At 41.3% G+C, this 71,355-nt stretch overlaps 3 protein-coding genes across 4 annotated transcripts in view; 1 reads left to right on the top strand and 2 right to left on the bottom strand.

The window, feature by feature from the left end:
* AK8 (adenylate kinase 8) overlaps window positions 1–28,940 on the bottom strand; it is a 60,672-nt gene extending 31,732 nt beyond the window's left edge. Inside the window, exons 1-10 of the mRNA XM_026049211.1 lie at window positions 28,851–28,940; window positions 26,869–26,953; window positions 22,887–22,936; window positions 22,055–22,168; window positions 17,423–17,491; window positions 12,004–12,085; window positions 10,410–10,481; window positions 9,864–10,064; window positions 8,255–8,386; window positions 5,280–5,369 (exon numbers count right to left, since the gene is read on the bottom strand). Coding sequence (XP_025904996.1) covers window positions 5,280–5,369; window positions 8,255–8,386; window positions 9,864–10,064; window positions 10,410–10,481; window positions 12,004–12,085; window positions 17,423–17,491; window positions 22,055–22,168; window positions 22,887–22,936; window positions 26,869–26,953; window positions 28,851–28,934 — 979 coding nt within the window. The 5' untranslated portion in view covers window positions 28,935–28,940. The remainder of the gene's footprint in view (window positions 1–5,279; window positions 5,370–8,254; window positions 8,387–9,863; window positions 10,065–10,409; window positions 10,482–12,003; window positions 12,086–17,422; window positions 17,492–22,054; window positions 22,169–22,886; window positions 22,937–26,868; window positions 26,954–28,850) is intronic.
* A 442-nt stretch (window positions 28,941–29,382) lies between these two features.
* Window positions 29,383–34,719, top strand: SPACA9 (sperm acrosome associated 9). The gene is made up of 3 exons (XM_026049210.1): window positions 29,383–29,718; window positions 31,937–32,139; window positions 32,814–34,719. Exons 1-3 carry the CDS (start codon window positions 29,575–29,577, stop codon window positions 33,196–33,198), a joined length of 732 nt encoding a protein of 243 aa, XP_025904995.1. The 5' UTR covers window positions 29,383–29,574; the 3' UTR covers window positions 33,199–34,719.
* Window positions 34,720–37,560: 2,841 nt separating this feature from the next.
* On the bottom strand, window positions 37,561–63,996 carry TSC1 (TSC complex subunit 1). Of its 2 annotated transcripts, none has more exons than XM_026049198.1 (23): window positions 63,840–63,996; window positions 57,358–57,420; window positions 56,133–56,306; window positions 55,159–55,262; window positions 54,330–54,482; window positions 52,357–52,501; window positions 51,492–51,646; window positions 51,105–51,178; window positions 49,418–49,596; window positions 48,904–49,013; window positions 48,532–48,655; window positions 48,023–48,135; window positions 47,711–47,783; window positions 47,407–47,505; window positions 46,102–46,672; window positions 45,370–45,413; window positions 44,453–44,619; window positions 43,793–43,975; window positions 43,286–43,396; window positions 42,547–42,669; window positions 41,419–41,606; window positions 41,143–41,301; window positions 37,561–40,409 (listed from the first exon to the last, which is right to left on the bottom strand). In XM_026049198.1, the coding sequence occupies exons 3-23, from the start codon at window positions 56,236–56,238 to the stop codon at window positions 39,914–39,916; spliced, it is 3,477 nt and encodes a 1,158-aa protein (XP_025904983.1). In that variant the 5' UTR covers window positions 56,239–56,306; window positions 57,358–57,420; window positions 63,840–63,996; the 3' UTR covers window positions 37,561–39,913. The 2 variants fall into 2 exon arrangements, with proteins under 2 accessions (XP_025904983.1, XP_025904984.1); XM_026049199.1 differs by lacking the exon at window positions 63,840–63,996 and adding an exon at window positions 57,544–57,682.
* Window positions 63,997–71,355: the final 7,359 nt, after the last annotated feature.

Below are 71,355 nucleotides of genomic sequence, written 5' to 3'. Positions count from 1 at the left end.
GATGGCCTTTAAAAAAAATCTTCGTAATCTTCTCTCCAGTTTTATTTTAGACCTGAGTGCCTGGCAAATGAATTTGCCAATTTTGGTTGCTGTATACTGTACACATTAAAGGGAATATATTCCTGAATATTCAAATAATAAAAAAGAAAAGGGGGGGACTTTGGTTTAATATATGATAGAGATTCAATGCACACAGATGCATAAGTAAAATTCAGGAAAGATGATGACAACTTATTGCCTTCACATAAAACTTTCTACTCTACAGCCCTGTATTTTTTTACTGAAGTATGGACACCTTAAAATAATAAATAAATAAGTATATTTAAATTTTATTTTGTTCTCTTGACCACCAATTTTCTCCTGGTAGGAAAAAAGACTGCTACCTATTTTCCATAAAAAACCTTTGTAGCAGTCCCAGTGGAAAAGTCAAAAGTTTGACTTGAAAAACGGAGCTACTTCAAAAGCATTGTCAAACAGAGGTGAAGGTTTCTTAAAAATGCATAAATTAAGGAATAGTGTATTCATAAATATCTCTGTAACTTTACACAGTGTATTTGTGATGTAGGTTCACGTATATAGGTGAACAGATAGCGTCGTTATAAAACTAACCAATAAAATAGAAAATCAATTTGTTTATTAGTTACTGTTTGGGCTCCGTGTATGTGTGTGTGTGTGTGTGGAAAAAAAATGAAAGAAAAATGGAGAGTTTTTTTCAATAATAAAAAGGGAGTTGCACTGCAGGGCCCCTAAAGCTTGTGAAAAATTAAACTCGACGGATTCAAACTGTCCTATTTCCACTTCAAAAGAGAAGAGGCACTGAGCTCTTCCCAACTTATCTTCAAACGCCCAGCACCCTAGAAAGTTTCTTTAAAAAAAATAAAGTCTCCAGTTCCCCCAAGCACTGTACCCGTTACTGTAGCTGCTGTCTCTCCCTCTTCTAATTATACCCATGTGAGTCTATTAATCAACTTGTAAATTATTTAGAGAGCCATGCGCTGTCTTCAGCTAGTACAAACACACTGCATGCAAAGACTTGCTGAAAACCAATGGAGCTCCCAAAGGGTCTCTCTCCGATGTTCAGACAGCTTGCAGCTCGCCAGTACAGCGCTCTTAAAAACAAGAAATAACACTAAGCTTACCTCCTCAGATGGAAAGGTTTACCCAGCCTTTCAACTCGGCAACTCTTTGCAAGTTTTTAACAAAGAGGAAGGGACTCTATTGTCAAACCTTTACTTCACACTTAGGGATGAGAATATTAATTTGATGTCAAAAATAAAATAAAATAATAAAAAAAAAAAAGCACACAAGTGCTGCAGGGAGGCTGTGATCACAATTGCCCAGGGAGCCCGACTTTCAGAGGCGGCACCAAAATGCACCCCTTTAAAAGCATTTCAATTTAAAATAAGGGGGATATCTACATTTGTTCAGTAATAGTTTTTAGGAGAAAATGGAAGAAATTAGGGAATTCCAGATTTTACCGCCCACACACAGAATGCCTTTGGGGACAGCTTCAGATATTACTACTTAAAAAATAGAAAAAGGAAGGGGGAAAAAAAAAGTCAGGACAGATTGTGTGTATTCAGCTCTAACAGACTGTGAACAGTGGGATGTTACCTCTCTTCTGTGAATCTCTTTACCACCTGAATCTTCATTTTGGTGGAAAAAAACGATTACCCAAACTAATAGCAGCTCTCCCTGCTGAAAAGCGGAATCTTCCTGTTTGGGTAAGACAACATACCCACTTTCATGCTGGTTTTCTGTCCTCTCATTTTTCTTGGCTCCATTACTGCAGCTTTGTAAAAAAGGTATATAAATTAATATTAATCCTCTCGTGCTACTTCACCATGAAGGCCTGGAAAATTCCACAGAATGACATGCAGATTTCTTTTCACGTGGCTGATAATCTGTCCTTGTCATGTGATGACTCCAGAGCTAAAATGACCCTAGGGCCAAAATGCTGCCACTTGTGTTTTCATTAATAAAACAGAAACATCTCACGGGGTAAATGGCAGGGACTTAGAAACAAATAAACAAAGAAAAAAAATGCTTCTTGCAGTTTATAATCTCCTGGGGTAACTAATTCTAATGGACATCTTTCCATCGGTGGTGATGGATATTGCAGATGCAGCATTGAATTAACATGGCCCTGTGATCTCAATGACAGAATTACCTCAGAATTACCTGGATTTAGGGGCACAAACTCGACAGAAAAGTTCTCATCAATTCGACGGATCTGAGGCTGCCCATGTGTGTATCACTGTCCATATCCTTAAATACTAGCAAAGGAGGACCGGTCTATAGAACAGCCTCTTAACAGCATTTCAGAAGGAATGAAGTTCAATGAATCGATTTGCATCACATCTCTTGGGGCCTGACAGTTTTTGGCTACTAATCTAGCTCCTTGCTCCAAACAGGAATACTTTCAGGCTGCCCTTGCAAACAGAACGTGATAAATCTGTCCACGGCATTAGCACTACTGAACAAGAGACAGAATGAGAGTGGAAATCAGAGTTGAACTTGGTAAATTGGAACCAAACTTCATTTTTTTTGCAGAGTAAATTCAGCAGTAACTGCCCCATACTCATTGGAAGCCACAGCATCCTCAAGGAAAAGTAATTTCATTGCCAAAAGACAACCTCTGCATTCTCAGTGCTCGCAGAAAGCAGTCACATAGTTGAACTTTTCACTGAAAGTATATTTTAAATATATACTTAAATATACCAACTGTAGAATAGGATGGCCTCGGAATTTAAAAATTAATGGGCTCAAGGCCATCCACACTGCTTTCATTAAGCAAAATGAATCGCCCATACGCAAAATGGAGGATCTTGATAACGCAAGTGCTAGGATCTTCAGGAGACAGGGATCACCAGGAAACAGGAATGCTCTGAGTTTCCTTCTGTGGTGAAGAATGGAACTGGCAGGGCTCTTCTTGAGATGTAGCATATATAAAAAAGCGACACAGGAGAAAACGAAAAAAAAAAAAAAGACTGTTTGTGAATCCTAAAAATCTAGAAATCTGAGTAAGTCAACCAGAACTAAACCAGATAGGGGACGGCTGCAATAAGTCAATAAAAAATTAGCTCTGACTAAGCTCCTTTTTCTGCCTTTTTATGACACCACAACATATAACACTGGCATATCCTAAGTGACTTTAACTATATGCAATCAGTTGTGCCCACAGGAAGGGAAACCATACCGAGATCAGTCCCCAAGGCAATCCTTTTAAGAATATATGAGGCATCCCTCAAGCTTTTGTGACACTAGTTTGATTTTGACTGGTGGTAATTTGGTTAATGTTTCTCATGGTCTGTCCTTGGTACCAGGATATCGCACTGTGATGATATCACCTGCACAATTCCTTGCCCAGAGGAAGGACTGAGCTTGCTTGGGATACAACCAGAAATGCAATGAAATTTTTCATTGAATTGTAACTGCTTTTCCAGTTATAAACACTGTAACTGGCTAAATTAGCTCCATTCAAGTGTGATTTTCTTGAGATACTGGATGCAGTCAATAATAGTGCAAGAATCTCCTAATATAATCTCTAATAACGCAATCTCTGCTTTAATCTTGTTGTGATTGTACCAAGACAGCAAAACTCTTTGCCCATCTTTCCTCCTCACTACGCTACGTTCTTTCATTTTCTCCAAGGCTTTTTGTGAGGGCAGTAATGAATTCTTGTTAGTGTTTACTAATGTAAATTCATTCTTTGTTATCCCTGTGAGAGGGGGATTAGCAAAATGACAGAACTTATTATTTCTGGTATTGCTATATAATATTTATTTTTATTCAGCCCTTAATTTTGTAGCAAGTCCCACCAAATAAAATATATGTGCATATAAACAAAAACGAAGAGAATTTTTTTCAGCACAATGCACAGAAATATAGTTATGACTCCCATTAATATTCAGATGCACTGTTCAGCTTCATTCCTGCATGTTATATTAAAAAAAAAAATCTAAATTTGAAATAATTTCTAATTTGGGGAAGAAAAGAATTACTTCTCTGATTCCATTTTCCTGAAGTGAAAATAGCTCCTTTGGCCTAAGGATAAGTATATTTTTAGGACTGGATAAACATTAGAGTCTGTGAAATTATTTCACCCTACTGGGAATGCTTCCAGTACCTCGTGTAAGGAACCTTAATAGCTAAAGTGAGACTTGTAAAATACACACAGAGCACATGAGCTCCTAAAGGACTTACCTTTGAAAACTGTAAATCATCCAAAACTCCCATCCCAGCTGAAATTGCAGTCAGGAGAGGGAGGTATTTACAGCGACTGTCCTCTGCCACATTCAGGTCAAGCAGACTTCACATATTCCAAAGTTATTCCCATATATAAAAGCCTGGCATATATTGTGACTAATATATACTCAGATCTCCTGCCTGTACTTAGTTGCTACCACAATCTCTATATTAAATCTTCCTGGAAGCCTCTCCTAAAACCAGCAGCTCAGAGCCAGGAAACCACGAGCGAATGCAGCCTATAGGTGCTCAGGGTCCAGCACCCCTTGTTCTCTGTGCCCTTTGGTGTGTCCAATTTGGCAAAATAAACATTATTCCACCCTACTGAAAGACAACTTATCTTGCAGAACTTTTTTTTTTTGCTATTTAATATCTACCACATAGAGAGAGTCATCCTTGTTCAAGACAACTAACAAACATGTAAGTTTAAATTGATGCCCTGAGGAGCTTACAGTATTTATGATTCATCTGAAATGTCTGGAGAGGCTTTCAAAAGCAACATATGCTCAGGTATTCTTTGTGGCAGTCCCCTCCAACCACCAAAAATGCTGATGGAAACAAAGCAATCAGAAACTTTAAGTCAAAAAGCTTATATGAAAGTTGATTAATCTACAGTAGCATTTTGTAAGTTAAAATTTACATACAAAGGCAGTCAGCCTTTATTATAGCCCACTTGAAATTAAAATCAAAATAAAGCATGACATTGTACTTTAAAAAGCAATTTATACATTTTTAAAGTATACATTTTGCAGAATTCTGGTTTTGATATACAGATGAAAAAGCTTGGAATTTAGACTTTGGGATGTAGGGAAAAAATGCTGTATTTCATTTAACAGAGAGCTCTTTGTTATGAAGAAATCAGAGAGCTAAAAACATCTAACTTCAGTTACCCCTAAAATAATGGAATTCATCAGCTTTCTGACTATTGTAAGGTAACTCGAATAGGCTCCAACCAGGAAAATTTCATTCACAATGTATTTTTCTCGCACAACTCTAAAATTCTAGTGCAACGAAACATCAACATGCCCTACCTGGGCGGTCATCGTCAAAATAAGTCTTAACGAGTTCTCCAAGTTTTGTCTTCTCTGCAACAGCTTCCTTTAGCAGTTGCCCACAGCAAACTAAGAGGAAGGAAGAACAAAAAGACACAAGGTTAAATTTTAAAAAGGCAGCAAGAAAGAAAAGAAGAAAAAAAAACCCACACAACAGAAGCTGCATACTGAAATAAGGTCACTGAATAAAAGTTGTAGGTTTTGGGGTTTGTTGATGGCATTTTTTTTCCGGCCAAGCAGAGCAAAAAGCAAAGAGACTGAGCAGAGGAGAATACTGAATAAAAAAGAATACATTTGGCAAAGAACATATTAAAAACACAGAGAGAAAGAGACTAATCAAATATGTTACTGAAATAATAACTCAAGGGATTGCTAGTGGTTTTCACTTTTTATAAACTTTTAATTGCTGAATAAAGTTACACCTGCTGAACAGCATCTGAACTGCACTGCTGGAGGTGCAGAATAATACATGGTTCAAGGAAGTGGCTCCCTGGATCATTTAATGATCATGTAAGAATTATATTTAAAAAATTGTGCTAATGCAATATTATCGTTGACTTCAAATACACAGAACATCAGGAGATCTAGATTTAAGTTCCAGGCAGGACAGTTGTGCACCAACTAATGCCATTTTGGTATTGCATTGAACTTTTTGAATATACAAAGTTATGAAATATTACTGTCCATATGAGTTAGATACAATAGTATTCATCCTCATCTTACAAATAAAGAATTAAGACATGAAGGGGTTGCATAAGATCACAAGAGGCACCAAGAGTTGGCACAACATCATAAAGTCCTAATTCCAACTCAGTTTTGCTTTATATTTGATCACAATAACACTGCATGTTATTGCATGACATTTCAATTAATAACCACGAATTGATTTCACTCTTTCTGAAATGATCTGTTTTATCATTTGCAGCATGGAGGACTAAGAACACACTACTGGAACATTTCTTGACAACACTGAACAAGTTTAGTATTGTAGTGACAAGGAATGAACACAAATATTAATGGTTACTACTTTCCCCACAGAAGCAAATTCATCTTCCCAGAAAATGGTCCAAATATGCAACAGAAATACATAGATGCAGAAATGCATAGATCCCAACTTGGGACAACAAAAATGTATATGGCTTAAATTCAATGCAATTTGTGAAAATATTTAGATATAGGATTAAAATTTTAAGTTTGTTTCAATTTCAAAAGCCTAACCAGAAATTAAACGTATGCTGAAGTACTCTTCTGAAAAGGATGGTCTTCCAGCTCTATTTTAAATATTAATTCCTGTAATATTTGGTTTAGAGTATACTCACAATGAAAGTCAACATATGGATGAAGTAGTGATAATGGCATTTAGTAAAGACAGCAGCAGCTGTTTTATATAATAGTTGCTTAAAAAAATAAAATGCAAATTTTGACCTAGATGAAAATACTACCTCAAACTTAGCTTCAGAAATATAGTTCAGGAAAGGTATTCAGAAACACAAGAGCAAAGTAATCTTTAACACAGCTAACAGTTTTCTTTAACACGTTATAACAGACACATTTCATTTTTAATTATGCCAATTATATAATACGTAAAAATATGGCTTTGAAAAAATCTCTAAAAACCTTTAATTTTTAATGTGATGATAAAATATTGCAATATTAAAACATCTGATATCATAAAAGTTCTATCAGTTTTATTTGTAGTTTGCAGTATTTTAATATAGATTAAAATCATATAAATTTACCCTTTTCAAGTATACTGAATATTTTAGTCATTCGGTGTTTTTGAAGCATATGAATAATGATAAACACTTAAAAATACAACCCCCTGAATGACAGACAGTTTCAGAATTATTTCCATGCCTTTAGTGGCACTACAAAAACTAAATACGTAACTATTAAGTAGGAGTGATTGTATGGAAAGTATATACCCCTTTTTGAAGGCTTCGAGTTTGAACTTGAAATTTATTTCTTTTGGAGCACCCCTACTAAACATGTGACTGAAAACAATACAGCTCACAACTTGAAACTATTATTCACTTGAAAAGCCAAATCCAGGGTCAGTGAATTCTTCGGCTCCACTTCGCCAGCAGCTCGGGGAGGACACAGAAGGACTGGCTGCATCACTATGGATGGAATTAGTTCCACTGATTAAAGAAAACTCCCAACACTAAGGAGGACTATCTCCTTAATTCTTATTTTTGTCATTTGATAAGCTGTGGAAGAATACTAATGAAATTAACTCATATTTTACTTAAGGAAGACAATGATGTGGCTTTGTCATTTGATAGAAAGCAGACATATACTTAAAATAATTTATGGCTACTCCACTATTACAAGACATTACGGAACACAGACACAAACTGCATTGATCCCAGCACCCTCCTGCGTGTTAATATTATAGTGCTTTAATATCAGCATGTACCACCATGATCAAGCCTCATCTAGCATTTTCTAGGCCTCCCTTAGGAAAAAAATTAGAATGTACATTTTGATAATTGCTTCCTTTTCCAATACATTGACTTAAAAACATGGAATCTAAGAGGCTTCCTCATAGTTCGGAGCAAAAAAAAAAAAAAGAATTTTTTATTTTCTGTACTTTTTTAAAAGAAAAATTTTGGTGAGACAGATGAAGCTCTGAAGACATTATTTGCCATCCACTGATACAATGAAGAATTCAGAGCATAAGAATGTAACACATGAAAAACTACTGATCTACAGTGTATAAAAACTGAGGACTAAAAAAAAAAAATGTTAAAGCTGGTTTGTCACTGAATATATGTTTTATTGGTTTATATTTCTTCATTGAAATGCTTTTCAGACCCCTCAAAAATTTGACATCCACAATGATGGTCTAACAGAGAAATTTTACACGCAAGAGAGAAAGACAGCAAAAGATAAATGATCAAAAAGAAAGAAAAGGGGGAATTGAGCAAAGTGCATATTTGCTGAGAACTTACTGTTGACAATGCCGTATTTCTCAGCTATTAGTGCTGCCTGCAGGCGCTTCCCACTTCCTGGGGGTCCACAAAAGAGAATCCGTGGTGTGAAGGGGGCAGCCGATCGGTGCCGTGTTTGGACATAGGTGAGAGCTAGAACATGGCAGGAAGACAGGACATGCAGTTTATAACACATTACTCTTTTTTTAAAAAAAAGAAAGAAACACATTGATTAACTTCTCCATCTTTAAAGGTTGTTCTTATGATCATAATTTTTTTTACCACTGGAATATCTTGAGACTCCAACCAAAATGAGGCCTGGGAGCACTGACTCAGGAGAATGGAGAACCTACCACGCAATGGGATTCTGCACAGCTCTTAGTCCAGCCCCACGAGCCGTGCTGGGATACTACACTGGACAAACAACTCTGACGTCCCTTATCCAAGCACAAATCAGTAATTTCATTAACATTTAAGAGATTTCAAACATTGTATTTGTACCAAACAATCCATTATCATCTTAATACAGATGCTCTCTTAATTGTTTTTAATCTCTTGTCTGTAGTAGTAAAAAGGCATTAATAAATTGAAAATCACAACAGTACAGTCTGCTGGCTGCATAACTTATCCAAAAGCAAGTTCCAGCTAACCAAGGAGTGCTCTAGTTATTCTGAATATTTTCCATAACCCAGTGTATTGAAAAGCACAAACATTACAGGCAAAGCACCCTGCTTACAAATGATGCTTAATTTGCAGTAAATAACCAAGTTAATGAGGAGTAATCATCCCCCCGACAGTCACTAGATCTAATTATTCGTCAAAAAAAAAAAAAAAAAAAAAAAAGCTGGCTGCTTGATGCACTGCAGAAAAAAGATCTAGAGAGGATTTTTTCATTCCAATTTTCAATTTATCTCACTACATTATTAATTAATAATAATTAATATTCAGGCACTCACATTTTTATTTACAATTCAAGGCATGAATTCTTTATGAATGATGATATGAACTTTTAAATTTAATTAAGTAATTTAGAGGTAATTAATGTGTAAATTCAGATTATAAACTTCCTACTTGTTTATCTTAAAAGTGCAGCACTTGTCATTAAAAAAAGACCATTTTGAGATGCAAAATTACTGAGATAGATCAGATCATCCACAGACTGACAGTTACAAAGCACATTATCAATTGGTCCTTCTGGCAGTTTATTTATTTTATTCTTGAAGAATCAACATTAAAAGTCAGATTGCATTAAAGACGAGCAAAGGCAAACAGGAACCGTTGAAAAGAGAAGCTACCAGCACACAGTTTTTATATAATGAAATGTTACCAGCTTTGAACTACTCCTACCACCTTATCATCAGACTTGTGGAAGGTACTAGCCATGTGGGGGATTAAGGCTAGAGCCACATGTGGGACTAGCCATGTGGGACAAAGACTTACTGCATTTAGTCTAGTCCTATAAAAGAATGACCAGAAAGAGCCCAGATTCTGTATTAGAAAGATCACAACTCAGCTGGGGGCCATGAGGCTTGACTAAGCCTATTCTTATGAATCATCTCTAAAGGTTAGGGACTACCTCTCAGATAAGAGTTAATCAACTATCAAATTTGCCATAAAGGTGCATATTTACCCTGTGATACAACATCCATGCAAGGCTGGTCTGCATTGATTGATTTCAGAATTTTTTGATAGGTCTGGAAGAGTCCAGGAAAGCTCCTGTGATACTCCAGCAGCTTCTTGGATATCTCTTGCTCAGATGTATCTTCTGGCTTCACCAAGCGCTGCTGCACCCAAGGGTCACGCGGCCAGTCGAAGGTCGTGTGGAACACCTCTAGAAGGTAGGCACTGATTAGGGACCAAGAGGATGAATTAAGGGGTCTTGTGCAGTTCCAAAGCTTTTCTAACCAATATCCTGTTTATGTTTAAACCTTATGTTGTGGCACAAGTGCTAATCTGTGCAGGCCCAATATCACGCTTTACATTTCCTTGCATTTTACACTCACATAAAATAAGATACTGCTGACATACACCTTCTCCAAGCAGTTCATAATCATAAATTCCTACTGTTTCTTGGAGAGGTACCATTTAGATGTTCATCCCACTGGTATTACAGTGTTTCTGGAATCAAGTAGCACTCCAGTTTCTGGCAGAGCTCAAGAACAAATGCATACTGCACCTTCTGTGACGGGATCGAGCCTCTTCCCACTGTTCCGCTCAATCAGGACAGTGTCTGGAGCGTAAAGCACAACTAGGCACCAAAAAGAAGGGAACAGAAAGTGTAGCTTTTGTTAGTTACTTGCTTTATTTCCTAACTGGTCTGATAAATCCTAATATTAAGGATGGATGAAAGTATTTCAAGTACATTTGTCTCCATTTGTCTTGTCTTAATTTCCCATTATTCTACCTGCAGATACTGGATTTCACTTTTAATCAGATATTTTCTCCCCTTGCTTAGCAGTATATTATTAATGAGTGTTTTCTCCCAATAAACAGTCCAGAATTTGTAAGTACTGTCTGTCCCAGTCACGCACTGGAACTAACAAGCTATGCTTATACTCTATCTGGATGGAGCCCAGGACAGAAGTCTAGGTTAGAAGCATCTAAGAGGTCACTCATTATTTTCTTCTATATCACAAGCCATTACTTCTCATCCAAATACTTCCGTAGTGAGACCAATAAACATATTTTTTGGTTAACTTCACAGAGAAGTGTCCATGCTGGACTAAAAAGCATCAAAAGATGGAGAATCTATCACTTCCCTGGATTGCTTGTTCTCTAATCATCCTTGCAATTAAATACAGTAAATTAATCTCTCTTTTCAATGTATTTGATTACAGACTTTATATACAGGTTCTTTTTATGACTTTCTCCACCATATCCAACAGCTCTTTCAGGCACTTTTCTCCCTATTAAGGTACTCATATACTGTAAATTATAACTCTTCTCAATCTTCTTTTTGATTAACTAGACAGACTGCACTTTAAGCTTCTTGTTCAGGTCTTGGTTGCAGAGATAAAATTGCGAGCAAAACTTGACTTCAGATGTTATTAGCTATATGAAAAATACATGCAAGTACTAGACATTAAACATTTTTTCCCTAACTCTATTGCAGTGATTCTGAATTCTTTATTAATAGTGGAATCCCATCCAAATCAAATCCAAAGTGACAATTCATCAAGTTCACTAACACTTTGGCAAGTTCATGATCCACTTGCAAGCTCTACCTTTATCATTTTTTATGCTGTATTCCACCCAACTGTAATTGTTTCTTCCGCTGCAAGTAGGTTTTTAACTATTAATTTGGGACAACTGGCTCTTCCAACTGGTGAGGGCAGTTGTCAAGGTCCTGTCTACCAGCACTGTGCCACTGAAGAAATGTTCCTCTCAAATTAAGCCACACTCCATGCATACTCAGGAAACTCAAGCTTAAAAATCAAGATGTTTCTATTTCACTTGGTGAAGAAATAGAAGCAAAATAGAAGTAAAGTGGGGATAAGAGGCAAAACTGTGTCTAATTGCTCAGAGACACTTGCTGGACTGGTCTTGAATTTGCAGAAGTCTGTGCAGGAAGGCAAGGGTTTATATGGAAAAGATAGGATTTAAAGTCTCACAGGTTAACTCAAGTTCTTCAGTGAATGTTAAACATACTGAAATATCATTTTACTGTCTACTGACTATGGTGTCTTAGAGACATGTATTGAAATTATTATTTAGGATGTCTGGGCTTTCACCTACTGGACACAATCACACATCAACCTTGTACTGCTTACCAACATGCACAGGAATGATGCCAGATGACTGCAGCATCCATGCCTGCTCCTGGTTTTCAGGGAAGCCTTCCAAAATCCAACCCTATTGAATAAAACCATGAAACAGTTGTTAATCTTGGAACAGGAAATACACAGGAAAAAAAAAAAAAAGAAGAAAGCAAACACAGAACATGAATATTTTTGTGAACTGGCACTAATAACATTACCGCAATATAAAGGACACTTATGTATTGTAGCAGTGATTTTTTTCCCTATATTTCAATCTTAAGCTTCTCTCTTAAATAAAAACAACGCAAAACAATTTCAGTTTTGAAATATTTAAAAGGATACCAGCCCACACTGTGTATATAAAAAAAAGAGGCTAAACAAATCTAAAGACAGATTTAATGCCAAGAACAGTGAAGAAAATATGCATGCTTTCATTATTTTCTTAAATTATACAGGAAAACTCACAGTAATGGAACCACCATTCCCAAAGCTAATGAAGCAACAGAGCAAAAGAAAGAAAAAAGAAAAAAGAAAAAAGAAAAAAGAAAAAAGAAAAAAGAAAAAAGAGCCTTTTGCTCCCTTAAGTCCTTGTTATAGCCAGCTAAGTGTTGGATTGAGCATCTTTAAAAAAACATTTACAGAGCTGTGAAATACCAGAGTGCTGCAGCCTCACTCGGTGTCCGTGTGATGCAGTATTTGAAATGTAATCCTCTTCCCACTCCCAAGTCTGAATTTTCTGAACTTTGCCTAATTTTCCTGTTAGTTGCTTAACTACACAGGCCCTTGTCACCATAGCCTAAATCCTAAAATAAGTTTGTGATACTATAATAAGTGTGAAAGGTCATCTTTGTATTTAGGAAAAAAGTTAAAAAAAAAAAAAGATATTTTAATATAGCATTAGCTAGTAATCATTATTATCTCCCATATAAATTAGATGCTCTGTCAGTATGGGGTCCAAAGGTTTTAGAAGTATTTCAGGGAAACATATCCCCATGACTTCTGTAGGAGGAAATTGGGACATTCCAATTATACAAGAAAATAGAGTAGACTACTTAAAATTCCTTAATTAGCCTGGTTTCAGGAACATGTCATCCTGCTGGTATCTGTAGAAAATAAGAGACTCGAGTAACTGCAAGACATTTTTGCCACTCCTGGTGTTTGCTTTATCAAATTAGGATGAACCACTGGCTAAGGTCACACAGGTGCTAAGAAATCAATTTATCCATTGGGACTTGCAGGAGAGAGGCAAGGCTGCACAATATTTTTAGCAGTGTGCTAGGAATTTCGAACCGGTTGTGAATATCTTGTATTTGTACAACATACACATAGATCTTCTTCTAGGGAGAAATGGCATGAGAGCCCTGAAGCCAACAGATCTTTGCCAATTTGCACAGACTACAAATCTGGCTCATTTTCCCCACTCCAAGCGCAATACTTTTGGAAACTAAAAATAAAGCCTTTTGCTTCTGGTGTAAATACACTTATAGCTCAGAAGCAAATACTAAGCAACAGGCAGCAAACACAGAAGATGCTCTTTAAACAACACATAGCAAACATCATAATGCTTATATACCAATTTCAAAGGTTCTCAGAGCAGGCCATATGCAATTTTAAAGCTAAAAGTTTTGGCACTGTAGGAAATCAGAGCTCAATAAATAGCTTCTTGCAACAAATAATTTTTAAACAAATACATAGTAAGTGATTGCTACAAAAATAGCTAGCGTTTTGGATCCTATATCCAAAGGTCTCCGAGTTGCAGGGTATCAGTCAATCCCTAATTAGAATACATTATCCATCTACTTGACAGTTCAGTGAAATGTCTATTCCAGCACAGAGCCGCAGCTTTGTTCAGAACAGGTTTATTGATATTCTGATGCATTCCCTCTCCATACCCCCAGTGGCTTGGTTCTGTTTTATCACACATCAAAAAGGCCGTATGCTCAGGGCACCCCATGCACGGCTCAGAGCTGGAGGTCTGAACAGCTGCAAGTAGTGTGGTATCACAGGAGGGACAAGCTCCAAGCAGATGTCACTGAGAGGGGGAAAAAAAAAAGGAAGGGAAAAAAAAATAGGAGAGCAGCTTGGGAACTAAGCAAGATGAAGCAAGACACAGCAGAGCAAGACCTGACTTAAAATATGCCTATCATGCTTTATGCAAACATTGCTCTTTTCTGCCCTCCTGGCTGTCATTAAAGTGTAATTAGTAACTTCACATGGTGAGAATTTGTTTCTTTTAGAAGATATCTCTTTTTTTGTTCTTGATAGCAGTAACCTTACATCCACGTGTGGATGGCACCTTATCACATCAAGGCCAGAATGAAGGCTAGAAGTCTGAAATTCTGCAGCGCCTTATTCCGCGGTCACTACTCCCTCTCTTTCAGCAGGAACCTCGGTCCATTCCCACATCACGACTGCTATAAATACAGTACTCTGCTCTTGCCTTAATGCCACGTGAAGTGCTCCTTGGAGACCCATGGCACACAAAATCAGCAACGGGAAGTACTTTCAAAGCCATCACTTTCCTCTCCAAATTTAAGGAACCTGAAGGAAAGGAAACCCTCCAGGTTGTTCCCAAACATAAATCCCCTTCCTTTGCGTGCCCGCTCTCAGCCCTAGCACCAAACCTATATTCTGCCAACTTTCCACCTCAACAAGAATGACTTGGATATTCAGCGCTCTTGTTATTTGACCTGCACAGCTGCAGGATTTGTTACAAAATCCCAAACTGACTCTGCCTTAGAACAATGCGGCTACACCGATGACACATTGCTGTCCTTGTAAGAGTCTCAGGGACAACACGATGATCCCTGTACAGACCCCAAAGCAACCAACAGCCACTGCATTCTTTGCCTTCCTGTTCAACGGCAGCCACCATTCTGACTTGTTTACTATCAATCAGAAGTAAATCTGCCCTTGAGTTCGACTGACTCATAGGCTTCATTTCCAAATCTCTCCAAAATGTGAATAAGGTTGCTCAGCTGTCCCCTCACAATTCACCATCTATCAATCTCTCCGCTTGCTCTCCCCAGCTCTATAAGTTCCCTCCACAACCGCAGCAGCACCAACAGCCAGATGAAAAGTCTTCCTGTGAGCTGCCCAAGTGCCAGGTTCTAACATAACGCTCCCAATAAGTTCTCTGCGGGTGCTGGAAGACCCACCTGTGTGATCCTGCAGGCCTAACTCCATTTGTATTAGAGGAACACACAGCACTGTCTCAGAAGGGCTGTTGATCAATAAAAATGCTGTCCTTGGAGGATGCCGGTGACATCCATAAACCTGAGAGTGTCAAAACAATGGCGCAAAAAATTCCATATTCCTCCTGTCACTGGGATGAAAGCTGTGCAATTAATGCCAAGCCAATGACACCACAAGGAGAAATAAAACGAACAGCTTGTGGTCCTACGGCCCAACAGACATCCTCATCTCTTTCCATTTTTGGCTAAAAATGCTGACTCATGATTTGAGTGAGATGGTATAAATCTGGGCAAGGAAGTAAAAAAAATCTGCAGGATTGAATTCATTAACACCCACAGTAGAAGGCTGTAATTAAAATGCATAGAGCCTCTTTCAAGTGCAGGTGATGCACGATGTGGGGTCATTTGAGTGGCCCTGAATTCTGTCTACTTTCAATAGGACTTTCAATAAACTATCACAACTTTGGGCAAGCTAATTATGCATTTTTCCTAAAAAGGAGCTGCAATCTTAACTACACTAATAATGCACACTCCAGACCTGCTCAACATCGGGGCAGTTTATTCTAAAGGAAGTTTTTATTTCTCCTACTGTTCTGTAACATGCACTGGTTCAGTGCTGCCGGTGGTAGTGGTAGGAACATAAAATGCAGGCAGCTGTTGTCATTTAAACTATCCTGTCACTTTATTTGGAGTTTATAGGACTTAAAAATACAGGCACTGAGAGATCCTTCACTCGCTGCTATAAGGAGAGCAAGAACTATGCCAACAGTTACAGAATAAATAGGGCAAAAAAAGCATTGGGTGGATGTAGCCTTTGGAGACTGGCAGACTTTGCCCACTGGTGGTCACTAAAACTTTAACAGTATCACAAAGAACACTGGAGAAAATAAAGAGCTGCTGAAAACACATTTGCTTTTAAGCAGAGGAAGTGGCTTACATGACAGTGAGCACCTTGGAAAGATCTTATAGCTCCTGCTATAAAAGCCCTGAAATGAAGGGTTATTCACCCATTCTGGATCATTGCAAGCGCTGCCACCAAAACAACTCTCCTCCTGATAGCACTAGAGGATAAACCCCACCCCGCACTACTGCTTTTAAGAGCTCACTTGAGAAAATACTTAACCAAAACTATTGATGACACCAGCCAAAAGTCTAAGAGTTAGCAGCTGCACTCTTGGGTTACCATCTTTCTTGCTTATTTTCATTTCTATGCATTTAAATATGTTTTAAACACTCCGACTTGAGAAGTTTGCTGTTCACATCCTGCATGACCATAGAGCAACCCAGCCTTTTATGACCTGGCAAGTGAACACACTTAGCTCGGTAGGTAGATCTAAGAACAGTTATTATATACCCAAAAAAGTTCTTCAGCTCTTCATGAATGTTACATCTTATTTGAACTATGCATTTTTCTCCTTCCAAGAAGTGCTTCAACTAATGTACAACCTACATCTTGGCACTGTTTAGGCAAACATTTTTATCCACTAGATTATTATGTCCCTTCTAAATAATCCATTATTATGGGCTGATTATAGACTCAATAAATCATAACAGCATTTGAGGTTTAAAGAAAACACATAAAAGAGCTTTTCATGCTTTCCATGAGTCTAGATATTCAAGCAGTATTAATCTATTTAAGTTCTCTTTTAGCTCTATTTGAAGAGCCTCTACTTATATTAAGTCTAAGTACAACAAAAAAATAACAACACAGATCCATGGATGCAGCAGCCAAAAACTATTCAGCTGTCTATTTTCGTAAGCTAACAGTGAGCATATTAATTACTACCTAGAATACATTCAAATTCCTAACACAGGGCAAAAAAAAAGGACACAATAAGAAAAAGAAAATTGAAATGCATAACATTAGACTTTCTTTTCTTGTTTCATCAGGAAGAACTAAAAACCCAACTCAAGCTATTGATTTTTATCTATTTTCTGTTTATCTGCTTTGTCCACTATTACTCTGCCAGTTGCCCCAGGCAATCAACAAAGCTACGCTTGTTCAGCCTTTGATCATCTCAGTGCTCTAAGATTAGCATATGCAGACTCTCAGCCTCTCCTTTATCCTGTTAATAAAGCTCCCAAGTCCCTCTGCTGATGTTCAAGAAAGCAATTCGCTCCCGAGCCCCCAAAGATTTGCCCCCATTCCCTCCTCGGCTCAGGACTCGCAATGCTAACTACGATGCACGGCTTGTGTAAGTGCTCATCCCACCGGCCCTCCGCGGAGCAATCCTTACTTGTTTGATGCAGTCCACGTTTGACAGACGTTCCTGGATCAGATTGGCCCAAAGCGCGTTGGGGATTTTCTAAAGAAAAAAAAAAAAAAAAAAAAAAAAAAAAAAAAGGCTGAATATTCACAATAGAGTTCAAAAGGAATTTTATCAGGCAGGCACATTCTGGTTAAAGGTGAACTAAGATGTCTCCTTAAAATAAATAATTTGAACAGTACAAGGCCCCAAGTCATTAGCACGCTGTATCAGAGAGTTAATACGGGCACAAAAATCGATGTTAAAGGTAAGCCAAACACATTTCTGCTTGCCAAAGCCCACATCTGACCTTACTGCACACTAACATGGAAACAGTGCCAAGATTTGCACACAAATTACCACACTGGACCTCAGACTTATAAAGGGAACCATTAGAACATTACATCCATCAGCAATCCCTTTGAACATCACATCCACCAGCCCTTTCACCAGGGTAAGTATCTGACCCACTGCTACTTCCTATGTCAGCATGTACAGCATTAGTGATATTAAAGAAGCCATTGATCATTTGTCTACAAGCTGCCCTGTCTCATTTGGTTTGATGTTTTTGCTAAAATGAGGACTCGGGAAGGTTTCTGCAGATGGATTTTCTGCATCACAAAGTTGTCTTTCAACTCATGCAAGAAACTTCAGGCGACGCCAATAGCTACGTGTATTGTGGGTTTGCATTCACCTCTCATTCTAACCACTCTGAACGATACAATTCTAAGAGGGTATTTCTTTGGATTTACATTATAATAAAAGATGCAATTAGACAGAGTGAAAATGTGGCTATTTGGAAAATTTCCTCCTCCTCCTCCTCATCAACTCATAAAAATTTCACTAGGAGTGGTAGAAGCTATCGTACCAGTCCCTTTGAAGTAGCCTGGAGAAAAGACTCGAGGATACGCAGCAGAGAAGAGGCTTTGCTGGCTGTGGGACGGACAGGACGCTCGAGTCAGGGAGCAGGTGGGGGATTGTTTTGTTTAGTTTCTCCCTTCTGTCCCTGGTTCTCAGTGCCTTTCTTCCTATCAGCCATTCGTAAGGTGACATTCAAGCACGTAACAGAGAAAAAGGGGGAAAAAAAGGCTGTTTCTGGAAAGTCTGCAGGTCTCATAGGGTGGTGCGTCAAAGCCTCCCGCAGCCTCCCGCTGCTGGAGCCTGGGCCTGAGGCTTTGAGGCTGTCACCTTCCAAAGGTGCCTCACGCTGCTCCCAGGAACAGCTCGTGTCTTGCCTACCTCTTTGATGTGTCACGTCAAGAGAAGCGAGCGACTGCCGGGGGTCCACTCTGCTAAGCTGTGCCAAACCAATTTAAACCCAAATTACACTAACTTCTTCCAGCGCAGTGATATTCTAAGTCCTCTCTTTTGAGGGAGGCTTATTGCACAAAAACAATCAGAGGACACAAGCAGGTATTTTGGTGTGTTAATTCCTTCTGCTCTCTGCAGCATAATTCCACTTCTCTTTCACGGTCAGTTTTCCTTCTATTGAACAGTGGCCTAAAAATCACTTTCAATAGACTGTATTATGCCTAATTAATCACCTAGCAATCATTACCTCTGACACATATCCATCATCATACAGCATATTCATATTTTCCTCTCCTAAATACACAAATATTTCACAAGGCCAATGGAGAGGACATCACCTCCCAGGAATCTGTAATAATGGACAATGAGCCATAGACATTGATAACAGGAGAGCTTATCTACAGCGCTCTGAGCTTGACCTTGTATTTGGTTTAGTTAATGAAAAGACCTCCGTTTGAAATAGTAAACTCTCTAAAAGCTGTGGCATTTTCTTATATTCAGACACATGTATATTTTTCTTTAGGCTATACACACGGTGCTAATCCTTATTCCTATGCTGACGAAAAACTCTACTCATTCATGACCGATTTTAAGTGTTCCACATTATTCTGGAGATACTATATTTTATCTTACACGCCCGCTCTCCTCAAAATGATGTTTTTAGTAACCCTTTCACAAAACTGCTACACTTTTGCTTAGATTGAGAGGGGAAGGACTTTCCCCTCCCCAGATGCTCCTACTGCAAGTTTCAGACATATTTGTTCTGAAAACAGCTACAGCCCAACCCTTCCAAGTTGGTTTGCTTGAAAGCTTGGCCCCTTCGAGAGAAAAGCGGTCACACGCTTCAAAAAACTTGGTTAGCAGTTTGAAAAATCATGAATGTTTAAATGGAGCTCATCTAGAAAAATACACACCAAAAGGCTACCCTGTTCATGTATGCGCAAGGCTGGAACAGTTCCTTCTTGTCCCTTCATGGTGACTTGTCCTGAACGATGCTGGATGTGCCTAGATGGGGATGTCGTGGATTTTCCTCTCTGCTGTTATATTTCTTCTTAAAAAGCACAGGAATATGATGCAAATGTGCAGTGGTTCTAAGTCATTAAGCAGGATGCAGACACGTTAACTGCAATTTAGTCTAGCTTTAAGGGCACACCCATCCTGCAAACCCCCGATTACCATGGTTCTTTCAACTTCATATTTTATCCAGCTAGCAGGAGAAGTGAAACATGCAATGGCTCATTATTATACTTCTCTATAGGAAAAAAACTTGGAGGTATTTTCTATTAGCATTATAATAAGTAGAGATGAGGGAATAATTTGCAATGATTTACCCACAAATGTAGCCTCTTTTTCTGTTCATGGAATATTTATTGGTAGCTCACGACTCCTCAAATTTATTAAATATTCAAAAATATATGACTTTTTCAAAGTATTTTTACATGTGGAATGATCACACTTTGCTTTGAACATTTGATATTTAAAATTCACCACTTGAGCTGTGCTCATTAGTGAGTGGCCAGGTGAGTGATAGTGAATGATATGTCCAAATTTAAAAACCAAGCTTAGGAGAATAATCAGGTATTTTAAATACCATTTTCATGAACTCCTGTGCTAGTAAAACTCAAACGCTTTAACGTTCACTGGAAGTGAACACAAAAGAGATGAAAGCACGAGAAGCAACTAAAATACGTGAGCAAATATTAGTGGACTTTTTTCCAGCGTTTGCCCAGATCTAGTAACAATAGCATGCTGACCTATAAAATGAACAAACTTTGGCACTGGGGTTAATTTAGAGTAACCTTAGACTCATGAAATGGGCCTCTAACTATATTAAATTGTGTTATATGACCTTCACGACCAGACTTGCACAAACACAGACTTAGTTCATGGTTTTTCTCTTTCCATTTATTAAATTGCTTTGGCTAGGCCTACAACTTTCTAATGCCACGGTTGTATCAAAGATCATAAAACCAGCTATTGTTCTCATCCTGAAGAGACACTCAAATCCTATTAGTGCTAATGGATGCTATGTATAGAGGAGTCACGTTTACCTCTCGCTCCAGCAGGATCAGGGGTCACTTAAAACAAAACAAAAGGTTTAGCCAACAACAGAAATCACCAAGGGGAAACATAGCTCATTAGTATGGTATTTGGGCTGCACTTTAAGTTACAGTAGAGCTTCTGCTTATTTAGAGGAAGCCAGGAGTTCCCCTCTAGTTTTAGGGAGTTTCATATGGAGACTCACATTCAAGTAAAAGAATAAAAGAAAGCAAGTTAGCGAAGACTCCTAGCCCCTCGGAAACAAAGGTGCACTGCACAGTACTTGAACACCACCAGATTTCTCCTCTTCAGGCACTCCTTGCTACCTGATTAGCCTTGACATTTTTGGCTTTCATCTTCCACACCAGCCGTCTTTTTAAATCAAATAAGCCCAAAAGGACACCCTTGAAAGTGTCTGCGTAGTCTGAAATATGTTAATAATTAGCGTAATTAAACCAAAGGGAATTTTTGTTTTAAATTCTCCTACTCTAGGTTGAAATTTATGAATCTAGTAAAACAATTTTTAATAATTAGAACAAAGATTTCAAAGTACATATTCTCAGTAAAGAATTTCATATTATGCCAGTCAAAAGCAAACCTTTGGTAGTACGTTCAGTGACTTCAATGAACTCTTTTCTCTCAGATCTTTAAAAAAATTATCTGAGGTTTCACCAATCTTCACTCTTTAATTCAGTATAATAAACACTATTTGCAGCTCTAGGTGACCCTCCATGTGCGGGGGAGTTGGACTAGATGATCTCTAAAGGTCCCTTCCAACCTTAAGGATTCCATGATTCTATGATATGCCTTCAACAAGTTAGCACACTAAATTATTTGTATCATGCTACAGAAAAATCAAACATTCACTAAGTGCTTCTATTGCATTAAAAACAAGTTTGTGTGCATATTTTCCAGAGTATTTTGACCTCTAAAATTAATGCTTATTATGAAATTATCAAACACCGTGAAATAGAACAGACTTTGTTTAATGTAATAATGACACATTCTTTAAATTATATCATACATATCTGGACTTCTCTTAAATCTGTTTACTCCAGGCTAAGATTAATGTTTCCAAGACCTTCAAGACCTACTGTCTTCCACTCTTGCTCTGAAAGACTCTGCACCTATCCATGTATTAACAGATGTACAAACCACCATAGATACAAGAATATTCTGATCTGCTAAACTTGTAACAGTGGAAATCATGGGAGTGCCACATAATTCCTCTTCTGTGGCATGCAGAACTACTATTATTACTCTCTTACATACCTGCTTTCTTTCTTTATATGCCTTTGCTTCTTTTGTCAGTGGTAATGTTTCCTTGAATAACAAAGTCTCCTGAGAGATACGTATGGCATCCAAATGTTTACAAAGCCACATTGCCTAAGGGAAGAAGAAGAAGAAAAAAAAAATACAAGTTGAAATATTTGGAAAGAAAATGAAACATTTTCAGAATGCTATAGAAAGTCAGGGAGCATTTTACTAGCCTCCAATTTAAATGAACAGACTGTGTGTGTAACTTCAAGCAGCTTCTTATAAAGGTATTCAAGACTCTATAGCTTTGAAAAAGGCCTTTTTATCTACCAGTCTGTAACATGGATTTTAAAGAAGAAAGCATTCTTCCTAGCATGTATCCACCACCATCAGCCACAAACTTCCTGCGGGTCAACTTTCAGTGGTTCAAATACAACTTGGACATTTTCAATTAAATGGTACCAGCAGACGTAGGAGAGAACTGCCCGGGCAAATGAACAGGCAAGAATTTGGGAATACCACCAGAATATATCCATGGGAGTGCTCCCAGGGTAATTAGTCCTGTTGAAACACTGTACAAGCAAGTCCAAGAGGAATCCTGTTGTAGAACACCTGTATCATGACCACTACCCCAGCAGGTTCTCGCAGAGCTCAGTATCCTTAGGAATGCTGCCTTCAACATGACTTGTGCTCTTGCAGCACTTTGATAATTCTGAAAAATCATTTTCAAAATCATCCTTTCAATTTCAAAATCATCTTCTTAGGATAAGATTTCCACAAGCACTGGGCTCAGCAGAAACCAAAACTTAAGTGGTTTGTATTGTAACACCGAAGGTAGTATACTCACAACTGTGGTTTTCCCAGAAGCAGGCGGTCCAAGTATACAAATTCGTGGAGCTATGGACAAGAAAACACGAATGTGAGGATGTAGAAAAGCAGAAATCCCAACTGCTTTGCAGCTATTACCCTGCCTAATACAAATGTAATTACAATGAAACAATTATTTTGGTTGGAAGTCTGCTGAATGGACACTTCAGGATTGGGCTCCACTGGGGAAAAGGGTGAACAATAAGGCAGCATCAGCTGCGCCTTTCTTTAATCTCCATAGTTAATAAGATTAACACTGACTAAACATATTACTTAGGCGTATATATCAATTTAAGCACATGGATAGTTTAGTTGCTGAACCAGAGCATAAGATAGGAACATGTCTTCATACGAGTGTGACTTTTATTCCCAAAACACTTACTTAAAATAGACATTTTCTGGAGGGGAAAAAAAAAACCCAACTTTTTTCTTTGACCAAGCTTTTAGCTGTCGTCACAAAGGGTACAATTTCACATTATGGTTTTCATCTAAATATGTTGAGCCGGAATTCAAAGAAGATTCAGATATTATGAAATTAGACACTTTTCTCTCTACCCTTTCAATGGCTGCCTTCAGTTTCTCTACCGAGCATTAAAATTCACTTTTTCCTCTACGTATCATTCCTTGGGTCCCTCTGCTTTCCTTAAGGGGAGCAAGCAACAGCAAGGTGGGCAAAAATAGCACGTTCTGCTGGTGCCCAGGTGCCTCTCTTACTTCTGTGGACTTCAGTAGCTTCTATATAAAAGAGATTGAAGAGAAAAAGAAATGGATAGGATTCCCATTTTGAGGGCTTCTTGTTCTATGCTTACAGACAATGCAATGAGTGTCACTTTTAAGCAGTACTGGGAAGGGAGTAGAGGTCCTAAGAAACCAAGGGAAAAGGGGTAACTTTGGGGATGGGACCTTTCATATGAACACACAATTTGGGCTGCAATCCCTTGAGCTGTCACGTTATATTAACATCTTTGATATTTTTCCCTTATACTCAAATCAGACCATATACAGAAGGGACTGATAGGTATTTACTGGGAGTAACACGGGTCAAAACAGATGAGGGATCTGCTCACCCCAAAACCTCTTTTCTTTAGCTCACGATGGCCAGGGGAGATGGTATCTGATGGCAGCAGACAGGGAAGGATGTGCAATGTATTTTTATGAGGCCTTCCATGTGCTTAAGCAGTTACTGGGCAGGTGCAATTTTTAAACATGCATGAAACGCCAATTATAGATTCATCTTTACAAAGTTATTTGATTTGGAAGGTTTAAGAAAAACTCCCCCCTTATTGGTTCTTGCAAGTGCAACAGAACTAGTACACAATGTAGGAAAATACTTTAAAAGGATACATCAGCTGTTTTTTATCACCTAATTTCTTTCAAATGTAATGTGATTAAATCCTAGTTTTTTTTTTTTTTTTAATCTAACACCTTGAAACTCCAGCCCGGTACTTAGGAATTATTTATAAACAGCGTCATAAAAGAGTGCTCGGGTGCCAACACTAATCAACTTCTTCAAACCACTTCAAAGAAAATCAAAAAACCTTTCCATCCACAGATCCTTTTGAGGTTTAACTAGGAGCATGATTTAAAATTCACAAGAAAACCCTTAGGTATTGAAGCTTTAATACACAGCTTTCTTGGACAAACGTTTGATAAAAAACGAAACATACCATTATATACACCATATCATGCTTTAATATTGCCCAGGGCTACTGTAAATGCTCACTTTGTACTAAATCTGGTTTTCTCTCTGCTTAGTGGCTGGCAGCAGATGGGGCAGTGTAATTCACTGATTTACTCATTTGCACTCTTGTAAGACTCTTCTAAAGCATTTTCCCTAAACATATGACATAAGGGCACAACCAGGACACCACTGTATGTAATGTTTAACCCCTTCAAATCAGCAAATAATCAGTATTAAATACTTGAGGTCTGAACGAATGGGTAATTGGAATTCAAGAAATCAGAAGAAAATGCCCCTTTTCTTCAATGCAAAATTATATTTCATTTCATGTTTAATCTTGAGATGTTACAGGATTTACTCTTCCAAGCACTTTTAAGATTTAATATTCAAAAATGATTTTAGTAATAACAAAATTCATCCTGGCATAACACAAAAGACCAGCTGGACTGAGAGCTCTATTTAAGTCCAAAAGAGTCTATGAGCAGTATCAATATAACAAAATTTACTTAAGTTATAAGGGAAATCCTTAGTCAAACAGGAAAAGCACATAGTGCACAACGGACATTCCTGCACAGCTTTACTATATTTCTTCAGAGTATGATCATAATAAAAGAATTCACAAAAGTGAGACTTGGATCCTGAGAGCTTTAGTAGCACAAACCAGGACAAAATACACAAAAGTGGCATTTTTGTACTAAAAAATTAACAGCTTTCATAAAGTTCTTTTAGCTTTTTTTTTCTTTTAAGAAGAATCACATGGAAGAACAACAGCACAGAGGTTTGGGTACAAACACTTCGCCACCTATTTGACCTAGGAGCTTTTCCAGACAGCTGTAAGCTACAATCACCATTACACTTGTTTATATTTTTAAGCATACTTTAGATCCTATGATTAATTTAAAAGGTTTTCTAACTTCACACCTGGGATAGATGCAATGCTTCTTTTCCACACATCTCTGTTTGAAATTTTCTCTGGGGCTAAAACTGTCTAGCTAGGCAAGATCATGAAAATTCATTGCTTTACTGATGGCTCTAATAAGGTTTTTTTTCTTCTAAATAGTCAACACCTTCTGTCATGATCAAAAAGTAAAATCAACTCTGCTACAGATTTCTGTTACATTATTTTCCATATAATTTATCTTTACAACAACATTTAGGCTTTAATTTTAATTGGAGTTCCTTCTCTCTCTTACTAGGGTAAGAGAGAGACAGCGTTTCCCATTGACAAGCAATTGCTGTGGTTCTGTCTTTAGCCTCTAAGTGCCCAAGTCATGAAACAGAAACCTAATTCTGCTCAAATAGCACTGCAAAGCTGAAGGACAAAGCTCAGCTTCACGTGAAGAAATTTTATCAGCACTCTATCAAACTGCAGAAAATTCTTCAGCTTATTTTCCATGGGTTTATGCAACAGACTGATTGCTCATGCTGCCCACATCAGAATAGGCTGGACACAATTTGCAGGATTTCATTTTTCTTTTCTTTTTTTTTTTTTTGATATTTAGCAGCATTTCAATGGACGTTCACCTGATCACGACCAAGCTCACAGCACCTCTAGTGATAGTGATTTCACCGACACTGCAGCAGAACTTTCATAATGGTTTACTGGGGTTTTAAGGAAACATCAAAGCAACATGACACCAGCTATTCCTGACAGCTCACGCAGAACAAAAATTACAGTTCAGTTGTGCATATCCAAATATAATCTGCCTAAGGGTGAACAGTTTGTAAATCAAATAATTTGATTGAGTCTACATGCTTTTATTGTGCAGAATACTGACTTCCTATTCAATTTACCAGGTTTTGTTACACACACAGTGAGGCAGGCTCACTGTTCCTTCATCTGAGATGCCACTGAGCTGGGGAACTCATTAAGAGCAGCTACTAACTAACTAATCAAAAAACAGAAAAGCTGCCAGCCCAGGTAGAATGGGAAACCAAATTTACACCTGACAAAAGGAGTAATTAGCGAGCTTAAAGACAACAGGAAATATCAGATGGGGCACAGAATGCATTAATAATTGATACACTAGAACTCTTTGTTATTCCCTTAGAGGGTTTCATTGTTGTAACTGTTAAAGTGCATTTTTTATTAGATTATCCACTAAAAAAGAAATTAAAAAGCATCTTACCTATAACTATTCCAAAATGCTCACTTTTTTTTTTTTTCCTCAAGACATGGTCTGAAAGTTTCATCTATCATTTGCCAATTGAGCTGCAGCTTTACAACAGCTGTTTGCAACTAATGAGTTGATCTACTTATGGTCTCTCAGTTTTCACTTACCATCATCGTTGTTTTCCTTTAAATAGTTTATCATATACTGAATGGGGTCCTCTGGCTTATGAATTAATAAATCTTCAAGCATGTTCTGAAAATACACAGGATTAAATCAGAAGAAAACCTAACACAGCTATATAATGACAATACATTCATTTTTACAGCATTATTAAAATGAGGATGTAAAAGAGTTTATACCAACTAATTTATTTTATTATGTCCCTTTACCTAAGTGAAATAGAGAACACAGAACCTATTTCAGAGGCTGAAAAATTGACACAAAACACAGTGAAAAACTTGCCAATATGAAAAAAATAATCTATTGTTTTAGTATATATTGGATATACACAATCACCACAAATGTTTGGCTTAAATGGTTTGGTACATTTAATAGTTGAGCCAGCATTAACACAAGGAATAAAGAAGCCTCAAGAACAGGGTCAAAATAAATTAATGTCTCTTCAGAGCAATTAAACCTCCTTCTCGGGCCTCAATGCTTCCCAAAGAGAGAAGATGTGTGAAAAACACAGGAACCACAAACCCAAACAGAGCAGCACGTCTCACATTCTTTTTTAATCTTATTAGTTTTCCTCCTACCTAAGAACTAAGGAAATAAATAAATATATACATATATATATATATATATATAAATGTTTAAACTCTTTCCCTCATTTTGTGGTTTTTTTAGCCCATTTGCACAGGGCCTTGCTTCAGCTCCCACCTGAATCACTGGGGATCTTTCCACTGATTTCAGCAATGAATGGACTGGTAGAGACAGAGAAAGGAATAACATTGGATAAAAAGAAATAATGAGGAATACCAAACTCCACACGTTTTCTTACAAAATATTTCAGCACAGACGAGAATTCTGTAATTAAAATTAAACATACATCACTGACTGATATTCTGACTTGGACTTTCACCTGTAAAACAAATGTTGGAATAGGGCTTCTTTCTTCTAAAAATCAGGTATGACACCTTTATATTTGGAAGGAAATTGTACAAGTCTGTATGTTCTATAAAATGTTATATAAACAGACTGCTTGCTTTTATTGGAGCAGTATTTTTCCTCTTCTGCTTTATCCTCTTGGACAAACGTCTACGTTTCGGACAGTAATTCCAAGCTGTGTGTGTTTGTACACCTACACTGCTGCAGAGGAGAACATAACACTCTCCTTAAATATATACATATATATGTATATATATATAAAATAATATATATACAAATATGTACATATTTTTTAACTTAATAAAAGACACACTAAATTGCACTGAATATACTAGGGAAGAAAAGGAAGAGAAAGATGAGGAGAAAAAGGGAAGAAAATGAAGTTTTCTTGCCTCCCAGAGAGATTTGAAGAAGCACAAAAAAAGCCCCTATAACCTCCTTAAATTAGAGATTTAGGAAGTGCAAATGCTCATACATATGGAGAGCAGCCAGCTTCCCTATCAGAACTGCACCGGAATATTTAGCCCCTTGACCAAACTTCTGTGCTCGGCCAAGGGGTATCTGTGAAGCCTTGAAGAACAAAACACGTGGTTTTTGTGGCAGGAAAATCATCGTCTTCACACGCTGAAATCACTTGGTGTTAAAGGCGTGTTGCTGTTTTATTGTGGATACAGAAAAATGGGAGCACCTGGAGGAAGATGCAGAGCAGGCAACAGTGACACGTGCTACCTCACGGGCCTTGGCCTCAGGAAGGGAGAGATTTTTCTTTTTTTTTCTTTTTTTTTTTTCCTTTTTTTTCCCATGATTTTTAAATTTTTGCTGCTACTTCCTGCTCCCTCTGCTCCGAGCAGCCTTTCCACGCATTCTCCGCTCCTGCCCTGCCCAGCCGGCGGCTCTCCCCGCTGGAAGCAGCACGTGCCGCGCGGCGGGACTCGCCGCTCGCCCGTTTTCACGCAGCTCGCTTTCCACCAAAAACACGCGCCCCGCGCGCCTTCCCGCAGGCCCCCGCCGCGCCACGGGCCGCGGCCGCCGCCGTCACCTGCAGGAGCGGGAAGAGCCCCCGCTGCTCCGCGTACGCGCTCAGCGGCGGCCACAGCGGCAGCGACCAGGACGGGGGCTCCATGGCCGCCCCTAGCAACGCAGCCCTCGGCCGCGCCGCGTTGCTAGGGACCTGCGTCATCAGGCAGCGACGAGGCGCCGCTGCCGTTGCCGGGGAGACGGCGGCGGCAGCCGGGCCCGCCGGGAGCGGCGCGCGGGGCTCCGGTGAGGGCCCCCCCCACGGAGGAGGGGGGGCTCCGGTGAGGGCCCCCCCCACGGAGGAGGGGAGGCCTCGGCGCCCCCGCGACCCCCCCGGGGAGCCGCCGAGGCCCCGGTGGCCGCGAGGCCTCCGCCGCCCCCGGCGGGAGCGCAGCCGAGGAGGGCGCGGGAGCCCCGCAGCCGTCCCGGGACGGGGCAGAGGCCTCCGGGCCGCGGCTTCACGGCGCTCGGAGGAGCCCCCGGGAGCGTCGCCCCACGCAGCACTCGACGCGTGGCGGTCACGGCAGCCCCACGCGGGTCGGTCCCCCCGGGCTCTCCCGCCTCCTGCGGCATCGTCACTGGGGCCCTGGCTCGGTGCCCCTGACTGGGGAGCTTTGACGCGATAAATATCCTCTTGCTTTATTGGATCCACCCCCAGCTTTCAACGAGACCTGTGTAATTCCAGGCAGAGTCACATAATGCAGAATTCTGCCCTTCTCTCCCCCTAAATCCAGGAAAGGGGAAAGATGAACGAGATAAAGGAGACCCTGCGGAACATAGAGCAGAACTACCGGCTCTTCCAGCAGCAGCAGTTCACGTTCATCACAGCGCTGCAACGCACCCGGGAGAACGCGCACGACATGATCCGACCCGTGGCCACCATCAGACAGGTACCCGGCAGCTCCAGCAGCACGGGAGCTGCTCCCGGGAGCAGGGAGGAACTCGCTGTTGGGCTGCGCTGGGATCCAGTGCCCTGCAAGGGCTTTCACTGGGGGAAGATGCACAAACCCCTCCAGTAACAGCGCGTGCAACTGCAAAACAGTGGCAAAAAGTTAAGCAGGGGAGAGAAACATCTACATTAAACTTACCCATTTACACAGAAGAAATTATAGCTCTTCATTTCCACATTATATAGCTATATTTTATGAATAATAGCCATTATAATTTTTATTAATAAAAATAAATTACAGCATCACTTCCTGATTTAGTTTAACGCTGCCACTTCACTGCCTCTGATACAGCTAGAAATACAGGGTCCAAGAAAGCCATCAAATCAGCCCTGCTTCCCCAGCCACGCATGGAATCTATAATCTTAACTTGTAACCAGCTTGTCTGCTTCTTCCCCTGGTATTGGGGCTGTTCACTCTTTCTATAGAGCTTATTAAAAATAATGGCTGTGTTACTGAGATAGGATGATGGATTGAGGGCTGAGAGTCCCAAGTGGACTAGGGCTTTTCTGGGCTGTAACTGAATTGTCTTTGAATTTTTATAACATATAATGCTTTAAGTAGCGTGAAGAACTTGGATTTTTCTTCTGCCTCTTTCAGTGTTCTAATATAATAAAGATATATTAATTGTGGATGTGAGAAAGTAGAACCCAGGCACAGCCTCCAATGCAAGCCAAGGCCAGAGGGAAAGCCAAGTTGTCCTTAGCCTCAGGACACAGAAGGGAGCTGGAGGGCGGTTCAAGACTGACTTGGACTCCTGCTTGGAGAAGCACATGAGTGAAAAAGACAATAGAGAGATAAATACCTGTGGCTCTCAAGTCTAAAGCTATTGCAACTGCCAGCTGCTCAAATGCAGGCACTCCTTTGGATTTTAAACAGAAAATATTCTACTAAATGCATATATATATATATATAAATACTATAAATATATAATACCTAGATGGGGGAAAAAAGGCTGCTTTTGTCCCCTTAAAGCTGTATGCAAGAGCCTTTTGGGTTTTGAATGATGAAACTTCTTAGAGAAGCAGGGGAAATAACAACACTGGGCAGTCTTTGCAAACAGTTGTTCACACAGTGTGCAAAGATACTTCAGCTGTGAGCCCAGGGCCCTGGTTCCTCACACTGATTATGCAGGTGCCTTAAGTCTCTGCTGGTTGATACAGACAAAAAGAAGTCCTGGAGCCCCATTAATGAACACCCAGGCTAAAAATGCTCTTCTCTTTAGGACTGTTTCTGCCCATAGCAGCAATAAAAAACATCCTGCCACTCACATGGACATACATTGAGAGAATAGTGAGGAAGGAGGAAGCTGCAGTGGAAGTGGACCCTCGAGAGCCATTTTTACTTTTCTTACAAACCTGCAGAGAGTTTACCCAAGTACAGGCTGTGGCTTTTTTTCTGTGTACAAATGGAATTGATTTTGGAACAGTGAGTTCATGCTCATCTTGAAATCTTAGAAAAAGTATTGAAGGTGCAAGAATCCAGATATGGTCAGACAGCCACTCTCTTTTGTATTCTGATGACTTGTATCTCAAGTACCTTTAGTTTCTTTGAAGAAGTTGCTTCATCTCTGGCATAATGTCCCGTCACACAATGCCATTCACTGTGTGACAGAAACATTTGAGGTATAACACTGCACTAGTGACTTAGAAGGGCAATTTGGGCTGCAAGCTTTTAGAATTGCAGCCACAGCTGGCGATGCCAAATGAAGAGCCACGTGCAGCCACAGCTGTGCTTTTACTGCAGAACTTGCACAGTTCAACCACCACCCTGACTTCCCTCTCTGCTTTGCCTAAGCAGAGGTGGCACCATGGGCACTGCTCAGGGTGCAGAGGACGTTGCTGCCTCACGCCCAGCCTCTTTCTGAAGAGCTTGCAGCAGAATTGCCTTGTTTTTGGCTGCAACTTCCTCAAGGAGGGGAGGAAAATCCATGTGGTGAAAATCCTTGCTCAGTTGTGAAGAGCTATGAGTGAACGTCTTGGGCATGCTAGAGAAACCCTGCTAGCTGTTTTGCAGTTTCCATTGTGGAAAACTTCCACAGGATCACAAGAGAAAGCAGCTTTTTGTCACTAACAGAAACTACACTTCAAGAACCACTGCTCTAGCCCCATCTTATCTCAATGCAATTGAACCTGCTCTTTCCCTGTATTGTGCTGTACAGGTACAATCCTACATGGACCATCACTGTAACAACTCCACTGACCGCCGTATCCTCAGCATGTTCCTGAGCATCTGCAACGATCTAAGCAAGCTCTGCCAGAACCTGGAAACCCTGCATCCCGGGAACAGCGTTACCAACGACATCTTGGAAAGGTGCAAGCTGCTCCTGAGCCACAGCAACGACCTCAGCGCCATCCGAGCTAAGTAGGTCTCTCCATCAGCTCAGTTTCTGAGAGATAATTGACAATACAGGGGGACTGCCACAAGAATACAGATATATATTATTCCCACTTGATTCCTCCATCAGTTTTCAATCACATCACCTTTCTAGTTTTAGTGAGAAGAGATAGTTCTACTCTATTGTTTCTACTCCTGTTTGAACAGGGGAAAAAATGAGGTTTTCCCTGTGAAATTCCCTGTAAAAGTGAGATTTCTATGAAACTTCACTTTTACAGCCTGTGAAATTCAACCCTGTAAAAATGAAATTCCAATTACAAAAGGGTTTTTCTGTTGGTTGGTTTGTATTCCTGGTGGATGGGAGGAGGTGACTTGACTACTCTCAAGTCACATGTAATGGCAAGGCTGTTTCCCTCCATTTCCCCCCATCCCTGCTCTGAATACAGTTAGTGTGTGGGACAAGGAATGGTACCTGCTCTTGAGCTCCTGCAGACTGAGTCCAGCAGCCAGGACATCACGTCTTTGGCAGGGCTCCTTCCACAAGATGATCTCTTCCATCAGAGCCTTTTGTTTTGATTGGGACAATGCGGGCAGGAAAACACTGAGTTTGCATCTCTGCCCTTCCCAGGGGTCTCAGCCTGGCTCTGGGTGGCTCCAGGGTTGACTGCTGGGTCCAGTAAAGGGTTCCTTCTTTCCCACAGATACCCCCATGATGTTGTCAATCACCTGAGCTGCAACGAAGCCAAGAACCATTACGGAGGTGTGGTGAGCCTCATCCCCATCGTTCTGGACTGCGTGAAGGAGTGGGTCGCCCACACCGAGAAGCTGCCGCGGCACATGCTGTATAACGTGAGTGGTGGAGGTGCTGGCTCTGCCAAAACAGCACCACAGGAGGCACCAGCCAGGGCAGCCAGGTCCCCCAAACCACCTTCTGCTCCCCCTGCAGCTCAGCCCTCAGTTAGTAACAAAGATTATGTGCAAGTCCAGGGAAGTAAACAAGCCAGAAAGAAGGGCCTGATTGACACACAAAGTTACAGTGGGAAACTTAAGAGTCCTTGGAAGCCACCTGGTAGACATGCTTTTTAAAGAACCAAGTGCATCTTTGTTATAATGAACTTCCCTATCTAAATTCAAATTGTGAAGAGATAACTTATCCTTTGGCAGATAAATACACCTTTCCCTTACTCTTATTTCCAATCTTCTCCTAAAAGAAATCTCAACAGAACTAGCTGCCTCTCACATACTCCCTTTGACAAGCCTTGTGTTCAGAGCAGGATTGAACAGTCAGGACCAATCAGATGCTAATTTCTCAGATAATGGACAAGTTCTCTGAAGTGGGATTTTAAGGCTTCCCTTCACTGTTCTGAGGAACACTCCCTTGCTCTCCCACGCTGAGGTGAGAGCACCCTGGATGTTAGACAGTGAGGTGGCAGAGCAGCAGAGGCCTCCTGTAATGATTCAGAAGCACATCTGAGAGTCACAGTAGGCATCCCCAAAGCTCCCTCACTGCAGCTGACCCCACTGAACATGCCTGCTCATCTGGACCAAAGAATGAAGGCCGACAGGACAGAGCACTAACACTGTCTCCCTTGCGTGCCCCTGGCTGCAGAAAGGTCCATGTATTTGACTACATTCCCAGGGTTCTGCTGGATGCTTCCTGCAGGGTCTCACACCAACAACATCCCAACATCCTCCCTTATACCTCTTTGGCTCCTTTGCTGTCAAGCAGCAGCGCTACAGGGATGTAAAGGACAAGTTTAGTTGGGTTTACTGACAGTATCTGAACTTGAATAAAACACCCCTCTCGCAGGACTCTGTGAGGCTACCAGCAGGAATTCACTTCCATCTGACGTGATTCAGGGTGTTCTGGGAGCAGATGGATCAAGAAAGCTGTGGCTATTTTCATTCAGTTCCCCTTTCAAAGCACATGTTAAAATGTCTCTCCTTTCCCTTTTTTCAACACAAATATCCACTTTCTAGCTTTCAAGGATGTTCTGAGGCTTAGTTCATTAACACCACGAGACTATTTGAAATAGTCTCATGCTGGTTTCAGAACGATAATTCAAAATTCTAGCCTGACTTTATAGCAGTGTCTCTGAAAACAGCTCTTTCCCAGCCGCACAGGGAGGGACAGCAGAGCCACAGGCACTCCCCATCCCCAGAAGCCGATAGGCATCTTCTGTGGTGCTTTTTATTGAAGCACTAGTAACTACAGATTTAACATCTCAATAGTGCAGTGTCTTCCCTGTATCTGATTGCTCTTTTCCCCTCCCACAGGCAAGTTAGCTCCTGTTCTTTGCCTGCTGCTGCAAGACACTCCTGAATAAACCATTTCCCCATGCAAACCTGACTCAGTTTGCTAAAACTGTGAGAATGCTTTTGCCTTAAGATGACCAGACCTTGGCAACAAACAGCCAAAGAGAAGGGAGAATTGATACAGAAGAGGGAGCGTAGGAAAGAGTGATAGCTCAGATGGAGCAGGAAGTATTTTCAGGATCCCTGTCAGTCCTGCCATAGCTGCTTTTGCACCTTGTTTCTGTCCCCCATCCACACGTGCTGATATCTCATACTCTGTGACACAGGACTACTTTTTAGGAGACACAATCCCATTGAACTGATAATTGGTGACCTCCATGATAAGGAACCTCGCTGGGGTCACTCTTAGGCACTAATGGGCCACAACCAGCACAAGCTGACCCTTATCTCAGACTTTGAGAGCCATCTTGCAAAGGCAGCTTTAGAAGGGAAAAAAATAAAAATACAAATGCCTGCAGCCGCTGTACTGTTGGTTCATGTTGCAAAGACAAATGTGCAGTGGCAGTTGCTGTTTGGCAACCTTTTTCAAGCAAGTGCACACTGTGTAGGCTAATACAAGTGTTGAAACATAGGAGGTTCCATCTCCATGTGAGGGAGAACTTTTCTGTGAGGGTGACAGAGCCCTGGCACAGGCTGCCCAGGAAGACTGTGGAGTCTCCTGCTCTGGAGATCTTCCAAACCCACCTGGATGTGACCAGGTGCCCCATGCTCTGAGTGTCCCTGCTCAGGCAGGAAGTTGAACTACATGATCTCTAGAGGTCCCTTCCAACCTCTACCACTCTGTGATTCAGACAGAGGGACACTATTCTCAGGTCTTGTTTCCTAACGCTAACCATCACATAGCTTAGGTCTGGATACACAGGCTCTCAGAACAAAATATTCTATTTGTAGTTTGCTTTCTGCTTCCACACTACAACACAGAATAAGTTGTCAGCCCGCTCAGACCTCGGCTGACCTTCCTCCCAGCCCTGCATAACTCAGGTGTTTATTAGACAGAGGTTGGCATGCAAGAAACATGCACTTGCCAAACTTTTATAGGGATTTGTAACCTAGCCCTATACTTTCAGTCTAATGCAGTCAAAATGTTAAGGCACAAGCAGAAAGATGAGTGCATAAAACTTTCAATTTGAAGGTTGGTAGTGACATGACTAGAATCTGTTGGAAGACTGCAGAGTTAAGTCTTGCAAAAATACCTAGACAAATTACTTAATTTCCATACAAGTTCTCCTCTTCCAGAGTGGATGGACACTTCAAAAGACAAAAAGATACAGCAGGAATTGTTTTTCTCTGCTACAAATCAAGGTGTTTGCAGAATTTACATAAACAGGATGTAAATGCCAGACATAGAACTGCAATAAAGTTTTATGCTTACAGAGGTTAAAGTAAAACTGCTGGATATACACTGAGAAACCAGGCAAAGCGCCAAACTGACTTACCCGAGATGTCAGGTGGCCAGGAAATAAACTCTTTTTGTTTCAAAGACTGGAATAGAAACACGGGAAGGTTGAGGATGATCTCAGCAGAATCCTGACGTCTGCAGGCAATAAATGGCTTCTGTGTTCCACTCATTTGGGTTAAGGGCAAACCAGGCTTTTGTCACCTTGAAACCAGGCTGAAGATTCTGCAAGTTAAACATTTTAGACACTATAATCAGGGGAATATCGTTCATAAAACAAGAGGTTAAGATGAAGTCTCAGGTGCTGCAGTGGATACGAGGATCCACTTAAGGATGAGAGGGGCGATCCAAGGGAGAGCAGCAACTTGGCATTTCCCGCTAGTAGTTAAGACTCTTGTTGCCCAAAGCAGCAGCCTTGCTGGGGCCTCTAGCGGCCACGTTTGAGATGGGCTGTGGAATGAATCTAAGCAGCAGCCAAAGGCCCCCAGCTGCTGCCTCAAACCCTCAACCTGAAAGGGAAATAAATAGAGAAATATAATTGCCAAGTAAAGCTCACATACGCCGATCACATGAACATTATCGGTCAAAATTTGGACTAAAAGTTTGTCCCAGAAGTAAAACCCGAGTTATCCAAACTTCATCAGCAAATCCCTTGCTTGTAGGAGTGTATGAACAAGGCCATTCAGCTCGTCAATTTTCTAAGCTATTTTGTAATCACCTTTTTAAAATCCAAGCCATTCTGGTAGTTATGTAAATGCAAGTAATCAAGATTAATCAAAGGTAATTAATTTTACTTATCAAATTTTAACGTATTTCTTATTCCTTATATCTGTCACTACACATCTACATGCTGTTTTTATAAACTTACCATTAGAGAATAATAAAAGTCCTTTTCTCTTTTTGTACCTTTGTGGTCTTACTTCTGCCAGAAATTTATATATAATTATTTTTATACTGTTGAGTACAGCTTTTCAATGCTAAGCTACTGACATATGCAAAAATCTATTAAAAACATACGAGCAAGTGAGATTCACCTTCTGTTTTGTTTTCCTTTCATTTGCACATTGTAAAACTCATCTCAGCTTTCCAGAGCCCAAAGGTTTTTTGGGCTTTACCTAGCCCAAAGAGCATGTACACACACACACACGCACACACAACGCTGAGCTTCCCAATTCTGACAGTAGCCCCAGCTTTGCAAGCAACTCTTTGACATTTCCACGTATTAACTTGTCTAATCACTATGTAGTCTCTAGACTAAATGAGCATTGAGAGCTAATATGCAGATCTGCACTACCAATTTGTTGGCAATTCATGGATTATACTGGCAGGTCGTCACTGCAGCTTTCCACAAACAGAAACACCAATGACTCCATACAGAAAAGCAAACGTGTGACAAGGGCCCCCACGCAAGAAGGGGCAGAGCCATTTACCTCTATTGCAGCCCTCTCAGAAGATGCTCCGACACTGGATTTGCTTTTGCCCGTTTTGCCACGTGCCAGAGAGAGCAGCTCGCAGGGAATTGAGCAGAGAGTAGTGCAAAACAATACATTTTATTTGTTCACAGTTAAACACAAGCAACTGCCTTGACATTTTAGAACATTCTAATAAGGACAGCAAAAAACCTCCTTTTGGTTTAAGTTCTCTTTAGCTTAGGATTGTACCATTTCCTCATATTTCATATTTATGGCATTTAATGTGGATTGTTTAACATGCTTACAAAGAGCGAGGCAGGGAACAGATTAACTTGACAAAGACAGCATTTTTAGATTTAACTAAAAGCAGTCAGTTAAAAAAATCTGTTTCCACTTCACTGATGGGACCCCTTCAGACAAACTGCAAGTTAACTACATACAGCAGATCCATGATTTTCAGAGTCACAAACAAACAAACAAAGGCAAAATTTGTTCCTCCATAATCTTTGTGGTCCATGAACAAACCTAAAGTGGTTTCCGTTACTATCCCGGTGCTAAAATCCTTTTTAAAAGAAGAGAAAGGCCACCTTATCCATGAGCTTGCATTTCACCGCCAGGGCTTTTTGGTAACCACCAACAACCAACCACCTCTCCTCAAGGAAAGTGAAGCCGCCGCGTAGGCGAGATGCTCTTTTGGGGCTCGGCAAAGCAGGGGGGTCTAAGGAGCTCCCGCGACGCAAGCGCATCCCAGAGCGCTCCAAGGGAAGGTGCTTCGCTCCTAGGGGCTGGCACGTGCTGGGACACGGGGCCGGAGACCCCCCAAATCTCACTGAAACACACGCTATCACATTTGCTACCACTACGTCTTAGAAAGCCTACAGACACGTCGACAAAACCGGTCCGTCACTTACAACCAACTCTCTATTTTCTATTCCATGCAGATTCGAGCTTTGACAAAACCACTGAAGTTCACACCTTTACCATCAGAGTTGGGACTAACCACTGAAAGGACACTGAGGATAATTTTGAGAGGCAGAAATGTATTTAGACCCTAGGTGCTATGGAAGAAGTGGAAATGGGAGAGGAGCACTGTCAGCCTCAAACAGATTCCCTTCCCCTTTGGGTTAGGAGGGGGATCAATCTGCAAGTGCAAGTGTACCTGGACTCGCTTTAGGTTTGAGAAGATTCTTCAACAGCAGCTGCCACCCAGAGAATGGTTAAGGAAAGAGGCCACATGAGGTGCAGGGTAATTCCGAGCCTGCTATGGCTAAGGAAGCTTGGACCCAGACAGATAGCTAAGGTCTAGAACAAACATGCTGCCTTCCTAAGGGGGCTTCGTTCCCTCCTCGCGACTCGGCTCCGACCACTGGCAAACCCTGAGCCCACAGGTCACGCCAGGCTCGTCTTTCTCTTAAGGATGTTTGACCCTGAAAGGCTCCGTGGCAGAATCCCAACTCTTTCAAGCCTCCTCTTCCATGCATATAGGCCAGCTTTTTAGGAAGGCTGGGGATGAGGCAAAGGGGTAATACCTGGAGTCAAACTGGTGTCAGAGCTGAAAAACGTGCTGCAATAGGAGCAGAACAGCAGTCCCAAGGAGACCAGATCCTTTAAGTCAAGCCTGGAAACGTATTCCCAGAAAGACTGAAGCCAGTGTTTCGGATTCAAGAACACTGTGATCTTGCTCACACTGAGGACACAGACCAGGACCAGGAGGGAGCTCAGGCAACACGAGCGTTTCCCTGGTTAGAGCAAGGTGCCCTCTGCAAATCTTCAGAGCTTGCTGCAGTACCTACCTGCTCTGCTCGCTCTCGCTATTTGAGCCAGACTTCCTCTTCTTCTCCCACCCAAACCGCTTCCGCACACAAACCAGTCTGAGGTCAGTACCAATGTGTCAGGCAAACAGATAAAAAATACTAAAAATACCAGAAGCTAGTGTTTTAACAAGTCTTCAGCATATATGGTCTCTGCATTACAAGCTCCAGTTCCTTATTGTCTGTCCAAACGCAACTTCCAAGAAATGTTAAGGACAGTATAAACAATGATTATGAATTAGGGTGTCAATCGTTTTGCAGAGGTACACTGTTCTTTAAATATTTAGTTATTCAGAGTCCAACTTAATGAAAACTGGACTCTGAGGGAAGTGGGACAGTGAACAGGCAAAATATAGACCTTCAGATGAATGCACTAGAAATCCTAGTTTTGCTCCCTTCCAGGATAAAAATAACCCAAGAAGTCACCTGGACAGGCAGCGCAGTTAACTGCTCTCAACTGGAAGCCTGCAAGGAAATACAAAGCATTCATAGTAGACTCACAAATGTTAATTTGGCCTCATATTGCACTCAAGTTCATAAATGCAGCTGCTCACTGGGGACAGGGAGAAAGGAAAAAAAAAATACCTGCAAATGCTAACAGATGTCCCTTCCAATTAGAACACGCTGCTAAAGACTGACTTTGAGAAAGAAGCAAGAGTTAGGCTGGGCATTACAATTCCAGACCCAAAAAAATCACTTTGCATTCATTCAGCAGCCATTTTCCATTACCGGACATCAATCCTATTCCACTGCATGAGCTCGCTGCTCAGACCAAAGAAACATAAAAGCTTTTAGTTAAACTTGCATTCACGCCTCCTGTTCTATGCCAAGAATATGAAAATAACACTGATTGACTGTCTTCCTTTTTAACTGTGGTCATGATGAGTTTCGTTGTAGTCCATGATATGAAGCTGTCCAACACTGCTCTCCTGGATCTTGGGGGAAAGACTAAGGTTCTCGGGGCTCGTATGGGCCTTCGTCTCCATGCTTGGATCTTTACAGAGTTCTCTCCTTAGAGTATCAGAAAGGCTGTTGATGGTTACGCCCTCCTCATCACACTGGCTCTCGCTCTTGTTGCGAAATAATTCTCGTGCCTTCATTCCAAGGAAGCTCTTGGAGCTGGGGAGGGAACCTACAGTCAGTGGAACAGTCGTCGAAGGCTCCAGCAACATGGATGTCTCCCAGCGACTGCTGAATCTCTGGTTCTGGGGTTTTTCTGGGGTGGAGAGCTCGCTGCTGCTGCCGCCCTTACTGCTACTGCTGCCCCGTGCGCCGGGGGGTTTGGTCTCTCCATTTCTACCAACCGTTTCTTCACTGTGTCCTGCCACGGTGTCTGCACAACCCTCATTGCCACAATCCAGCCTGCCGTGAAAGGAGAGAGGACACAACATCAGGGAAACGGCAGCAACACCATTGAAAGGATTCACACCAATTGAAGGATTAAAATGCCAGAGAAGGCAGGTTACTTTGATTAGTTTCCATTTTTGCTCCTACAACAGTCTACATCAATTTTGCTTTCACAGCTCTGCAGCAAAGCAGAAATGACAGATGGTAACCGGAAAGGTAACTGGCACATATTTAGCCTTGCAACATCCAGTTATGGATTAAGTCCAAGGCTGACAACAATCCTAAAGTAGGAAAAAATAGATCCTGACCTATTAAGGAAAAGGAAGCCTCCAGATCATCCTTGGATTTCAGAGATTTGTTTTTGAGGGGGTTGTTTTCTTTTAAACCTACATCAAGCACAGGTGTTTTCCTCAAATCTGCTTGCACTGCAAGAAATTATCCTGATGCTGCAGAGTATGGTAAGACCCAGGGAGGAAAAAAAAGAATTTAACAGTTGTTTGTGTCCATGAATTGAAGGCTCACCTGAACTTTCTTGGACTATATTGTCCATTTTTGAGTTCTTTCCAATTTTACCAATAACTTTGAGAAACCTGGGCAGAATATTGAGGAAGACTCTGTAAAAGTGGGTGTAGTAGAAATATTTTGAGATGATATATCCAAATGCTAAGAAATACAATGGGGCCATCATCTTCCACGGAGTTGGTTATCTTAGCAGCTCCTTACAAGATATTTTACATGGTCCCCTTACCTTTCTTCTGCTGCTTCGGCTGCTTCTGCTTTTTCTTCAAGTTTTTTCAGTAGGCTGCTCTTCTCTAGTCGGCCAAACAGATCTAAGATCTCCAGCTCAAATGCCTGGGTGATTCTCTTCTGGGCCTTGTATCTACTTTCTACTGCTTGCAGCTGACCTCTGAACAGAAGAGGAAACACAAAACCTCACATCAGTTCCCGTTTCCCCCAATTCTGCCCAACTAAGGCAGATGCATTTGTCAACGCGCTGCTAAAATTTTTTTCAGCAAACTCCTACCTTGCTTGAATTTTAACATCTTCTAGGTACTTCTTTTGTTCCAGGAACAGGTGGTCCTTTTTAGCAAGCTGAGATTCCAGTTCAGCTATCCGTTTCTGGGAAGCATCAAGCCTTTGGCTTTGCTGTTGAACACAGAACTTGGCTTTCTCCAGTTCTTTCCGAAAAGCAGAGTGCAACATTTCAACCTCCTGGAAAGAGAGAGCACAATGTTAAAGTATAATTTCATTGTGTTGTTTTTATTAACATTTCAACGTTTCTGATGCTCTAAGTAAGCATATTTTAAAGCAGGACAGAATCAACCAAACCTTTCTAAAAGCAAATGTAAAAATAGGTATCATGAGGCTTCATTAGCACATTAATGTTCCTTGTAAGCTCTCTCGAGCAAAGCAAGGTTGCTCTATCTGTAAGAGATGGGAACCGGCAAACTTCATTGTAAGGCAGTCTTGAAACAAGACCGTCATCAAATGCCAGTAAAAAGCCTTTTTTTCTGGCTTACTGTACAAAGTTACACACTTGTGAAAGTTATGTGACTCTACTTAAAAAAAAAAAAAAAAAAGATTCTTTGAAGTCAGGAAATAAAAGTGTGAACCACAGAAGTTGTAGTAAAGTTAATACTACACCTTAATAGGGAAATAAATACAAGAAAATAAGATTATTTGCTTTAAAAAGTCACCTTACACATACTCACTGATAAAATTCTGGTTAACATCTTCCCACAAAGTCTAGCAATACTACCTGAGGTTACACATTTTCACATATGCAAGAGCCCAGTGCTAGTTAACACCAGCAACAGGCTGCTGCCAACTACAGTAAGATTTGGTCTCACAGCCAGTGGGTAGAAGAAATTGATAAGAATTTATGTCAAGACCCTAAAAGTGACTTCACATGTAACCCAATATCCCCTTCTTAGTCAAGGGCACTAAAAGATTCCTTAAAAAGATGGTACATAAAAATAACTGAATCAAGGTTTAAAAATGAATTCAACTCCCTGAAAGATCAATTTCAAAACAAAATATCTGTTAAGTTATGAAGGATTTTCTTCACTTTGAAAACAAGGCCAAGAACAGCTTGATGATGACCTGAAGTGAAGTCTTCCCAAGGGTCTTGTCTCAGCCACGCAGCCCGTACCTTTGTAGTGTCCGTGTGCTTGTGCTGCAGCTGTTCCAAGTACAGCTCATTGACCTCTCCCAGGACCAGGAGCTGCCTGTTCAAGAACTCCATCTGCTGCTGCACTGATTCACTGTTGGAAAGCTTTAAAAGAAATTAAAAGGAATCAAAAGACTGGAATGAATAGTTCAGCAGGAGAATCACTGTTGACCTGTACGAGGTTCACAGGGTATTTTTACAGAGAAGGGAGATGGAGACGAGAAGCTAATGTCTCAAAGGCAGTAAGTGGTAAACAAATTCATTTCCTTAATCTGTGGCAGACAATGCACAATTTCACCACACAGGCCTTGCTCACCAAGACAACCATGTTCCACTAATGAAAGAAATGCATTTCTGACATTAGCAAGAGCTCTAAAATGTCAAAATCAAACAGAGCTTTAATCCAAGCCCATATTTCTCAATCTACACATTCCTACCGGGGCAAAACAACCATAAAAGGAGAACAGTTTCAGAAACCTTTGAGCTGAGTTTAAAAAACACTTCATAGAAATAGTTTAATTCTCTGTACATTTTCTCCTCTGAAATTTAAACCATGAAACTCAGAAGTTTCTGAAAGAAACATCTTTTGGGATTAGAAAGAGAAAGCACCTGAGAACAGTTATTATGGGGAAGAAAAACAAAGCAAAAAAACAACCACAAGAACACAAATAAAAAGGCCAGAAAGCCACAAAGAGACCCTGGGAACACTCATTTCTCTTACCTTTTGAGAAACTTGGCTAAGCAGCAACTCTGTGTGACACACCTTGTTGTTGGCCTTCTTCAGTTCCAACCTCAGGTCTGCAATCATATTCCGGCAGTCTTCCAGCTTGGTCTGTTCAAACAGAGGAGCCCAGTCAGGACTCTGTGACTGTCATAAGGACTAGCTCTGGCATATGGCTGGAGGCCATATACACCCTGACTGTAAATCAAGTTATACTGAGCACATGCCAAAGTCCCCAAACCAGTTAAGAACTTCATTTTCATATTTCCAAACTGAAGACGGAGCAAAATAGAACAGTGCTACGAAAGGATGATGGCTGGTTGATTAGGTATTTCCAATAACGCCCTGTCTTATTCTTAATTAGGACAAAATATCCGATGGAGATACATTTATCACAGAGATAGGCTTAGCATAGCTTTCTCTCAGATACAACATACCACGTCATTAGGACAGTTATTTTTAAAACTTCAGTAAACAGATAACTTTGTTTAGTGCCCTGCTTCATACCTGCAATTCCTGGCTCTGGTTGTAGAATTCCTCCCGGTCGTGTTGCAGCTGTCTGATCTGGCTGTGAAGCTGAGCCACTATATTTTCATGTTCCTCCTGAAATTGGTGGTATCTGGCCTGTTCTTTCTGCAGACTTAGTTTCAAGGCCTGGATTTCTTTCTCCTGTAGTTTCAGCTGGTCTTTCTGTCAAAAACCCCACGTGAAGCATCAGTCAAGATAAATATTGCATCAATGAGTATGTATCCTAAGCTACTAGCTACGTAAAGCAGTTATATCAATAGCATACAGTCTTAATATTTTTTCATATATAGAATATTCTATATAAAGGATGTGCTTAAGGGTTGGGATGGTGCTTCAAGTAACGTAACAAGGGGTCTAGAGAGGTATTAAGCAACAACTTCCGTAACTGTGAAACCTTAATCTTCTCCAGAGGAAAGTGCCAGCAGTGGTTAAGCACGCAGGCATCTGTCAATTCAGTGGTGTATAATCAAGCAGAGACTCCTGGCTCTAGTAATCATGGGTGCCTAACTAATCCACCAAAACTGACTTCATTAAAGGCTTCTCTTTTTAATGGAGCAGTACTGAAAGATACTGGTCAGCCCAATTAACACTTCTTCTACCACCAACTCCAGCTCCTGCTGGATTCCTCCCCTGGCTTACCATGGCAGCATTATGTTCCTCCAGTGCTGTTGCTTTAATCACCTTGCGCAGGAGGCGCCGGTTCCGCAGCGCGTGCTGCTGCCTTTTGAAGCGCTCGTACAACAACTGGTTGTGCAGCAAGAGCAATTGGTTACGCAGGGTGTGAATCTCATCTGAAGGGGGAGAACCTAGAGGGAGGTGAGAACACAAGAGATTGAGCCATGCTGACCGCGTTGCACATAGGGGAAATGTTTTCTAAAATAAATCTGTTTATTTTGAATTATAATTGTAAAAATCTGTTTGATTCAGTTGATCTGCAACACAAAGTTTTAAACATGTTTCCCCAGAGCACCCCAAAAAAATCTGCTTAGCCAGAAGTCTGCTGCAAAGAACTGGTAGGGTAGACAAGACTACATTCTTTACAGTCAAGTTTCACTCATGGGTTTACTCCAACAAATTACACAATCTCCACAAGTTAAAAATGCTTTCGGTCACTGCAAGCAAAGTTACTCCTTTCTCCTGAACATATATAGGATTCTGACTTGCTTATTCCTCCTCTTAAAAAAGGAAAGGCCAAGTTCACCATCGCCATGGATGCGTAAAGCACAGAGCTATACTTAAAAGAATCAGTTTTAAGTATTTCAGAGTAGAAAGGTTTGTTACAGGATCTGCATCCTTCTCAAAGCTAACAGATATTTAAGTGGTCAAAAAGCAGAAGCCTCTAGAACTGCAGGGAGTTCTGTTAGCATTTTTCAGAGAAAAAATGAAGAAAAAACAAGCACCTGCATGTACGTGCCTATTAAACGAGCAAATAAACCATGACTTAATGGAGTACACCATCTCTCTGCAGCATTAGTACAAAAGTGACACTAATTTTTTAATCAAGTATAATAATGAGAGGAACAGACTGCTAAAACATACAAGAGAAATTTCCTTACCACCAAAGTGAGTCCAGTCAGCAGATTTGCTTGGCAGAGACAATCTGAAAATGAAAATGCAGTATTAGCCAGTGTGATTAAGTATGCAAGCGCTCTGCACTCACTTAAAATGGGAATCTCATCTCAAAAGAGCTTATGGTCTAATAAAAGAGTAATTATGGTCAGTTGATATGAAGGCAACAACAAGGAGGAATCTTGCAAGGAGGTGGATTGCAAGGCAGATGGTGAAGGATGTGATTTCTCATAAGTGAAAGGGGAAAAACCCTCTGGAGCACAGAAAACAGTATAAGGACAAAGCTGAACACAGGATAACGAGATAAAAAGAAAAGCAGCAGATGAACACAAGCCTTAAATGCGGTTTTCCATTTCTTTAGTTCTCTTATAAGAAAAAGAAGAAAGTATCAGTTACTTCTTGGCCTCCATTTCATTTTGTTTTTAATAATCTAGTTAAACCTCAAACTTAAACCCAATAAATAAGCACTTTTCTCCAGTAGAGGCACAAAACCCACATTTGTGACAAAGCCACCAGCCCTGCTCTTCATCCCAAGTTCACTTCGTAAAGATAGTAATACCCTAAGGCCATAGATTCTTTTATATCGGGCAAATTGGTTATCAGTCCATGGCCCCGAGGGTGGGTAACATGATATGGTTTCATTCCAAAAAGCTCTTTTTAAGGCAAAGCTATTAAAACAAAGCCAACAAAAAGAAAACCCAAGACTCTCAGTCACCTACTTGCTCAGCTCCTTAGTGTGTGCATCTGCTCCTTGCTGTATCAGCCTATCCAGCACTTCCACTGGAGAAGTGGAGGACATGCAGTCTTCATCCTGGCTTCCCTTGGCTTTCTTTAGCAGCTCTTCAGTCTTTTTGCCAACAAAGAGGTAGGCAGTCTTTGGTAACGCAACCTCGAAAAGGTGCTCATACAGGGGAGGCTGCCCACTCCCAAAGCCCACTCTTCTTTGTGCTGGTACTTTGCAAGGGCTGGGAGTGAGGATACTGGTCTCCCCAGAGGTTCCTTCCCTGGTACCAGCAGGGCTTTCACCAGAGCCTCCACAGGGTTTGTCTATGGGAGTAAATGTTTGTTTGGGTGTTTCCCGCGCGCTCTCAGGCCCAGGCTTGTCCAGAGAAGACATTAAAGGCTCAGAGGTCAGACTGTGTCCCTGAACGCTGGAGACTGCTGAATGGGTCTTCTTTTGAGAGCCTGACAGATTTTCATTTGAGCGGTAAAACGGGGAGTCAAATCCTCCTCTAGGCACCATGTGTTCAGCATCAGTTGTGATCTCAGAGATCTCTTTAGATATTGCATCTGATGAAGGGAAAATATATCAGTTAGCAAAGGAGCTTAAACACACTTAGTTACTGGACAAGATCCTTTTCACCATTTCCCTGCTGGAACCCAACCAATTCCTGTGGAAGACTTGGGTGTCCATTTACCTCATACATGCTCAGGCTCCTTAACATAATTAAGGAAATATCCTGCAAGGTGTCTATATTTGCAGTTTACACTGCAGTTTCTACAGACGTATCATCAGCAGGATGAGAGTTTTGTAGCAATTCCCTCAGCAAACAGAGCTGAAGTCACCTTGTGATGAGTAAAGATATCGTTGAACTGCCTAATGATTATTCATTCATTCACTCATACTCTTATGAACTTCTTTGCTTGTCTGCTCTTACGATAAGTTCTGGCAGAAAAAGCCCTTTCTCATTCCAATCAGCCGCTTCCTAATAAAACAGATTTGAGATTTTTTACTCAGGAGAATAAGCCTGAGATGTGGGGACAAGTCTTTAGCATTGGGCAACTTTTCAAAGGAACAAGACAGGTTGCAACAAGAATTCCATATGGTAGGTCTGGAAATGACACAAATTAATGACAGAGCCCACAGAGAAGGGAGGTGAACATATGAAAGGTAACCTAGAATGTACTTAGAACATTAGAGGTATCACATAAGGCTAAATGACCAACCACAATCTATTCATCTTGCGTTTCAACAACACAGAAATTTCATCAGTCAGGGTGTATGGAAGGATGACAGATATTACCTTCCTCTCTGTCCTTTTCAGCACTATCATCCAAAGACAAACCTCCTAAAAATTCTGGAAGATCACTTAAAGTTACTGAACTTTTATTACCAGGGGTGTCTAGAGGAGGGGGAAAAAAAAAAAAGTTAGTTGTAAAGCTTGACAAAATAGCATCTTTATCACAGGACAAAATTGGAGATTCTTACTGCCATAAAGGCTTTAGAATAATTAAAAAAAATGTTTGGCAATTGGAACATCCATCAATAAAAAGACGGTTTGTTTATAATATGATTACTGAAAATGAAGAGAGGAAAACTGCATTTACCCAATGATTTCTCACTATTTGTGACATTTTGTTGTCGGTACAGTAAAGGCCTCCCAGAATCTGGTTTATCCTCCTGGAAGAAGAAAGAAATAAAAACAGATTATTTGCATCAAAAAACGTGGTGGAAACAAATTTCTTCGACATTTTCACAGAGGAAGAATTCCTGCAGACAGTTAAACAAAGCAATGTAACAGTACTGAAGACTGGAAAGTTTGTTACTTTGATTTTATCTGGTCTGCATTCATTGCATATATAGCAATTCAATGACAAAAAATGCCACTGTATTTGCTTGGCAGAAGGACTGTGTCATACCTTTTTAGGAGGAGTGGCAGCAGCTGAAGGGAGTGAAACATGCACAAAGTCATCTGAAATGCAGGCTGGTGGTGGAGATGTGGCCGGGGTCCCCAAGGGTGTTCCCTTCCCCGCTGTTGAAAAGAGAGATCAGAAGTTCTCCGTTAGGCACCTTCTTCCTTGTTTCAGCTGAATATCATGTAGAGAATTTTATGTTTAAGAACCACCTCAATCATTTCTGTCATAAATCTCTTTCAAATATTTATCAAGATAAAAGTACACAGTTTCTACAAAGCCAGATTCAAACTTGGGCACTTAATTCATTATAACTTATTCTCTATCTTAATGTTTGCAAAAGTACTGCAATGGGTGACCAGGCACCCAGTGCTTTCAGGTGATGACTTGAGGCCATCAGAAAGCAGACTCTTATTTCCATTTAAGAAGTTGACAGCAAAACAGCTGACACCCAGAAATCCTACATTAAATTTTTGAAAAATCGTGATGGTCACATCCTGAAATGCAGCACGTACCAGATGTGTTGAAAGCTTTGCTGAAAGGTTGTGATGTGGACTGGGATGACTCTGATGGGGTAATTCCAGGGGATGTCGGTGGAGTGGTCATACCACAAACTGCAGAAGGGCTCCAGATGGTGACCTATGAAAAAAGCAACACGCAACAAGCACAGATCAGTGAAGTTCAGGCGAGGGACATCTACACTGTAAAATATGTGCATGCAGGTTCTGACACAGTGAACCAAACAAGCACTAAAGTTGAGACATACTTTAAATCCTGATGGATTCACAGTACTTTTAAGAAAAATATATTTCTGAGATTGTCACAAGTAGCTAAGAGCAAGGGGCACACATCCTTAAATGCCTGCTGCACGTCCCATTCTGCTTTACCTGCTGTGGCTCAGTTGACAGCCGCATTGACTGTGGGCTCAGAATCTGAGGTAGCTGCCCTGGCATCTGCAATAGTGTTAGCCGAGGAGTGGAATAAGGGGTAGAAGTTCCTGCAAGTTAAGAAAGTGTTATGTCAAATACAAATCTACGACTCTCCTGGCTAGAATTAAAGACTTAAAAAGTCAATTCCAAAGCAGTCAAAGTACACATTCACAGATAACAACCAACAAAAGACTTTTCTTGTAACCCAAGAAAGTATCTACTGAACATATAACAGACTATAGCTTGAGAGATGGGGAAGAGAGGCAGTCCTGAAGCAGTAACAGAGAAAGACTTTGCCAGTCATCTGTATGCCTGCATGACCAGAACACGTGGGTTTTTTAGAATGAAAATTTGCTTGCTGGTGTATAAGAATTGGACTTCTAATCACATATGCTAGTAAGATGCCTCACTGCTAATCAAGCACCTTTTCTTCTAGGAAACCAGTACTCATTAGGTGTCAGGCAGGTCTTACCATAGCTGCTCTGTGTGTCAATGTAATGGCTGGCACCAGGGTCAGTTTGATGATGCTTTGAGCTTGTGCAGAGTTTCCGAGACACAGAGTAGTAGCCATCTTCATAGGATGCTTCTGCAGGGTCCAGGGATATTTTGGCACATTCTATCACAACATCATGAGTTTCTAGTCTTTTCCACCTGCAGACAGTTTTTGGATCCAAAAGAGTAAGTTAGTCAATTACTGTTACAAACAAAAGTTCCTGGAGATAACAGGAATTGCCTTGTAGGATGGCTCTTTTGTTCCAGTCAGCTTTGCACACTCCCAGTCAAAACTGGAACAAGGCACCATACAGAAATTGCAACCAGATGACTTGTAAGAGGGAAGTCTCCGACTTGGAGACAAACAGCTGTGACACAGAGATCCATAAGGGTCTGCCATGGAGCACTCTGGAAAGGAGGAACTGCATACGAAGACTTGGTTGATCCTGAGCTTCAACGGCTGTAGAAAGCAGCTCAACTAGACTCAGATGTTGGTTGTCAAAATTTAGACAGGCCAGCAGTGACGGGTCTTACATTACTTAAGCAATCACCATCTACAATGCCAGTTTCAGGTCTGTATTCGTTTTGCCCCTCAAGTTTGGGGAATGCTTGCATATTCTCATTTCTTTCATGCTGAAAACCCTTTCTCACTAAATTTAGCTTCCAAATTAGGTCTGACCAATATAGGAGTGGATGGAAGCTCACCGTAAAGAAGAGAAAGTGCACAAGGTTGCCTAGTAAGAGAACAGTCACTTTGGAATGTACGGTATTTGTACAGGACACCAATTCAAGAGGTTTCAACTGATAGTTTGGTGCCAATTGTACTCCTCAGTGGTGCTGCCCTCCTCCCATTCCCCTTCCTCCCTGTCTGAAGAAGCCTGCAAAACTGATAATTGTGAGAGTCAATAGGTTCCCATTTAGGAGTGTTTTCCTAGTGGCTCTGAAAAGCAGGGCAAGAGCACTACTGTGCAGGAACAAGAGTCAAATTCTCCTCTTCTGTGGCTGGGCCTGTGGAGACAAGAGAAAAGCAGCAAGTGGTGCTGCTGCAGGCAAATGAGCCTATTTCTAAAGAAAACTAATACAACTGATAATGTTAAGACATACCTGTTAAAAGAATTGATCTGTTAACTGAACCAATATCTAGGTACCAAAACAAACACACTGAGGCCGTTTGATGCATTTAAAACCCACTGAATACTTCAACAAACCACAGAATAGAACATGACCCAAGCCCAAAAAGCACATCAAGTGCAGCTTCTCTATATTTAATTTTAAGCTTTTTTTTTTTTTTTTTTTTTTTTTGGGGGGGGGGGGGGGGGAGGTGGAACTTTATAAGGCTTGATCATTATGTAATAAAAAAGTAAAACAAAATAAACTGTAAAGAGTGGACATTCTATACCAGACAAAAAGTAATTTAGAGCCCCAACATTGCTGTTAATGACCTATCACAACAGTGTTTGCTTATTCATGTCAGCTGGAAGCCTGGATGATGAAATTCTACATATTTACCTGAATATCCATGAATATGGATGGCAAAACACCACAGGCACACACTGTTGTTGACAAACAAGTTTTTGCTGCCAGTCTGCTGAAAGCACCCAACTAAATCTGCTTATAAATTAAAAACAGCTGAAAGCTGCCCATAATAGCAGAGTGAACATATATACCTTCGTGGGTCCAGTTCATGGTCCTTAGATCCAGTCACTAATTCTGGATGAATTCGCACATGTTCCATCATTGGCTAGATATGCAAGAGAAAAAAAAAAAAAAAAAAAAAAAAAGATGCATTATCATACAACATTTTCTGATTACACTATACACAAAGGTGAATGGCAACCTATTAACCTCCATTTGTCAAAACCTTACATTTAACATAAAACTAACAGCTCATTTGCTTCCAAATGAGAGTTCTGTCCTCCAACAGCATGTTTTGATTTTCTTTGATTAAGTAGCCCTCAGTTAAACCAATGCAATGTATTAATTTGGCAGAAAACTGCCTTTTTATAGCTATGAGTTCCTTGTCTCACATGACATGGAGATAAGCAGCATCTTACCTTGACGACCTCTTCAAAGGTCTCCAAGTTTTCCTTCATACTATAGTGAGAGCGCAGAAAGGAGACAAAATTGCAAGGGTACATTCCATAAAGACGATGAAAGAGAGCATAAACACTGGCATGAAGATGGACAAGATAAATCTCTGCCACGTGACCTGGAAAAACACAGTTGGAATCTTTTTATTACATCAGAGAAAAGAAGAAAACTTTCAAGAATGTAAGCAAAGAGCTTTTACATTTGAAATATTAAATGCAACAAGTCTTCTGAGATAAGAATAGTGGCTAGCAAAGCCATATGGCGCTCTCTGAGCAGAGGCAACACTTATCAGGTCGGGGCAAAACCAAAAATCAGATATGAAGTGCTAACTCCTGCCAGTATCCCACCATACTTCGGATTAAAGACAGAATTTTCTATTCAAATTGGAAGCTGTAACCATCGAGAGAGTGAGAGAGAGTTTGCAAGGCTGAAAAATTAAAAACAATAATAATGCAAATTAATTTGCTTTAGAGATAAAAACTAAAAGCTCATCTCACAAGATAATCACAATAGACTTGAAGAGACTCTTGTTAACTCTTTTTCTATCCTGTAGGTTATAATCTTACTTGGCAGTGGCAAATGGCCCTCAAAATAGCATCTTTCCATGCTTAACATAGTGTTGCTTCATGCAACATATGACACCGAGAACAAGTCTCACAAAACGAACTCATCAGAGCCCTGTTAGAGCTGTAAAGACTAATTTTACCAACACTTTCATGACTATTGATAATCACACATCAAAAGAAACTCTTCCATGTTCTGATCCCTCCCCATTCATACTTGGGAATCTCAGCTTTCCTAATTCCTGCCTCAAATATTAAATCTCACCTGAATTTTGCAAGCACCAGGCTGAAAGACGGCCAAAGATACCAAAGAAATCATGAAGATATTGTTTGCCAGACTGAGGAATCATTGGCAACATGGTTATTAGCACTAGGACACCTGTGGTGAGTACTACTACATCTGTGTCAGTCTGCAAGAAGGGGAAAAAATGCATTACTTAAAGCAGTTGAGGTTAGTCTTTCCAAGGATGAACTGAGCACCACGTCACTCTCATGAAAAACACTCTACTTCAAAACAGCCCTTCCTATAGCTACTGCACTTTAATGAACCATGATTCTTGTCTCTAACACCTAGAATAAACCTAAGCCAGATGCTACTATTCTGTTACTTAACTACTGCTTTTCTGTGTAAAGAATTGACTTAAAAATGAAACATTACCATAGCTCCATGAAGAGTAGATATGCATGTATATATTATATATAAATCACCAGCATGTGATACATCTTACATGCTGTCCTCCTTTCCCAGAGCTAGGAGCATTCAGAGGCCAAGAAATCAAGTCTCATTGAGGTATTTAAGGATGTTGGGTAGTTACTAGCACAAGCATCAAACACCTTCTTTTATACATCATCTTTAACATGAACATTAAACGCAAAGGTATTTTTGCGCAACTTACAAATGAGTTACCTGTCATACAGTCACAATAGTTTTCAGGATAAATCATTTGCTGTGATTAAAATAATAACACAATCTATAGAATTTAATGCTTCACTAAATTAAGAGCGAGCAGATCTGTGTGAGAGATTGAGGCATGGACCAAAAAATCTTAGTACTGTCAAAATCCTGAGAACAGATGTTGGCCCTGCTGCATGGTATGCAAGTGTAAACAGTGCCTGGTTGATGACTCCAGCGGCTAAATATTGCATAAAGCTCCCATTCAGACAACAGTCACATCCCCAGGACTTACACTGGGAGAATGGGTCTTCAGCTGGATGAAACAGTAATAGAGAATTAGGTTTCTGGATCGGCCACAGAACGTGTTTGAATCTTTTCCTGGGTTGCTGCACTTTTCTCGGGAACTGCTGACAACCGAGGGCTTCCTCTGCTTTGCCAGGAGAGGGGTGTAAAGAGCAGAAGCAGCCTGTGGTCAGAAGCCACTGGGCTGCTCTTAATATTTCTCAAGAGCCACTCAGGCTGCTGTGACACCTTGCATGCCATGGAGTTTTCTTCCTCCACGAAGTCTACCTCCCTCCTCCATTCTCATTCAGGCAGACAGACCCGTCCACCACACATTTGTGGCCATCTCTGTCCCCCTGAATACATCTCCGTCCTACTCCTACCAGCTTCCTGATGTACTTCACTCCTCTCACATTGGAACCACTGAAAAGGGCAACAGAAACTTGTCAGGCAAGTCAAGACTTCCCATGATAGCACTAGTAGTGTGTTCTTTGACCATTAGCAATTCCTGTGTTTTTGTTTTAAATAGCGTTGGCACATGACTAAGTCATGCATTTTAATGTGACTTATATGACTGGTGTTAATTCTTGACTATCACATCAAATTATAGAACCGACAATGCAGTCTAGGTCTTAAAACATTTTCAGTGTTTTAATCACTCTTGTAAATACCCATATTTGTACAGTATGAGAATAGATAAAACTGCAGAGGGGAAAACCAAAGCATGGGGAGAAACCACCTGCTTGTACTCTAGTTCTAAATTTCCCTAACTGTAAGTTATACAATGACAGATCTTTAGCTGACGTTACTGTCAGTAGTGTCAGGACCAACATCATGAAGTAGATATGACTCTAGCCCATCTCCGTGGAAAGGGAGAACATTCTCTGCATTTTAATCAACATTTTTTCTCCTCTTTCCCTAGAGCTTAATCAAATGACACCAATAGAAAACACAAATTCCTTGGGCTTGACACCAACAGAAAACACAAATTCCTTGGGCTGCAAGTATGTTTGTTTACTTCTTGTGCACAGCGTTTTACAGACAACACTGACAGTTCTTACCTTGAGACACTTAAGTAATGATAGAAGGAGAGGTGCTTGAGAAAGTTTATGTTTCCAAGACGGCTGTCGTCTTATCACATGACCCAGCAGAGAGAGAGTGGGTAAACGGGTAGCAGCTTTGCCCATGTACTCATTAATTTTGTCCAGTAGGTGCTGAAACCAGATTTTGCAGTGAGCAGAAAGAAAAAATGTATTTATACAAAAAAATTGTATTTAGCTGGTGTAGGTTCTTTTTCATCAGCCTCTATATTCAGCAGTTTGCTACTGTCATTTATAAAAGTTATGAGTATTTTACAACATACAGGATCCAGGACAAAGAAAACCCAACAATAAATTCACATCTTCTGGTGGAGGAATGCCAACTATTCTACCCACAATCAGCCCATGTGCTTCAAGGAGCTTAATAAATTATTAATTAAATAAATAAAGCAGAAGTAAAACAAGTTCTAGTGCAGTTCTCTCAATCTACTTAAAAATGCTTACGTGTTCACCCAATCCCTAAGTTCTTTCAGGCTAGATTGAGCAAGCAGAAGTCACTCACATTGCAAATAGGCAGCATTAAATATTTAAGTAAAACCCCCATCCCGCAAGTTCCATTTTGGAAGTTTTTTATTTAACTGGGCCAGTTTAAAGAAACAAAGTCCTTTGTCTGAAGCTGGTTGTTTTTCCCCTTAAAACCACTCATACTACAGAGATACTGCATCTCTACAACAGGGTAACTCTAGATGAGAATGGAAAAGCAGACTTCTAACTGAGGCTATTTAAAGCCTTCTTTAATACCAGTCTAACAACTGCCAATCAGCCAGACTTGATACCAAGATTGTTTTACCTTGTCATGAGGCTCTTGCAGCGTGGACAGGATATGCAGCGCCTGCTGAGAATTGGTTTCCAAGTAATAGTCTACCAGGTTGTTCACAAGCATAGGTCCACGGTCTGTCAGTTTGTTTGGAGCAATAAATGAAAAAAAAAAGTACATTTTCAATACACTAAAAATTAACTCCTCATTATAGAGTTGCTGCACAATATTTTTACAATTATTATGTAATTTATAGTATGAACTAGTACTTAAGTGTTAGCAGACCTTTAAGAAAATGATACCTCTTAAGTACACTCTTCAGACTAACTGTTCAACTGTACTCAGCTCCGTGTAGGCAGGTAATTATATTATTTAATGACTTACAATTACTGTGGCACTGTTTAACCTCAAATACCTTGAGTTGTCCAAACTGCATGAGCATTTTACCAAAGGCAGGCACAGAGTTCAGGAATAACTTGACATTATCTTCCTTCAACCAAAAAAAGACCTTAGGGAGAGTAACACTGCTCTCACCCTCTGAAAAAGTTCCAGCAACATAAGAGACAACTTAACAGCAGAAAGCATTTTTTTTTTCCCCAATAAATTTTGCATCTGCTGTTTTATTTAGAAGTTGTTGTGGTTTTTTTTTTTTTTGTTTTGTTTTTTTTTTTTTAATGAGCAAAATACTACCAGTTTCCACGAAGTGGAAGCCAAGTTCTTTTTAAACACACTTGACAAAGTAAGTTTCATCTCAAAACCTAAGGTTATGCCACAAGAAAACCCAGTCCTTTTATTACAGCATTTTTAACAATTATATAACAGAGCTTCCAAGAGATATGCTATTAAGGAGAATCGACTTAAGAAAATCTTCTATCCTTAAAGCATTTTGAATCCCAAACGTTGAGAGTTTCTTCCAAGTCACACTTGCAAACATTTCATAGAAAGAGAGATATTCTGTCTTTATTGGAAGCCAAATCCTTCTTCCAGTTCCTTATGAGAATACATACCACAAATGAGATTATCTTTGAACGCAGCTGTTATATCTTCCAGAACACCCAGAATAGGAGAATCCAGCATGGAGAGGAGCTCACCAACATTTGCTTGCTGTGCCATGATGCAGGTACTAACATGAATGTGGAGGTTAAAACTTCAGGAAGTTCCTCATTGGTGCCTCTACCAGACTAGAAGAGAAGAACAGATTAATGACTTTTCCTTTCCATCTTAAATCTCTCTTCACTACCTATTTCTTTTCTCCACTATGGCCCCTTTAACAGCTTCATACTGCAAGGATTGCTAGCATTTACACACCTGCAATAAAAGTTATGTGAGAAAAGTTTTCATATTTTAATTCCAAAACCCGTTTTATAGAAAATCTTGTCTAACAACATATATATATATTGTGACTATCAGAGCTTTTTGGTACGACATTCCTTTAATTTGCTCTCCAGGAATGAATAAAGTCTTGAACAAAATGCAAGTAGCTCCTTGGAATTCTTCTACCTTAGCTTTCTTACAGCAATTCTTCAATCAACCCCTCAAGCATTCTGCAGAGTGGTCTCTGCTTAGGAAACAATCTGCCATTTCAAGAACCTTTTCTGCTCCTGTGGCCAGATGAGCAATAAGAAATTAATTGCCCTCTACTTTACATTATTACATACTATTAAGGTTTGTGCTGAAATGCTTGCAATGGAGCTTAGCTGCAGCTGTTAGGAAACTCAATCAGGGTTACTACAGCTGCTGTTGCTTGGCCACTCTATGCATAGTAACCAAAATCACAGGCTTAGCAGCACACCATGCCATGTTTTCACAATTTTTGCATTATATATTTAAAACCCACAGTGCAAAAAATGTAGATATTATTAAAAGCACCAGCGTGAAGAAAACACAACTCCAGACAGCTTCACAGTACTACGCAAAACTAAATTTAACCCCCTTTAGGCTTTTAAGATGGATTCCTCACCATGTAGCAGCAAGGGAAAAGACTGAGGTATGAGCCCTACCTACCACAAAACGAATCAAGCTCTGCCCTGTCAATAAGCAACATCAGTGGAACCTTTCTCAGTGGGAAAAAGTATTTGGCTGCACATCATGGCTATTCTTACTAGCGAGGGTTTCCTCTTTCCTCTTCCTTCCAGCTACTGCACATTTTTCACTTCCTTTATGGAAGGCAGGATTTGTACCTAACGAGTTTACATGCAAGGGATCTTTTTACTGCATTTGTGTGTACAGCACCTGTTCTGTGGACGAGCTGAGCTTCTGTCTCCAATGCTGTCAACCACACACCGTTCATGATCGCTAAATTAAAGAAAAAAAATAGATTAAAAGGTTAACAAAAGCCATAATCTGCTTACTCCTCATCAAAGCTTAAAAATTCTAAGCAGAGTTAAGTCCTTCACTGAAGATAGCAGAGGTTTGTACCTACTGCATGAGGAAAGTCAACCCGTAGCTTGAACTACACCTGCAAGTGCTGCATGGCTGCCTTTTTCTTACAGAATCCTGGGTCTAGTTCAATTCTGCCTAAAGGAAAATCCAGACAGGATAAGGATACATGAGCTCATTTGCCATCTCAAATGAGCAGAAAATAAGAACTACATATAACCCTGTAGAAAAGGCATTGAAATTCAGCTTAAGTTCTTGGAAGCATAAGCAGAATTAAAGGGTCTTTTCGAACACTTTCCATCTCTAGAGAGAACAGTAAAGTCCAGGTTTACCTGTCTCATGTGCATCCTGAAGCATCTACAAAAAGCACGTCTTCTATTCAACACTACACATTAGCTAAGAACACTAGTGTTCTGCTTTACATCATAATGCTATAATTACTTATATGTATATTATTTTCATGAAAACTTAGGTTCAAAATTGTTATTGTGTTGGAACTTTAACCTCCCTACCGGTAAACTTTGGCTTAAGTAACATATCATTTCAGTAACCACAGGACTGCCCAAGGTCACTTTTGCTAGGGCCACCCTCATTTATCAGTTTACTTAATTTGGCATCAGTTTTAAATCCAAAGGTGACAGTGCGGTACCAGACCTGCACGAGGTATTTCCTTAGCCTCCTCACAGTTCCAGAAGACAGCAATGGCCTTTAGGTTTTGTCTGAATACACATTTATTTCATTTACGAGCAGCTAGCAGAGATTGCTGATCAAGGTGTTTTAGATATAAATGTAATTTCTTTTCACTTCACACTGGAATGATGTTAAAAACTGAAGGCAGGAACTGGCTGGTACTGTGTGCAAGACTTTGAACTAAAGATAAAAAGGGAAAACTTTGGGAGAGAAGGTGAAAAGAAGCTTCCCCCCCCCCTCAAACTTTGAATTCAAATTCTTCCTCAAAAGAGGAATTACAATTTAGAATTTAGGATTCAGAGCAACATCAGCCTTTCAGAAAGTTAAAAAGCCATCCCTGTGTGTGACCTAAAGATTCAACCTTTCCCTTCACTGCTCATTTTCAGCAGTCAACCTGAAGTCCTGTTTCTAGGACTCGCTAAGGTTTACTTGGCTACAGTTCCATTGGGATACCCAGTATTCATACAGGGCACATGGTGACAGAACTACATGCAGGAAAAGTTGTTTTCCTACAAATTAACTATATTCCTTCATTTCAGAGAACACTGCTTTTGAGACCAGGAAGGGTTTGTTAAAGCAGATGTTTCTCCCTTTCTATCAGGATGGGCTCTCAGCTACAGTTAAGCAACAGATCCACCAGCTTCTCAGGAAAATGAATTAGTTGTTTAAAGCTCATTAACAGGAGCTGTGGGACCACACCCCCAAACCAGCTGCAAGCAAAACCTGTTTTGAGAATTAAAGCAGCATAAACACTAATCCCTGCATTTTTACCCCCCTAAGACCCTGTCAACCCTTTTCTTCAACATAATAGCCAAAAGTCATTCTGCTATTAGAAGAATTTCAACATCCATGCAGCCATTTTTGGACCTGGCAGGATTAAAATAAAGATTAACTTTTTGATAATATTTACTACACTGATTCTTCAGTTGCATTTTTAGTGAAGTTCTATACAAGAGATCCAAGTCACTACATAGTAAAGAGTGAAAGATTCTGTTTCTCTACCTTTTAAACCTCTTTTTTAGCCTGTCTGAAGACACAAACACCATTACCAAAATTCTTATTCTACTCAAAAGTTTTCACAAAAATATAATTCAATAAAAGTATTAATGTGAATTGATACAATTGGAAAGCCAGCTATCAAGAGAGAATGAAGCCGCCAACAAGCTGGGAAGCAATTTGCTTTAAAACAAATTTGGTAGCTTTTTGATAGCTAAGTTAATCACAACAAAATACAGCTAAGCTACAAGGTTAAACAGAGAATGAAACAGCAGGGTCTCTCTAAAGATTATGGCTTCTGTTAGTATTTTTGTCAAGAGAAGATGTTCTTCTGTTCAGTGTATTTTTATCCCAAGCCAAATAAAAAGGCAGCTGGTAGTGCCAGTTATTCCTCCCTGTGGGGCGGGGAGGAGGGGGACAACTCAACATGCACACATTCTCCCACACCCTCCTCACCATTTACCCCAAAAAAGTGAAAATCCAGACAGTAGAAACACCATTTTTTTGCAAAGGGAGGGTGCCGACATCAGCATTTCATCACACTCCCTAACCTTACATCTGGGACATGCCAGTGAATTGCTATCCCTCCCCAGCACCAAAAAAGGGGGTTCAAGAACACCGAGGCACTGGTGGCATCCTGGAAGCTTCCCAGTAAGGAGCCAGGCCCAAGAAGAATGCGAGGTCAAACTTCCAGATTTGCACTTTTTCACCCAATTCCTGCTGCTAGAACAGTACGGACAATAGCTTTGTCAGCAGCCATGAATGAGGACAGAAGTAGTTTATATTTGTCATTAGTTTAAGAGAAAAAAGATCAGACTGATGAGAAAGCAGCCTCTCCCACTCAAAATTTGAAGGCTCTGTAGCCACAGAGCAGTTGGGCTCGGGCTGTCCTGTCAGATACCCAGGTTTCCAAGCCTGCTGCACAGTCCCTAACAACGCTCAGTTTTCTATTTTCTTCACAAATAAACTAAACGCTTCGATACCAGAAGTGAAAGCAGCTATAAAAATAAGTAATGAATAAAAAGTGACAGTAGGGGAAGCAGAAAATGAACATTGGTGGCAACAGGACACAGAGCAGCTGATCACACCCCCTCCTGCCCCCTAGACATAAAATGCACTTGGACTGTCCCTTAGAACTGAGGTGACAATTAAAAAAAAACAAAACTCAGCTTCTTTTCTAACACAAGGGTCTGCTTTTTGAATGCACCGGCTTCTTCCAGCAGTCCGTGCTCCTCTGCTTATTTCAGATCTGATACAAGATCCCATTCCTATACGTTGTAATTAGCTAAGGCTCTTGCTTGTTAGTATAACCACACTCATCTACTTTGTTACAGGTGCTTAATCGAAGCAGGAAGAGGAAGACAAAAAAAGTCCTGTTCAGTAATTTTTAAGATGCATTTGCAACTGTTCTGCCAAGGGACTATGCTGATTACTATCATCCAATTTCTGACAGAGGGTTTAAGTCACGATATATATCAGTAAAGGAGAAAATAGCTGGCACCAAACCTTCTGGCACAAGCCATAGTAAGAAGCCACTTGTTAATCCAAACCAGAATTATTTCAGATACACAATTAAATATACTAACAATGAATAAATAAGAAGAAACATTGTATTTTTCTATGCCAATCTAATTAAAGATCATATGAGAAAAGTAACTTTAACTATGGAATCTTTTCAGAACTATAAAGAAACAAGCAGAGAATCCAAGATTTCACAATAACGCAATCAGTGAGACTCCTAAATCTCTGGATCAGTAATTTTCCACCAACAGAACTCCATAAACACGTTCACAGACTTAGGCTGCACTTCAGTACATCCTGAAGCCACTGCAAACACCTTATTGTGCTCAGCCTAGGCATTTTAACTACACCAAGAACAAAAGCGGGCATTAAACAGAATATAGAACTATATTAAATGCTGTCAAGCTTTTCAATTAAAAACAAAATTGAATAATACCCAGGAAAGCCACAGTTGGCTACTCCTTGGAGATTTTTTCTCTGCATCTTCACATGCCCCAAAAGAAATTCTTATGTTATCACCCCAAATATTATGTTTGTCTTCATCATATTAAACTACATGAAAATACAGCAGCTACAAACTAGATCAAGAAATGGTAATGTTATCAGCTTGTATGGGAATTAACTAGATCCTGTTTGATGCTGCTGGGGCTGCCCAGCACTGCAACCCTGAACTTGGCCAGCATTCACCTGCCAACTAGAAACAGTTACTGAAGCCAAATGTTTGCTCAAAACATCTCCCGTTGGACAGTATCTCCTACAGAAGGCCTTAATAAGGCTGCTGTTTGTTCGCCACCATAAAAGTTAACTCGAGTGATTAGGAATCAAGCACCTGACACTGAAAAACAACCCAAGATAAAATCATTTTAATTAAAGCTTATCACGTGACACTGGATGTTCTGGCTACATTTTCATTTCAGTAAGTCAGTGCCATTCCACACAAAGGCAACTCAATCGAGGCCTGGCTGGGCTGTCAGCAACAGCAACCAAAAAATCCCAGCAAAGGATTTTAAGATTATTTTAGTTTAGCGTGGCCAGGATGTGTTTATTAAGCAACCAGAGCATCTTACTGCTGCATAACAAGGTAAAAGCAGGCACAGAGGTAGGTGCTCTCTGTTCTTACAGATATTATCCAAACTGCCCAAGTTTCCAAAGACTTGCTATCCAGTTCTCTGCTATTCACACACATAAACTGCAGAAATCTAATACTATTATCTTATCAGAGCTTTGACTGTGATGAGTTTCTAACCACTTTGCTTCATTAGTTAGTGTTAACAACTAGAAGAGCGGATCAGATAAAGAATGGAAATCTCCTCTGTCAGCATCTACTGGAATATTCTCTGTAGCCAGTTAAATAAAAAGGCACAAAATTTCACCCCTGTTTATGTGTTCCTTTCTGCTGGGGTTGAACCATGTTTTCCTTCAAGGCATGTGTTTCTCTACACATTGCTTTGCAGAAAGCTCGTAAAAAGAAAAATAAGCAAGGAGAGATTCCCAGACTGAGCAGATAATAATTCCCAGACTGAACAATAAAGGAGACGACGGACACAGCTGACAGAGAGTCAGAGCCGCTCGCTGCCTCCTGAGCGAGTCTCCTAACTTCTCTGGGACACCAGGAAACCCGTCGCTTTCGGGCAGGAATAAACATCACCCAGCAGCACCAAAGTGCTCCGGTGCCCAACCCCCAGAGCAGGGAGCGCTCTTAAGAAAGGGAGGGAAAACCTGGAAATTGCTCTTCTAGGATCCCTCTATGATCAGCAGCGGGGAAAAGAAGACACGGGAGCGAATGAGGATAATAACAAAAAGGGAATTGGCGGAGGGGGAGGTGGTCTCCTGCGGAGGGCAGAGCCCCCCAGCCTCCTCTGGGCACCAGCACGGGGCAGGGGGAGCTGGGGCCAACACCAAATCTGGGCAGGAGGGGACGAAGGTGGGGGAAGGAGCCTGTTTACCACCCCCCCCCACACACACACACACGCTCCCCCCGGCCCCTTCCCCTCTCCCGCCGCCTCCTCCCCCTCGCCCTTTCCCCGCGCCTCCCCCGCTCCCCCTGCGCTGCCTCCTCCTCCGCGCGCCGCCGCGTGTCGCCCCGCTCGCCCCGGGGGCGGCGGCCGCGGCGCACCCACCTCTCCCGCGCCTCCGCTCCGCTGTTTACCACTCAGGGCTCCTCCAGCCCACAGGGCGCCGCCATCTTGGCCCGGCCTCCCCCTCCCCCCCATCCACCGCCTGCCGCTCCCCTCGGATCCCTCCGCCGGAGGAAGTAGTCCCAGCGCCCCGCTCCCCGCCCCGCTCACGCCCCTCCGCCAGCGCCGCGCGCTCTGCCCCACCGCCCGGCTCGGGCTCTGCCCTCCCGGGGAGCCCCGCTGAGGATGAGGGGAGCGGAGCGGGCGGAGGAAGGCGGCAGCCTCCCGCGGCGGGCGGAGGTGTCTCCGCGCGGGAGCGCTGCGGCCCGCGGCGGGGTCGCGTGATGCTGGGGGCGGCGCCGGCGGCGGCGTCACGCGGCGCGGGGCGGGGCGGCGCGGGCGGGCCCGGTAAACAAGGCCCGCGGCGGCGCCGGCCCCGAGCGCGGACTCGGCACCGGTGCCGCCTGGTTCCCGCTCCAGCGCGGCCGCTGTGGGACCGGCCCTCGTTCATTCGGTTATTTTTCTGGGGGAAAAAAACATGAGTTTTTCTTTTTTCTTCATGAAAAACACGCAGTTCAGGCAAAAAGGGGCGTTCTGGCAGGCTCTGCATCCCCGGGCTGTGGGGGTCCCCGCGCTTCTCTTGGTCACCCGTCTTTTTGATCTGGTCCTGCCTGGCGCATTGCAGTTAATATAGCCTGGCCTGAGCCCCTATCTATCTATCTATCTATCTATCTATCTATCTATCTATCTATCTATCTATCTATCTATTTGCTGTGGAAATGTGTTTAATCTGCCACAGAGAAAATAATAAAAAGTAGGAATTAGAGCTTTGGAAAAGCCCTGGAAGCAATTAATGGTGTTTTACTGTGATATTACTGTAATGTTAAAAATAACCAAGGAAAATTTGGACGCTGCTGGAGGAGAGAGGGCTGAGTTAGGATGGACGTGATGTGTTACAATCACCCTGCTTGTTCTTATTCCGTTAGGCGTTTACTAGTTTACTTAATGTACCTGTCAGGATGCCCTAGAGCGGGCGACGTGCACGAAGCCCTTGCAGCAATGCACAAAATTAAACTGTTCTCCATTGCAGGCAGAATCAGCCCTTCATCCAACGCGGCCCTCACAGGTCAGGGCTGGCAGGAGCCTCCAAGCTCCGCAGTTCCTTCTTTCCCTGCTGATCCTGGGAATGAGAACTGGGAACAGGAAAAAAAATAATAAGTTAGATGAATATAAAATAATGACAATATGGGGTCAGAGCAAAGGTCCTTCTAGCACAATATCCTGTATCCAATACCCTTTTTTTTTTTTTTTTTTTTTCCCTCAGCTTGTATAAATCACCTTTTGCTCTAGATTCTGGTGGGGATTTAACAGGAGCCATAAAGAGAAATCTGGGGAAGAGGAAGCACATAACAAGCCCACGCGATGGCTTCTCCGACTGCACTGCCGTTTTGCTGCTATTTGTCCCTTAGGTCCCGCTGAAAGCAACAGGGAGAGGGTGAGATGAGAGCTGAGCCAGCAGGGAGCACATGGGGTGTCTGCCCGGGGCTCCCGTCACTCTCACACAGATAAGGATGGTAAAATAGCCCCAAATTTGGTCACAGCAGGGATCCCTTGTGGGACTAGAAGCCTTGCTTCAATCTGGTGCCACGAAAACAGCAGCAGTCTGAGAAGAGCCTTTATATCTGTGCCCACAATCCTAATGATCAGAGTTCATGCCATTTATCTGTGCTCTTAGAGATGGTGGCTACTTGGGGCAGCAGATCAACTACTGCAGATATTTTATGTGCAGTTGCTGAGTTTACTGAAATTAGGAGACGTAGCCACCTTCCTTCTCCAAAGGAGTCCGCTCTTTGGGACATCCCAGCAATAAACCGATAGGTGAGGTTTGCCCAAGCCCGTTACTAACTTATTTTTGCAGCCAGTTTTCTCTCTTTTTGGAGCCAGTTTTCTCGTGTGGCCAATTTGCTTTTCCCACCTCTACTCCAAGCGCCAGATTCCGCAGCAATTTCCACTTTATGGCTCCTGGGGGCTGCCAGAAACCGCTCTGATATTTCATGACATCACATCTCGGGCCGTTTCAGCAGCTTGCCGCCTTCCTGCTTTGTTTAATTCCTGTAACGCTCTTCGCAGGAAACCCCGAAGCTGCAATGTGCATTTTGGTTTTCGGTTACAACGCTCGTTTTTGTAGCGAGAAATGTAATCCCTCAAATGCCCGGGTTTAAGAGGATGCAAATCAGCTTGCTGGCACAACGCTCCGGGAACGTTTCTTTCATGCAAAATCCAGCTAGATAAATAAGGCAGGGAGGAGGAACGGATAGGGGGGAGAAAGAGGGGGCTGTTTGCTTCTATAAACAAGGATCAATTATGCTCAGCAAATGACAGCTGGGTTAAGATCAAAATCTGAATCTTTCTCAACTGGGGTGAAACCTCCGCTGCTATCTCTGGGTTGCAGCAAAGGCCATTGCAGAGCCCGTCCGGTGCCGTTGGGCAACGCGGCGGGCGCGAGAGCCGCCGCTGCGAGCCGCGGCTGTCCCGGCAGAGAGCGCTGGGGACGGCGGGACAGCGCGGGGGACAGCAGGACACGGCTCCGCAGGGCCATGGCCGGGAGCACAGGGAATAGCGCCCGGCCGGCGGCACGGGGCAAAGCGAGTCCCTGCTTCCCGGTGCCTGCTCCGGGCTCAGTCCTGGCCCAAGCTGGGGCTGCAGGCAACGCGTTTGATAAACGGTTGGGGAAATGCATTTGATGGCTCCCGGGGAGCAGAAAAGCTCCCCGATGTCCAGGCGTTTCTGCGGGGACACGGGTGATGCTCGGCAGCTGGCTGCACTGCTGCTGCCCTCCGAAATCGTGAAGTGCTCCGAGGGCAGTTTTGCTGCATCGCATCTCACCAGCACGAGAGGCTGCTAGGGCAGCAGGGGAGGACCGAGGACACACGCTGCACGTGCCATCGTGCATAGGAAATAGGTGAATCAAGGAATTGCTTTCTATTTTTTTTGCAAGTATTAAGGAAAATCAGCTATCCTTGTTTTTCCCCCAGGAATAATTATGTCAATGATTCTCAGAAGAAAATCACTGTTTTTTGCCAACTTTCCAGCTCCTGTTCCTATCTGGAGACCTAGCGGGTGATCTGGGAAAAGTCCTTGTACCTCTGCTTTGTCCCCCCTCTTCACACCCTGCCTTCATAGGGTGTTTCAGCAGTCAATTATTTCCCATTTTCAAATTCATTTCGAACCTTTTTTTGCAAGTTAGTGATAGAAGTGCAAATTCTTACTATTGTTCTCCAGCAGAAGAGCTTTTCGGAAAGATGTTTGTTAATGAGCTGCCTTAATGAGCTTTCTCAAATCTATATTTATATCCTATATACAGCCAAATATAAATGGAGCAAAATGTAAAATATCTATGGATTGCACATACATGTGCCTAAGAAAAAGCAGGCAGATTAACATCTTTTACGCTACATCTTTTTTCAGTTATTACTATGCAAGTATTTATTCCTTTTTTTTTTTTTTAATTTTTCCTGGAAAACTAGAGAGATAGAAGATACGTTCTGGAATAAAATCATTTTGTGCCCATGTGCTAGCTGGCTTTGTTTATGAGAGCGACGCGTGCGAGTGTGTGCACGTGGGACAGATGGTGCATCTGTTTGTGAAAGATACGATGCGCCCATGAATGTGTGTAAAAACACAGGTTTCTTAAGAGCTATTCTTTTCCTTTTCTCCTTTTTTTTTTTTATAATTTTTAAAAAGAAACCACTACCAAATGCTGTTCAGCACATTATTTCCCCGTGTCAAGCTCTCTGTCAACATGACAGACGAATATTCCTGCAGAAAGCCAAGCTGCCCCAGAGAGTTAAGGGTGGCACCCCGGGGCTCGGAGCCGGGCACCGCAAATTCTCTTCAAGTTTTCAAAGTCCTGGGAAGTTTTGATAAGCAAATACTTGCCGGGCTCTGCTTCGCTATTGGCTCTTTCTTCACCGCCAGATTTTGACACAAATAATCTGATTGAAAAATCAGGGAGGGGAACAGGGGCAAAAAAAAAGCAGAGAGAGAAAAAAGAGAAGTATCTATTGCACCAGACAGCGAGTAAATGAAAAAGTGGAAGAAGGAGCCCAGGGAGAAGAAGACATCTCGCTGGGGGCTTGTCTGGGGAGATTTCAAGGCGACTCCTGTAAAGCAAAGTCCCCCAAACAGGTGATTTATTTATTCTTTTAAACACTTCTATTTTAATTGCTTAATTCTTTCCTTTGATATGTCTTTATAAGCTTTTTTATTCTTTGCTTGTGTTTGCAAATGTGTAACAGGTTCCACTGCGTCAGTCAGTGCCTTGTCCTGAGGACTGTTTTATGATAATGGTTAAGTTCAATTAGTCAGACCTTTTAAAATGATATAGCATATACCTCACTCTCACACATGCACATAGAAAAGAAGATAAGAATGGAAGAAAATAGCAGAGATGTGACAATGCTGTCAGGTACAAGGGTCCCAGCAAGCACGATGCAGCAGATGTAGACTTTGCACTTAAGCACTAAGGACATACTATGTTTTTTCTTTTAATTGCTCTTTTAAAGAGCTCGTTTTTTAAGCTCAGAAAACAGCACACCTCTTCTGACATCAATTAATGCCATTTTTGGCTGAGAATTTTTACTATGTCATTTTTACTGGCTGAGAATTTATTCTCCCGGGTTTAGGATTTTTGCTTCAAACCTACATTTTTTCCCCCACTCTTTCTACAAGTATGCAGATTACTGTAACATAATTTTTAGCATATGGAATTAGCTATTTATAGATACCTCTCATATAATATACCACCAGACTGATTTAGTGCATTAAGCAGGAAAACAAATTATTTGCAAGCTCTCCCGGCAAGTGCCTGTGTACATTAAAGCATATAGGATTTGCTAGAAGGTACCATATAGGTCTGTTTATCCTTGGTAGCCTAAGGCAAAGCTTGGTAAAGCCAGCGGCATTCAGATTTCATTGGAGCTAAATGAGCTTCCTAAATAGGGCTGTAATTATATTCTAAACTTTTTCGCCCTCCGTATATAAGTGTAGAAGCATTTCCATTACATTTCTTGGACAAAATTACCACCATGGGTTATTAATCCCGGCATAATTTGCCGAGTCTTCTCACAAGAATGAAAGATTTTAAGTTTTCCACTAAGAAAAGTGCAAATTACTTGCCCCAATGCACACAGTGCTGCAAGTGTGCACTAGTGAAGATAACTTTGCCGGAAAGAACTTAAATTTTATTGAAGATGACTTTATATTTTAAAAATCTGCAGTCCCTTAAACCTCTTATTTTCCTTGGGCTCTTAAAAAATCCAGGCACAGGTTGTGTTTTGCTTCATGTTGTTTTCCTTCAAAAGTAGAGTCTTCTGAAGGACAAACTGTTCTTTATTTTTGGTAGCTATTTTTACCAAAAAGAGCAGAAAAAAATATTAACGATTAAAATATAAATTAAGCCATGTGAAGGAAATAAGCCTCTTTTAGCCTAAGACTTTATTAACAGATGAACTCATACAAAGAAATATATCAATTGTAAGGATTAAGTATTTCCTCTTAGTGTAGTGGGGGAAAAAACGTTTTTATCTTTACAATTAACCCTATAAACCTGAAAATAGGGTTATCTAAACTTAGAAGGGCTTAGAGGAAAACAAAGGTCAGCTTTAGAAAGGAGCATAAGTTGCAAACTGGGTTCCCAATGCAGCATGGCACAACGCTGCAAATACCTGTGCCCACATACATAGGGGTATGCAAAGGAATGCAAAGGAAGGGATCATTTAAAGAATATCTTAAAAGTTTTCAAAATGAAAAAATTTCTTCAAAATGAAGAAATCTTTTACTTTAAAATCTTGCACTTTTTGGATGCTACAAATTCCTATGCACTAATGCATGAGTTAGGGCTCTGTAAGGAACATAGAATTGAATGAAATCAGGATCCTGAAAGCAGCAGGCACCTGCAAGCCCTGTTTCTTTGGAGTTTTTGCACTGCCTTCCACGGCCCAACAGCTCTTTACTCCAGAAGCATCACTGGCCATGAAAGAACTCGGAAGGTGCAAAGGGATCATGCTAGAGCTGCATACCCTTTCCTGAGGTCATTATTTCGGCACTCCTATCCTGCTATGTTAATGGCACACAGGATGGATGTTGATTTTGTATTGTCGGATGCTGATTTTTCAGCTTTTTGGATTTGGATTGTTGGATGCTGTTTTTTTAGATTTTTTTATTCTGCATTGCATCCACAGAATGCCAAGTGGCTGCATTTGGGACAGTCTGCCCATGAAGAAAGGGGAAACCTTTGCAGAAAGTAATAATAATAATAATAGTAATAGTAATAATAATAGCTGTAGCAAAGGTGGTGGCTAAATCTTGGGAGCATTGGTGCAGATGTAGCAGGGTCTCTTCTCTGTGACCTATAGTTAGCTACTGGGAGCAGCTGATCACTCCCTACCAATAACCTGCGTTTCAAGGAGAGTTAATATTTTTCTCTCACAATCTGTGCTTTTAGCTTTCCTCCAGCTTGGTTGTGTGGATCACAAACACAGCCCAATGCAGTTGTTAATTAACTACGCTCTGGGCTCCCAGTTCCTGTTTTCTCTATAAAACGGGGTGGGGGAAGTGACTTCCTTTTGCACCGCTCCATGGAGCATCGACGGCCGCTGTGCTCGGCGCAGACCGTATCAACAGGCAGGACACTGGGCTGGCTTTGACATCCAGAAAAAGCCCATTGCTTCTTGTGCACCTACGTGCAACTGCCATGAGAAACCAGGGGCTGCTCTTAGTGCTAGGGCACGACCGTGCAGCACTGCAAGGTTGCTCATGACACAGCTCCCAGGTCTCTACTTTATCTGGCTAATTTACACCAAGCACAGATGCACTTTGCAGTATTTAGATGGAGCCTCAGCAGAGAGCTGCAGGAAAGCAAATCCAGCAGTGAAATCCAGAGCCCCTTCTCACAAGGACACACTTCTGGTCCCAGTCCGTTACGACACTCACCTCTTTCTAACATCAATTTAACAAATCTGGTCTTGGCCTCTGTTTTCTCATATGCATCTCAAGTCCTGGGCACATTTCTTGGAAGAGAACTTAGGAAAACAGGCGAGTCATTTCAGGAGGAAAAACAGCCAGAGACACCAAAGTTTATCCCTGAAGTGGTATCTTCAACGGTGGGAATTTTGGGCTGGATTAATAAGAGCAGCTAATGTCTAACAGGGTTTCTAAAGCACGGAGGCTGGTGAGCACCTGACTCCACTGAAAACAGGGGCTTGGGAGCCTGCACTGGGTTTTGGTGCTGGTTCCATGTGTGCCTGCAGCCTTAGCCCCACTGCAAATCTAGCCTGGGACCTTAAAACAAAACACCACTGTGCTAGGTAACTATATTCTGTATAGAAGGGTAAGGGCGGGTGCTTTGGAACCCTAAAGGGAAGGTGGCTGAGATCCTCTTTTCCATCTCTCACTGTTTGGGATTCCCATTCTGCCCTTTCAAATCACTCCTATTTTAACGAGTACAAATTATGCTCTTTCTCTTGGGAGCAGTTCAAGTATATTGCACTTATTATTAAAAATAAACAACAAAAAACGAGCCTTAGTAACCAGACTTGCCCATCAGCAGAGAACCAAGACTTGCTGTTGACTTTTCATACGAAATATGGCTAGATTTGCTTTTAGTGCCACTATCCCAAACAATTCCAGAGGCAAATGCAAATAGGCAGGCAAATAACGCGGCGGGCAGGGGCGCTGCCGCCGCCTGCACTGGGGCAGTTAGGGCTGTGGGGAGCAGGCACAGGGCGGGCTGGCTTCTGGGCACTGCAGATAACGAGATGCATTGCAAGAGAATTGGGGGCGATTAAATTTCAGCTTTTTATGTTTGTTCCTTACCGTCACTTCAACCGTTTGGGATTATTTGAGTCGGGTCCAAAAGGTAACCGCTCTCGCCCGGCACTTCTGCTTTGCCTCTGCTCTGCTGGTTGGCAGAGAGAACACAAGAGTCAAGCTGTCCCCAACAAGGAGGGAACCCGCCACATATTTGGGCTACTGGGATTTTTCATTGCATCTCTCCTGATATTTGGGTTGTTTTAATAATAATAATTTGTGCAGCAGCTTCACAAAAGAGCCCACGTCATGGCTTGGGATTGTGACCCTCTAGTGTGGTACAAACCCTACGAAAATCTCCTCTCAAAGCAGGGATCGGGTGATCTCCCCATCTCCCCGTTGTGCTGTCCTCATGGATGACGATGCTGGATCTGCAGCACATCCTGTAGCCAGAGGGGACACCAGCAAGAGACATGATGGGTTCTAGTGTCTCTGCCACACCAGCTTGGGGCTGCAGCATCTCACTGAACTAAATCACACCCATTCCTCCTCTTATAATATAAAGATATCACTAACTCTTCGCCTCAACCTAGGGGTAGACCTGAGGCTTAATTTTCTTACAGACTACACAGTGATGTGCAGTCCCATCTCTACATTCTTGCAATGTTTTTCCTGTTAGCCCCCTGCACAGCTGTGTGTTTTCCCCAGCCTTGAGATC

Source organism: Nothoprocta perdicaria, unplaced genomic scaffold, assembly GCF_003342845.1.
Source record: "Nothoprocta perdicaria isolate Ctin4 unplaced genomic scaffold, notPer1 scaffold_6, whole genome shotgun sequence".
Lineage (NCBI taxonomy): Eukaryota > Metazoa > Chordata > Aves > Tinamiformes > Tinamidae > Nothoprocta > Nothoprocta perdicaria.
Note: the sequence above shows the minus strand (reverse complement) of the source record. Positions and strands in the feature narration are given on the sequence as shown.

What these genes read in the sequence shown, in the direction of transcription:
- SPACA9 (XM_026049210.1), top strand. Translation starts at nt 29,575, where the DNA reads ATGAACGAGATAAAGGAGACCCTGCGGAACATAGAGCAGAACTACCGG. An exon ending in CCGTGGCCACCATCAGACAG is followed by an intron (nt 29,719 to 31,936) that starts GTACCCGGCAGC and finishes TGTGCTGTACAG; the next exon opens with GTACAATCCTACATGGACCA. An exon ending in CTCAGCGCCATCCGAGCTAA is followed by an intron (nt 32,140 to 32,813) that starts GTAGGTCTCTCC and finishes TCTTTCCCACAG; the next exon opens with ATACCCCCATGATGTTGTCA.
- TSC1 (XM_026049198.1), bottom strand. Translation starts at nt 56,238, where the DNA reads ATGGCACAGCAAGCAAATGTTGGTGAGCTCCTCTCCATGCTGGATTCT. An exon ending in AAATAGTGAGAAATCATTGG is followed by an intron (nt 47,506 to 47,710) that starts GTAAATGCAGTT and finishes CCCCTCCTCTAG; the next exon opens with ACACCCCTGGTAATAAAAGT. An exon ending in TGAAAAGGACAGAGAGGAAG is followed by an intron (nt 46,673 to 47,406) that starts GTAATATCTGTC and finishes TCCCTTCATCAG; the next exon opens with ATGCAATATCTAAAGAGATC.